Genomic DNA, 72,089 nt, shown 5'->3' on the forward strand with positions numbered 1-72,089 from the left:
CACAACAACAACAACAACGTGGTGATGTTCCCGGTGCTGAGCTGCAGCCGCGGCATATGGTCCGGCAAACTAGTATTCAGTCAATAGCGCACGAGGTGTACACTGTGCTGCAGTTTAAAATCTGTCTGTCGCCTCATGACGATAAAAGGGTCATCTGTGATGACGGCATTGAAACTCACCCGTACTCACACCACTCAGTTGTAGCGAGAGAAGGGGTGGGGGACTCTGATTGAAAAGGAGAGACAGTTAGTGTGTGAGAGAGAGAGGGAGAGAGAGAGAGACGGCGAGAGTGTCTGCATAGTAGTAGTATGACACTTTTATCATAGTGTAAATACTGGATGAGAGTGTTTTGTAGTGTGTATCAGCTTGCGTACTTCCATGTATGTCTGAGTGTGTGTGAATGTGTGCGAGCCTGTGTTAAGTGTGCATGTGTGTAAATATTATTTATTCTATCAAAGAAAAAAAAAAGAAAAAACAGAAAAAACTAAAATAAACCCATTTATAAAAAAAGTCTTTATACATATTTGTATATTTTTTCGCTACTATTACTAGTCAATGGCTATATGACTGAAAACAGATAAAAATTTTACACCTCTTATAATCAAATAGAAGAAGACGAAAATACAATTTTTGCACTTTGTATCTGCTTTGATCTTAGTAGTTGTAAGTTTCACCTGCTGCTAGCCATCCAGTCAGAACTAGGTTTTTAAGAATGTGAGTTCCACTAATTAAATTCTTTATATATATATATATATATATATATATATATATATATATATATATATATATATAGAGAGAGAGAGAGAGAGAGCGAGAGAGAGAGAGAGAGAGAGAGAGAGAGAGAGAGAGCGGGTTCCCGGGTTCGATTCCCGGCGGGGTCAGGGATTTTCTCTACCTCGTGATGGCTGGGTGTTGTGTGCTGTCCTTAGGTTAGTTAGGTTTAAGTAGTTCTAAGTTCTAGGGGACTTATGACCACAGCAGTTGAGTCCCATAGTGCTCAGAGCCATTTGAAGCATTTGAGAGAGAGAGAGAGAGAGAGAGAGTTATCTCTGCACAATGCTTATATATTTATGAACGATGTAAAAACACGTGTCTGCAAAGATAAGAACTTTCATATTTTTACTTGAAGACAAATAATGTATCTGTAAACTCATATAATGTGAAAAAAAGAGTGAATCATTTTACTGTAAACTGATGTGTCGCAAACAAAGTTTAAAAAAATCTGAATTGAACAATAAATTCAATTATTTTATTGTAAAAAAAATTGCCCGAGTTTGTTATTATTTCACCTTCAATCATGATCCATATACATTGCTCTGGCACAGAGAGAGACCTATAAGGTTTTTACTGATTTAAAGACAGAGATGAAATCTGAATGACGCGTGCTGGACTTCGTCCGCCGGTCACAAACAGACCCCGCCACTCTCTTTGTGGTCCTGTCACTTTAAACGGCGGGCATCTGGCGAAGCTTTCAGGTCCTGTCACTTTCAACGGTTGGCTCATCGCCGCCCCGGCGAGGTGGAAGCAGGTAAACTGGCTCAGACAGCTCCAGTGGAATGTGTTTCACGCACAGTATCACCAATAAACTTACTTCTATGAAAGTAGGTGTCACAGAAATAAAACAACAAGAATTCGTATGGAGAAAAAAAATTATTTATTTATTTGTGAGCCATTTTAAAAGTAATTCTACATTTTCAGATGCAGACACAAAACTATGTTTTTCTTCTTCACACGTTCACTGTCTAAGTTGATGGATAGGTGGACAATCGTAGTATTCCAGGTTCTGGATAGCCGCATATTTGAAGATTCGATGCAGCCAGCTACTCTTCTCATCGCCTTTAACGTAGATTATTGTCTCCTTGTGATAAAATACTCTCAGAAATTGCAGCAGATGTTTATAAGAGATGCCAGGGTCATCCCACATAGTCCCATGATAGAATTTTGTTAGCCACATCGCGCTTCTGACTGTCTTATTGCACTTGACGTCTTTAAATGGTTTCGGTGATTCAACTCTTGATACAAATGTTCCTATTACTCCATCACTTTGCGTGAATGCTATTAATGCACAGTCTTTAATTATGAAACGCCTGCACTCATCATAGTAAAATCCTTGAATGTCAGCTACGATCCTCACGCCTTCAGGTAACATCATGATCTAAGATAGAGCTAGCAGAGTGCGTATTAATTTATACAACTCGTTACACTACACCAGTGAGTGGACAGTAGTTAACGAGACGATCATGCAGAACGAGAGCATATGCCGAAGTCTGATCAGCGAAGTTTGCTGAAGATTCAAATTCAATCCGTACATCTATAGGTCCTGATTTAATTATCTCATTCTGTTTTGAACAGTCAATCACGATTATTGGCGCTAGCTTCTTAAAACTCTGTGGGCTGAGTAGCGATCCTTCATTTTCAACACCTTCGAAGTAAGATGCTCGGGATCTCGCAAACATGTCAAAGCCAGACTGTATACATTACTGTCCCACTGTAGATGTAGATTCTCATATGGGTAGTATTCTATATACAAGTAGACTCTGGCGTTAGTTAACTTGCAGTGGTCAAATTCAGTTGAGTCCTTTGATACATTAGCACGCCTTTGAGTTTGAAATGCGAGTATGATGAATCGAGGTGCTTCCAACTGCACTGATGTTTTAATAGCCCAAGTATGTGTGGACGCTGTAGGTAGGTAGGACTGAGTATTCAAAAAGCTCCCATGATCGGAAAGTTAGTGGTAGGTAGGTGCCAGCATTCAGAACTTTTAAGAACTTCAAGCGCTCCTCGTCGGCAACGGTGATGTGAGGCATTTTCCATGATATGCTATTAATCTTGATTTGAACATTCTCTGCAGCTGTTTGAGAGAATGAATTCGCGTCACTTGCACTTCTCACCAAAATAAGTTCCTGTTTAGCGTTGATAATTATTCGCTGCATATCCTCAAAATAACCCATAAGCATTTTTAGTGGCACGCACGCGGTAAATCGGCTTTGTCCACCCTCCCCATCCGCTGCGTCTATGAACCACCCAGCATTTTCCAAACTGTTTGGATCAGAGGGTGAGGCTGAAACGTACGTCTTAAGGGCTGATGTAATACCAACATTTCGTGTTCGGTCTATTTCAATTCCGTTGAGTTCATAGCGTATCTCTCGAAACAGGAATGCTACGGCATTTCGAGTGAGCTTCGAGAGCGCTACGGCAGCTTTCTTAAATGTGTAGTACAGATAGAGGAAGCTCTTGCTAGGCAGTGTTACCGCGTCCTGATGCTGGATAACAATCCTAATTTCATCATTTTTGTTAAATGTGCTTGAAGCGTAGGGTTTGTGTGAGTGGTATTCGTGACGAATAATTCGGTCATCATAGTCTACTGACTGAGTTACGTTGAGCGACGTCATTCAGCGGTTTTAAACCTGCTGAAATGAGGAATTCGTAATTAAGGCGTGTTATCACCTTGCCCTTCCGTGTTGCACTGACGGGTTGTGAGCCTGGTGTGCTAATTTTATACCTTATTCCCATCTCGCCTTAGATGCAGGCGTACAGTGATCTCTTCTTCTCTAAAGTTAACAAGCTGATTATTCTGGTCCACAATACGCAGTTCAAGGTAGTTCAGTGTCTGAACAGTCACCGGGAGATATATAGCATTTGTGTGGGTTTGAACTACTTTATACCCTGTGCCGACTATAGGAAAGAATCCGTAAATTGAGTGAATCAATGTATCGTTCAGGTATGAGTTTGTGGGAATATTACACTCAACGTGGATTGTACTCCCTGGGAGTATCTCTACAGCCTGATCTGATGCGTAAAATTTACGTCCGTCCTTCACCAAAACACGATCCTTTGCAAAACCTAGCAGTGGACCAATTGAATGTCTCTGTGTATAGTCGATCATAGCGCTCTCTGTCCGTATTTCAGATTTAAGGGTATTAATGTTTGCCCGTAGTTCAATACCTTTTCCGGACTGTTTTAAGAGCTCGTTTAAATCATCAATATCATAGTCATCAGGTTGTATTTGTAGAATCTCCTTCCGGCCATCAATTTCAAGATGTAGTTTATTGTTGCTCTGTGTGATACGTCTCTAGACCAATCAGTGCAATACTCCAGTCCCCTGCACTTAAATCAATCGGCGGAAAGTAATTTGCACGTAATACTGATCCTCGCTCTTTTAAAGTCAGAGTGTACGACATTGCATCTAAACATCAAATGATGGTCATGTGTTCAATGACAGCTCTTTTATATATCGCGCACATGATCTGACGATGACGCATTCTAGAGGGGGTTCGCCGTCGCTGTGATGAGGAACACAGCGCAGAGATGACCACAGAGATATGTGTTAAAGTCCTGATATCGCCGGACGTTGTAGAAGACGCGTCTTTTGCTGGTGAAGTAGGGTTGTAATTCTTCAGGCGGCTGTAAATCGCCGAATGAATCGAAATACTGAACTGTATTTGGACTTTTCTTAACATACACAACCCAATAAGTCCCTGGACCGCCAGCAACATCTAAATTTACAATTCCGCACACGTTAGTCCGCCACATGGTCTTCGGTAATGTATTCCGCATAAAGACGCCGCGGAATCCACGAATGTGAAGTTTTTGTTTAAGAATTTTAACTAGATCTTTATTCGTGAGCGCTCGATTGGGTAGGATAACTAACGGACTTTTTTTTTATTTATGAAGAGACCTAGTCCTTTCCTGTATGGTTTCAAGTAGAGACCTTTTCCGATAGCTGCTGCCTCCATAGCGCGATTATGTCTTCTGGCTTCCTCTAGTTGGGCTTATGCATTCTGTGCGTTTTTGACAGTTTTGGCGACAGCTGCGGCCCCACCTGTGAGTGAACCTACAGCGGACAGGGCTGCAAGGGCTGGAACGAGGAACAGGATAATTCCGTCCGAAGTCTTTGGTAGTGGTAGGAGCCTAGGCGGTTTAATTGAAGTCGTGTTTTTCTTCTTGTTCCCACCATTCAACACACGTTTAGCTGCAGACATCGAAGTGAGAATACAGTTTTTCAAACAATCGGGTTTGTTGTTCTTCTTCGATCGCAAAGCTGTTCGCGCTGCTTTCATAATTCGTTTGAAATTCATCACACCCAAGCCCAACTTAATTTTTCCACGCATGGTTTTATCAACCACGAATGCAGCAACGCATTGGCCTATTCCGAGACGTGGTGTGTTGGGAGATCCTCATTTGCTGCGTATGCGAAGTCGTGCTCAAGGCAGGCTTCGTCTAGTAGGTTAATACCTTTATCACCTCGTGCCAGGCGCTTCTGAAGCTTTGTTCCAGGCCCACAGAAGTTGTATCAGGGAATGAGCAATTCAACAGGCAACTTGTTGAGAACACCACCTCCACCTCTTATTATGATGTGCCTCCTATCGTACATGGTACGCTACTGAGGAGATTGAGGTCTACTCTCCCTGTTATAATATACTAACTTGTCAGCTTCGATCCAACTGTTTTCAGATGATGGAAATCCTAGCCATTTAACCAGTGCTCTATTCCCACGACATCTTATCACGCGCTCGATGAGAAATACATCTGGTTCAGAACTCTTCTGCAATTCCTCCGTGTAAAAGCATCTTGCAATTTCCAGAATGAGATTTTCACTCTGCAGCGGAGTGTGCGCTGATATGAAACTTCCTGGCAGATTAAAACTGTGTGCCCGACCGAGACTCGAACTCATCCTGCAATTTCTTCGCCCTTCCCGTCCTTTAAGATATATGTCCTAGGGTTGGTTCGCTGCACTTTGGATACTGTGAATATCTCAGCCGACCAATTTGGTAAGTACGATTTCTCGAACGCTGTCTTGTGTTTTGAGATATGTACTGAGTCCCTTATATTGAACCTCTGTTTGCGAGGCTCGAGCATTTTAATACGGAAATATACTGTGTCCATGAGTGAATTATCGCGAACATCGATCGGTCTCATTTTTATTGTAGTATGTTTGGTTCGATTATACTTCCCAATTATCTGTGGGAGGATATCTACCCACTTGTATGAACTGCGAAGATTAAACTGCATCCACATTTGAGCTTTGACTGTTCTGTTCAACCGCTCGACGATACTAGCTTTAAGGTGGGTAAACGTGGAGTAGTGGTGTATGCCATACCGCTCCATCACAGTCTTGAAATGTTCATTGTAAAACTCCCCACCGTGATCGGTTTGAAGATTGGCCGGGCATCGATTAGTTCCTGTCTGCAGCAGACGCTCAAACACCACAGCAATATCTCTACCGGTTTTCGTTTTCACAGGTAATGCCCGAGCGAATTTAGAGTATGTATCAATAACCATTAAAATGTATTTGAATCCATTATTATGGGGTGAATATCGATTCATATCTACAAGATCAGCTTGCCAGAGGTCATCCAGCCCTTTGTGTCCGCCCCCGGTAGCTGAGTTGTCAGCGTGACAGACTGTCAATCCTAAGAGCCCGGGTTCGATTCCCGACTGGGTCGGAGATTTTCTCCGCTCAGGGGCTGGGTGTTGTGTTGTCCTACTCATCATCATTTCATCCCCATCGACGCACAGGTCGCCGAAGTGGCGTCAACTCAAAAGACCTGCACCAGGCGAACGGTCTACCCGACGGGAGGCCCTAGCCACACGACATTTCATTTCATCCAGCCCTTTAATCATGACATGCCTACGAGGGTATGTTTTGCATGCTGGCTTGTGCAGTTCTCGAAGCACGGTCTCCATACTTATTCGATGATACCTCTCTCTTGAAGCTCGGAGATTATGGATACAGCCTCATTCGGATGAGCTGTATTGCCCACAGCAGCCGAAGCCATCAACAGTCGAAGTCTGTCTACTAGTTCATCTGGGTCATCGTAATATATATACTGCAGTACTTGACTGCTCACTCCTTTATGCTGAAAGTCTACACCCTCACCGACACTTTTAGCTTGCTCATTGAGTAAAGGTTGTATAATGGTAGTGTATATAGAGTTTTCAGGCTTTTTCAGTGTTCCGTCGGGATTTTTATACAGATCAGTCAAGTTAAGTATTTCCCGATAGACTTTGCAATCATCCGCAGAGTATTTTAAGTTTTTTGATGGCCTTAGAAAGATTAGCTTCATTAAGCCAGATGTTCTTTTAAACTCTGTAACCCTGATGCGTATTGTGCTATCGGATAAAGTTATAGTTTGAGAGCCTAGCATGTACGGTCTCGCCCTGCTGGCACCAAATGTTCTATCTATCTTAACGGTTGGATACTGATGGTGAATTCTGCGATTGGGTCATTATTATGCAAAGCTATCTTGGAGAAGATTCGGTAACAGGCTTAAAAGTTTCATTTAGTGTTTGCTCGCGATCTATATGTCCCAACTTCAGCAAACGTAATTTCTCTCGAATTGCTTTGAGCGCCTGAATAACTTAATGCTTTGCCGACATCTCGAAGTATACTAATCAGAGCTCTGAATATCACGTGGTTTTATATATGCTTTGTTGTACTTCTTCTTCTCCTTTTCTTTCCTACACCACCTTCTTCAATAACAACGGTCTCAGCTTCTATCATGCCCTCAATTGCGCTAATTCTGTTCTGTATCCGGTTTTGGTTAATGGCAAGAAGTTTCTGGATGTCCTTTAATTCCCTTGCAACTTTAACTAGTCTGGACTCAAGATTTTTAAATTTGATATCGGTGTACATTCGGGCATTCTGTCTTTGCACACCTAATCTCTCAGACTGAGCGTCCGCCATGCGTGCGAATTTGTCCATGGTGAAGTGTTAACTGATGGGATAACGTATTTTCGTACATTTATACATGGTGAAAGTCTTGGAAGCTCTGGCTATACCTACCATCATTCAGTTTACAGGTTTTATCAACAACGAGAAAGCCGTATTGTGAGTGGTTCCAGCAATCAGCACATATCTTTACAAATTCATTGTATGACATGTTGGTACCTACATGAGCATGGTAAATGTGCTTTAAATAGAGGTTGTCTTGTTTGAATGCTATAATGAGATTTGCGTTGTCCCTCACCAGCTGTTTTGGGATCCTGGAATACGTCTGACTCAGATAAAATACATCAACACCCATATGATGGCCAAAGCAGAAATATTTACGGATTTCATCTTGCTTTTCAACAGCGACATCATCAAATATGAAGGCGGTGTTAGGCTTTACCTCTTCAGGTGGGGGGACGTCGTCGCTTTCACTGAAGGCTCTGTACGTTACACCGTCTACTCCATCTAATATTTTCTTCAGTAACTGGTACTTGGGCTGAAAGAGTGTCTTGGAGAAGACGAAAAGGTGCTCAAAGCACTCTCTGTCTATGTGCGTTAAGAGAGCCGTGAGGACATTTGTCTTACCACAGCTGGATGGACCTACAATTATAGCTCGTATGCTGTCAGGAAGGAGTGGTCCATTCTTGTTGGTCTTCTGGACTTGGTCATCATCACAGGACCAGTCACCTACAACAAAGCCCTCGAGGCGAGGGTGTTTCACCCAGCCCGCCATGATACCTACTGTGGTAGGTCAAGGTGTAGAATATGCTTTTATATGATTAAAAATATGTGTTTGTGTGTAGTCACTATAGTGCAATCGCCTTACCAACTGAGCTACAACGGCTACACAATAGAATGAACCCCAGGTGGTATATTTAAAGGGAAGGCTGTCATATAGATTAACGTAGGTGACATTTTGTCTTGACAAATAAAAAACACGCAATGACAAATTTAATATTATAAAATAATATTTTTATTTATTAAAATATTTACAAATATGTCCAGCATGAGAAAAAATCAGTACATTCTTTTTTAAGCGATGCAGCAGAAGTACAGTATTTGGAAAATAGCTGCTGCTTGCATGTTTGAAATTCAGCACATATATCTCGTAATGCTATGGGTGAATTACAATAGTCCGGTATTCCATCAGTAAATTTGAGATCGACATTTTCAACACTTATTCGAGGAATAGCACAATACTTGGGCACTGGTGTTATACACATACTAAAACAATGTTCTATATCAGCTATGTGGATGCTACATGTGTGAAGCCAGTTAATGATGTTGGTGTATACTGCCTGAACATATGGGCACCATCTATTTAGTCTCTCTATCATACTAGTTAGAGCCATGTCTAAATTAAACAAGTTATCAACAGTGGGGTGATGCATGAAAATACTATAACCATCAGCTCTTTTAATTTTTAGTGTAGCATCATCATACATTGATAGAATACTCACAGGTAGACTGCCACAGTACATGTCCTGGTAGGAGTGGGATGGATAATATTCAGTAGTCATATGATTCTTGATGTGTATTGTTAAACGACACAGTTCATCCCACTCGTAGTCAGAAAATTTCACTTTAATATATTTGAGTACATTTTCGAGCACTAACACAGTTAAGAGGCTACCGTATTGTGAAACTTCAAGTCCTACATGGATACCTTTTGAACCACTAACTGTTAACACACAGCTTGAGATGAACAGTAAAGGTTGAGGTGAAGCGGCGGTCGTAATCTTCTCATCCACAACATCCAAACCAGTGCGGTTAGCCTGCTGTTCTTGCACTGATGGTGGGATGTCCCTTGTGAGATTATGATCAGTGGACGGTGCATATGAAGGAGCCCAGTACTGTGAAGCCCCATCAAGCGTAGCCTCTGGCACCGACATAAACACCTGGCTATCCTGCTCCAGCATGCTGTGAAGCTGAGCTACAGGATCCCACGTGGACGAGTCCGAGGCCTTCACGTGCGTGGACCGGGACATGCTGGGACCTGCTGATGCAGGCGTCACGGGCGGAGCTGCTGGAGGACCAAGACGAATATTCATAAAAAATTACATGATGTTGGCCGAGAAACAATAATAATAGCTATAATAATAATAATTATTATTATTATTATTCCTCCGGTATGTTCTGCCAGTCGTAAAAGGCGATGAAAAGAACAAACCACTAATAGGGCTAACCCCCCTTTTAGTGTGATTAGTTGGTTCAGGACAGAACTAATGAAGCCTCGGACAAGCGCTGTCAAGGTCGGGGACGATGCTTGAACCCTATGCCCGCCCACAATGGTAACGACACTGTTAGCCACATGGAAAATGATTTAAATCCAAATAGAGGTGTTTTGCAGGATATGCTTCCTGCAACCACTCTAGAAGGAAAACAAAGACAGAGGATGAGACGGTCAGATGAAGTTAACCGACACCTCATGTTCTGTTATTACCAAGAAACAAACTTAGGAACAAACACAACTTGATACAGATCACAAGTATACACGACATTTATTACCAGATACCCAGAATTAAAATTTTTAACAGAACGACGACTAGCTGATCTGATCCGTGTAATAATAAAAAATAACAGGATACCCCAGTCAGAATTAGAAAACATCAAACAACAAGTACAACAAATACTAGAACAAAATAATGTGCAATCAGAAGAAGAAGAAAATACAGTAATGGACTCAAACATCCCAGAGCAAACAACAAAGAACAACACGCATCAATTAAACAATCAGAGGAAAACGAAATCTTAAGACAGCCACCAGAACAAGCACAAATAGAAGATGAAGTTACACACGTTAGATATAGAAGAAAAATTTCAGCTGACATATATAGAATACAAAGACACAAATACAGACATTAGACCATTCTTGCATAAACCACCAAATAACCCACAAGTCGAAACAACAATAACAACTATCAACACAATCATACACAACAAAATAAATGAAAATACAACTATGGAAGAGTTACAACTACTGATTTATACAGGAGCACTCACTACACTAAATATACACACTAGGCAGAGATCAGAACCAACCAAGACACAGAAGAAACCCAAAAAACCAGCATGGCAACACAGGCTACAGATCAGAATAGAAAAACTGAGAAAAGACATCGGACAGCTAACACAATTTATAAGAAATGAAATATCTGACAAAAAACGAAAAAGGTTAGGTAAAATCTCACAACAAGAAGCGATAGAGCAGTTAGATGAAAAGAAGCAGAAATTACAAGCATTGGCCAAACGACTTAGAAGATACAAAAAAAGTGAAAACAGAAGGAAACAAAACCAAACATTCAACACAAACCAAAAGAAATTTTACCAGACAATAGATAACACACACATTAAAATAGACAATCCACCAAACATAACAGACATGGGACACTTCTGGAGCAACATATGGTCAAACCTGGTACAACATAACAGGCATGCACGGTGGATACAAGCAGAAACGGACACATACAAGATGGTACCACAAATGCCTGAAATGATAATTTTGCAACATGAAGTCACCCAAGCAATTAATTCTACTCACAATTGGAAAGCACCTGGAAAAGATAAAACAGCAAATTTCTGGCTAAAGAAGTTCACCTCAACACATTCACATCTAACTACATTATTTAACAGTTACATTGCAGACCCATAAACATTCCCTGATACACTTGCACATGGAATAACTTATCTGAAACCTAAAGATGAAGCAGACACAGCAAACGCAGCTAAATAACGCCCCATAACATGCCTACCAACAATATACAAAATATTAACTTCAGTCATTACACAGAAATTAATGACACATACAACACAGAACAAAATTATAAACGAAGAACAAAAATGCTGTTGCAAAGGAGCATGAGGATGTAAAGAGCAACTGGTAATAGATGCAGAAGTGACATATCAAGCTAAAACCAAACAAAGGTCGCTACACTACGCATACATTGATTACCAAAAAGCTTTTGATAGTGTACCCCACTCATGGTTACTACAGATATTGGAAATATACAAAGTAGATCCTAAATTGATACAGTTTCTAAACATAGTAATGAAAAATTGGAAAACCACACTTAATATCCAAACAAATTCAAATACTATCACATCACAGTCAATACAGATTAAGCGTGGAATATACCAAGGAGACTCATTAAGTCCTTTCTGGTTCTGTCTTGCTCTGAACCCACTATCCAACATGCTAAATAATACAAATTATGGATACAATATAATAGAAGGAAACATTCCACGTGGGAAAAATTATATATAAAAACAAAGATGAGGTGACTTACCGAACGAAAGCGCTGGCAGGTCGATAGACACACAAACAAACACAAACATACACACAAAATTCAAGCTTTCGCAACAAACTGTTGCCTCATCAGGAAAGAGGGTAGGAGAGGGGAAGACGAAAGGAAGTGGGTTTTAAGGGAGAGGGTAAGGAGTCATTCCAATCCCGGGAGCGGAAAGACTTACCTTTGGGGGAAAAAAGGACAGGTATACACTCGCACACAGGCAATATCCATCCACACATACAGACACAAGCAGACAAATTTCCGCTCCCGGGATTGGAATGACTCCTTACCCTCTCCCTTAAAACCCACTTCCTTTCTTCTTCCCCTCTCCTTCCCTCTTTCCTGATGAGGCAACAGTTTGTTGCGAAAGCTTGAATTTTGTGTGTATGTTTGTGTTTGTTTGTGTGTCTATCGACCTGCCAGCGCTTTCATTCGGTAAGTCACCTCATCTTTGTTTTTATATAAAATTATGGATACAATATTACTGGAAGATACCCACACAAAATCACACATTTGCTATATATGGATGATCTAAAACTACTGGCAGCAACAAATCAACAACTCAACCAATTACTAAAGATAACAGAAGTATTCAGCAATGATATAAATATGGCTTTTGGAACAGACAAATGTAAGAAAAATAGCATAGTCAAGGGAAAACACACTAAACAAGAAGATTACATATTGGATAACCACAGTGACTGCATAGAAGCGATGGAAAAAACAGATGCCTATAACTATTTAGGATACAGACAAAAAATAGGAACAGATAATACAAATATTAAAGAAGAACTAAAAGAAAAATATAGACAAAGACTAACAAAAATGCTGAAAACAGAACTGACAGCAAGAAACAAGACAAAAGTTGTAAATACTTATGCTATACCAATATTGACCTACTCATTTGGAGTAGTGAAATGGAGTAACACAGACCTAGAAGCACTCAATACACTTACACGATCACTATGCCACAAATATAGAATACATTACATACATTCAGCAACAGAAAGATTCTCATTAAGCAAAAAGGAAGGAGGAAGGGGATTTATCGACATAAAAAACCTACATTATGGACAGGTAGACAATTTAAGAAAATTCTTTCTAGAACGAGCAGAAACTAGCAAAATACACAAAGCAATCAATCATATAAATACATCGGCTACACCACTGCAATTTCATAACCACTTCTACAACCCTCTAGACCACATAACATCAACAGATACGAAGAAAGTAAATTAGAAAAAGAAAACACTACATGGCAAGCACCCGTATCATCTAACACAGCCACACATCGATCAAGATGCATCCAACACATGGCTAAGAAAAGGCAATATATACAGTGAGACGGAAGGATTCATGATTGCAATACAGGATCAAACAATAAACACCAGATATTACAGCAAGCATATTATTAAAGATCCCAATACCACAACAGATAAATGCACACTTTGCAAACAACAAATAGAAACAGTAGATCACATCACAAGCGGATGTACAATACTAGCAAATACAGAATACCCCAGAAGACATGACAATGCAGCGAAAATAATACATCAACAGCTTGCCTTACAACATAAACTTATAAAAGAACACGTTCCCACATACAAGTATGCGCCACAAAATGTACTGGAGAATGATGAATACAAAATATACTGGAACAGAACCATTATAACAGATAAAACAACACCACATAACAAACCTGACATCATACTCACCAATAAAAAGAAGAAATTAACACAACTAATCGAAATATCCATACCCAATACAACAAATATACAAAAGAAAACAGGAGAAAAAATTGAAAAATACATCCAGCTGGCTGAGGAAGTCAAGGACATATGGCATCAGGATAAAGTTGACATTATACCAATTATACTATCAACTACAGGAGTCATACCACACAATATCCACCAGTACATCAATGCAATACAGCTACACCCAAACTTATATATACAACTACAGAAATCCGTAATTATTGATACATGTTCAATCACCTGAAAGTTCCTAAATGCAATATAACGTACACCGTACAGTTAAAAGGAAGTCACGGTTGATCTAGGCCCACGTCACTTTTCATTTTTGACCAGACATAACGTCTGAGAAAAGAAAGAAATAATAATAATTTGTGGACTTACTTTTCTGGTGCTGCTTGCTCCTCCTCCTATTCTGCTGTGGTGGTGACTGACGCTTCATCTTGACCGACTGGAACAGAGATGGAGGAGCTGCTGAGTGCTCCTTATATAGAAGCCAACTATGTCATCATGATGCTGTGCTGCTATTGGTTGAATGAGGTGAACACGTGACCTATCGAAGTGCCGTCTAGCAGAGAACTCGTCAACTACATCAGTTCGTCGCTCTGCTGGATCAGAGCCAGTCATCTCTTGTGGGCTGGGAGCTTATATGTGGGCTTTAGAAAAGGCAGACAGTTCCAACAGTAGCAGATGTCTCCATGAGATGGGTAATGCATTTTTAAAGCATTTCATTGGAGGGAATTTATTTGGAGGACTGTGTTCTTGTTCTTATTCATATGGTCCAGGATTAATGCACGTTTCCATTCAGCATGTAGGAGGCTATGGGGGCAGTCCTCGGCTGTATGCTTGCAAACTACACTGCTGTTAAATTCATCGCGGTCAAACACCAATAACTCATCAATTGAACACATTCTGCAGGATGGTCTTCAATGGTATATACGCTGTATACGAATATGCTTACGCCGAAGCAAATTGGTGTCAACTGAACGTCTCTTGCGTTTTGGGAGAGTGAATGTTTGATGGTAAATAAGCCTGCAGTTTGCGCATGCGCATGAGCATATGCTGGTTACGGGATGCATCCTGGCTCCATCCTTCTGCATTGCCGAAATCAGCTGAACAGAATTCTTGTAGTTATTGCTCCAACACTCCTCCATTATCATACGCTTCCACACCTCAAGCAGTGAACTGTGGCTACAGTCCTCCCTCGAATGTCTACATGAAATACAGTTATTGAAGGCTGCTCTATCACCCACATCCATCTCTATGGCCGAACACATGGTGATGGTTTGACAACGACAGCTCAGCAAAGACTGAATGTGCAGGAGAACGGTAACGGTAGTTCAGTGGAGGTAGCACAATTGGCTTTCTTCCCACCAAAATCAATCATCTTTAATGACGTCACGGTGGCGCTCTCTGGTGGCAGGGCTATGAACTAACACAGTTGGACTGCATACACAGGTGCACGATATAAATAATAATAAATGATAATGAATGTTCACAAATGATAATGAATAAGACAAGTATGGTTTTGCATGCATTATGCTGTTGGAATTCAAACTTCCCGCCATTTTTTTCTTCTGGAGGCTTAGGTTAGTGGACATAGCACAAATGGTCTATTTTCCCGCCAAAATTCAAACTTCCCGCCATTTTTTCCTGAGGTTAGGTTAGTGGACATAGCACAATTGACCTATTTTCCCGCCAAAAGCCATCATCTTCGATGACGTCATCGCCGCCATCTTGAATAAATTTGGCAACAATGCAGCGTGCCCTCGTACATAGGTTGTCTCTCTACTGGCAATGCCTTCTGGGGGTGGCTAGCACCATAACCCTGATCACAAACATAACTGCAATATGAGGAATCAATCGTCTGCCCCCGATAGCTGAATGGTCAGCACGACAGAATGTCGATCCTAAGGGCCCGGGCTCGATTCCCGGCTGGGTCGGAGATTTTCTCCACTCAGGGACTGGGTGTTGTGTTGTCCTAACAATCATCATTTCATCCCCCCCGACGCACAAGTTGCCGAAGTGGCATCAAATTGAAAGACTTGCACCCGGCGAACGGTCTACCCGACGGGAGGCCCTAGTGACACGACTATTTTTTTAGGAATCAATCGAAATGGAAGTCAGAGTCACCACCTGTCCGACCACCAGTTTGGAACGCTCTACACCACCGCAAAAAATGATTTACACCTTGCGATGTCTAGTTTTCTGTGAGAGGTGGTGGATCAGAACACATTAATGTCAGTTTAGAACCTGGTCAGAACTTGAAGTCGTGGCGGTAAAAACAAAACATACGGTACTGTACAAAGCAAAAAATAAACAATGTTTCAAACGATGACACAGGCATCTTCTCTTGCAACTGACAGTATAGTCTGTGGGATAGGTCATCCTCCTACAGCACGAGCATTGACACTTTGGACCAGTCTGTGCAAGAGACTTAGATCACTGTCCACCTGTTTATTTAATAGGATTACCTCATGCGCTCGATGCCAGCACACAGACGATGTTTGTTTTTCTTATATTGGAAGAGAGAGATGTGGTAAAAATCTTATCGAGTTCTCTATCGGATGAAGTTAGCAGAGCTTTTATAGTTCGTAATTTTTCTCTGTTGGATGATACAGAATAACGATGATAAAATGTTGGGGTGATAGACATGAATGAACACTGAGGGATGCGGATCAAATTTGGACTGCAGTACGTGTATGATATTGAGTCTTCCTAATTTTCCCGATAATAAACACCACCGTAACTGTTCATATGGTCTTTTTACGATCTGATGTTTCAGGAGTGAGTTGCCTTTGGCGGTGACCTTGCACATCATACACTGTTGGTAGAGCTATGACAACATGTTCCCATTTCCATCAAATGGTCAACACATGGTCCTGCCGCACTAAATCAGCTTAGTCTGTTTCTACACAGGTTGTAGAATGTGATAGGTATAGACCTCTCTTACTTTTGCTCATTTCCGACTTAAATTGGAATGATCACATGCACGAAGCTGCAGAGTGGAAGCGCAGAGTATGAGGGGCACTTCCAAGATGCATAATGACTATCTAATATTTCGCTGTAGCTAATAAGTTCGAGAAAGGTGATTCGTTTCGGGATATGAGAGTGCCAGCAATATGATTCCCTAGTTGCTGTAATCATTAGAAGACTTCTCCATAGGATCCAACGGAGGTATGTGGTTCAATGGAAATACTTGATTCCAAATCACAGACATTATTTCCACTGGAAAGCGTAGCACTAGAGACCAGAAAAGCTAGTGTACACTTCTTATGACATCGATCTGCATACTATCTACTGTTTGTGATTCTTCTCAATCAACCATCATCTATAACCCAGTGGATATATCACAGAACCTCTGACACGGCATCGAGAAAGAATGAAATACAAATACTGGAGAAATAGCTAGCGGCAGCATAAGGGAGTTGAAAATACTGGCTTCATACTGTATTCCGTAGCCGAATAACTTTCTAAATTGAGTGATTTTATTATAAGCTTAAAGCCATCAGCAACATGTACCCTCACTGTTAGTCTGATTATATACACTTTGGCAATCACTGTCTATATCCAGTGTCGTGGTATTTGTCTGGAAAAACTACTACTCTCTGAGATAATGCCATACCTCTATTTATAAGGCTTGTATAATTTGCAACATGGATATCGTTAGCGATACTTGTGGGCACCTGTAGAACCAAGACCGCTTGTGACAGTGTGCGAACACGTTTTCGACATCTGGTGGCTTGTAAGACGGTTACGCTTCTCTTTCTAAGACACTGTGGTATCACATGCAAGGAAAACTTATGAGACATGTCCACCCATGGCTGATTTTCGGTCAGTATTGTTTCGTATTGCCGGCAATCAGTTATTGGCAAAGTACTGTACTTAGTAGTATGAGATATGTGATAGGTTCACCTTCAGCATCAGGTTTATATATATATATATATATATATATATATATATATATATATATATATATATATATATATATATATATATATATATATATATAGAGAGAGAGAGAGAGAGAGAGAGAGAGAGTGTGTGTGTGTGTTCCGACATGTGCAAAGAAAATGAGTATGCCCAGTCATAAGGAAAGGTATGAATTTGACGTGGAATACTGCAATAGCCACAAAGGGAATGAAAAATTTTTTTTTACTTGGAAAAGTATGTCAGATCATAAGAATGGTACAGATATCTCTGTTTTCAGAGCCACAGCTGTCAGCAGGGTGTATTAACGATACTTCGCTCATTGTCGAATGTTGTCCAATTGAGACCGCGATTGCAATATTTAATTGTAAGTATAGCAATCAAATAAGTATGTAGCCAGTTTCCTGGGATGATTCTGTCTGGGAGTGCATGGCGCATGGGGGCAGTGGCTTGTGGCGGGAATGATTCACATTTCCAGCTAACGGTAGGAGCTGTCCGAATGGAGAGGTCTGTTGTGGTTCAGGAATGTACTTGAACTAACTGTGTCATCATCTGGACGGCTGACCAGCGAACTAATACCACAGTCTCAGTATGTTGGACTGTCTTCATGATCGCTTGGAAATTTGAGAAGAATCGGTATGGACAAGTGTTCGTGCTGCAGCATTATTTCCTTCCTTGTAATTTGTCTGGGGACTGTTTCTGCATATTTCCTGTCTTTATTTGGTTGAGAGAGCATCGGTTGTGTTGTGTGCATGTAGCAGGTGGGAGAGGGGTGGAAGCACGTTAGCTGGTTCTCTAGACATGAGAAACACCTTAGTTGACTTTGTAAATTATAAGGGTGATTTGGAATCTGTTATATCACCGACATAGGTATTCACGAGTGGAAATATCAGTTACTTCTATTTTTTTCGAGTATTCATGGAAAGGTCCTCACAGACCTAAGTTTGTCGTTCCTCATTAGCCTACAGCAAGCTCCACCTCACTAAAGTTTCGGGTTTCTAGAGAAATAATTTCCAGAGTATATCTTCGGAATTATACTGCGTAAGCAATACTGCTATGCAAGAGATATGACTATGTGCTTGATATCGAGAAGTATCGCGTAAATGATACAATATTCTGGCAAACTATCTGAAAATACAGGTGTTCTCATAATGCCAGAGTCTGGAGATTGGAGTAGAAAGCAAGCATTCAGGTCGGGGCCAGAAACAGTGACGCCTTTATGCCGCAGGGAACCGACCCAACATTTGTAGAACAGACTTCACGGTATATGTACGAGTGTCAAGAAATTTTCTTCATGCATAGATAAATAAAAAGCATTATATGGATATTGCTCTGGAAATATTTTATGTAGATGCTATAACTCATTTTCTACTTCTCTTCCTAATTTCATTAGTCATGGGAAACACACCTGGTTTGAATCAAACTTAAAAAGAATACAAAAAGTTGTGCTGAATAATCTAAACAATGCCAGAAGGAGAGAAAGGTTTAGCGAAAAGGGAGATATTATGAAGGGAGTCCCACAATTTCAGTTTTGGGTACATCCTTATTCTTTATTCTGAACTGTCAAAAATCCTCATGTAATTGTGCAGGCACATTAAAAACAAAAATTTTCTGTCAATGTTTGGGCCAATATTGTTGGCGACTGCTTGTTAGACTCTCATGTTCTTCCACTCTGGCTCAATGGAAAAACTTATCTTTTCTTAGTGTACTCCACCTGTTCTGTTAGAACATATGCTTTTTACAAGTGTGTCAAAACATGTACTTCACACACGATTGTGTTCATCTTGATTTCAATGTTAATATTTATACAATTCTAAATAACAGATTCCGTGATGGGTGACTCGGTAGAAGTGGGTCAATTTCTCTACACCTAAACCCACCAGACTTTTATTTGTGGGAGCATTTGAAATCTCTTGTGTATGTTACTCCATTACCTGATGTACAGATATTTTAATAGTATGAAAGGCTGCAAAACAATACACAATTCTCCAAGGGTACATCAGCAATCAGGTACTTAATTCGACAGGGTGTTGATGCATGTGTCCTTGCTAACGGAGAGAATTTTTGAACTTTTTATTTAGGAAGTGTTTCATACTGTGCTGATGTATTCGCACCGAGAGGTTTATAATGTCGACACAGTGGTGTGTAGAGACCTCAAGTAATAGCTGCTAGCTCAGCATAGCAAGCAGCAGAGTGCTTGGCCAGGGCATCGTAGGTACGCCAGACAGGACTGCTGCCACACTGAAGTACCAGCCGTTAGTGTGGCCTTACAGGTGTGGGGCAGAAGTCAGGCGTTTAGCAGGCCCCAGGTGTGCATGTTGGATAGCCACTCACCTCTGCTGTCAATCAAGTCTGCAAGGATATTGTATGCAAGACCCAAAATCAGGACTCCTTAGAGATGGTTTTGGTTAATTGGCTCTGTCGTCATAATCATCATAAGGGGTGCTGAAACCATACCTAACACGTTATTAAATAAAAATATTTACTTGTCCCCGATGCATAACCACAATAAATAAATATTAGGTTAAAGATAGGCGCAACATATAAAATCATCTTTGCTAACTACAGTTGTGAAAGCTAACTGTTTATTCAGCTTTATGACAAAGCTAAGATGAAGACTTGTGAGTAATCTCATCTTTGTTGCTAAAGGAATTTAACATAGCTCAATCTAGCAATACATATGCCTTATGTCTGGGATTAGCCTGGAGAGTCCTGATATTTTAGTGCTGTCCAAGGTAATGTCTGAAGTTGGAAAATTGTCCTGCATTTGAGAATTCTATGAATGGCTAGGTGTTTTTTAAAATTTTAGAGATATATTTTCGACATCTCGGTTTTAAACTTTTTCTGTCTGTATGAACTGATGATGACCTCAGAACCCGTGTGACATATGTCACTGATGCCAACGTGAGCCACAAATTTCAGATGACTGCACCCTACTGGCTTGACAGCCACAGGCAAATCTGCCTCCAGATCCTGGATGAGGCCGCCCTGCCAGACATCCCCCAAGTGTACATTGATTGGCTTTCTTTCCAGCCATGAAATCTATCTTCATAAGGGACTCCATAATGTGCCTAATATTGGAGCTCCAAATAACTAGTAAACCCCGCTCCCCACCATGTGCTGCTCAGTCCCTACTGAAGGAGAGGCCACCTGTCCACTCACAGGGTGAAGGGGTGAGGCAAGAAGACTAGTCTCCCCATTGGCCCTCTGCCTCGAGCGATGCAAATGGGTTCCCATCTGCCCCTCACTCTGCTATGGTTACACAAGGAGGTGCCTCAGTAGCAGAGCCTGAGGGCAAAACAAGTGACATCTATGTGTCCCATGTGATACATCAGATTCTCTGCCACTGATACATGCTGAGGCAGCCGTCTGATGGTGACCAACAGTAGCCAAAAGCACATTCAGCTTTGGCCAGCTCCTCCTGTGTCTGCACACAGTGTGCACACATCCTATCCATCTTAGCAAGTCTAAGTGAAGAAGTAAACTATAAAGGTAGACATAATCCTAGATATACAACTTGCTACTCTCCTGATGTGTTACCAATGGATGCTGATGCCCCATTGAGCTATGTAGCTGGCTGTTCAAAATAAATAAAAACTGCTCTGCAGAGTTGTACAAACCAACACAATAGCGAGTGCCTATAAAATGTTGTTTGTACTATATCCATTATTGTAGGCTATTACATGTCCATTACTTCACAGGTACTGCGCAAGTCGTCTTTCGAGAAACGTATGCGTACATAGTGTAAAAACCTCCAGCAACTGTCACAATGTTCTTTCTAACAAGGTCCATACTTTTTCTTGAGTATATAAACTACAGTACTTTCAGAATGTGAAAATGTACTACAATAAATAAAAAGCCACACACAAATGGACATGGCCTGTGGGCAGATCAGAGATGCTTGATCTGACATGTGGGGATTGCACGTTAGTGGGAAATGACGAGCCTCAGATCGGTAAGCCTGATCTGTCATAGATACCCACAGAACTGTCCCACTGTGGAAACTCACTTGTGTGTGACTAGTTATTCAAACCCATAGTTGTGAGCTACTGGCAACACGCTGCTGAATTGAGACTGTGGTGATCAGTTTGCTAAAAGGTAACTTGTGCAAATACCATTCCTCACATCTATCTGCCACTCTTGTCGGCAGCGGTTGGCTTGTGGCAAGCGGTGGTGGCAACACTGATTGCAAGCACATGGGAGAGGAGGGGAGGTAGGGAGGATGGAGAAGGGGAGGGGCACATGAGACACAACAGCTACTCAGCTGCACTCAGCAAGCGACAATGCGTGATGTGCCTGCAAAATGCTGAAAACAAGACTTCCCTCCCCTATCTCTTTCCCAAATTTCCCTTACATTTCCCCCGATTCCCAGAACTTGGGGCAACCCTGGCACGTGTGAGGCACATAAGAAGATGCAAGTGGATTAAACAAAGCTTCGTTGGAGGGGAGAATAAATAGATGTGACACCCTTTGGCTTAAAGGCAAGAGTGCAAGGCAGGCAATTCAGCCTCCCCAAACTCTATTAGGGAACTGCATGATACACACTTAATTACAATAATGCTTTCTCCATTATTTCATGTGTCAATGAGCTTGTATCACAGTATAGAGAAAACACTACCTTAAATGTAATACAAAAAAAACATTAAAAAAATGTACGAATCTTTTATATCTACACGAAGTAAAATATGAACAATGATGTGAAACAAAAGATGCAAAAGGCAAGTCACTAGTGCAGATGTGTTTTTATTAGACATATTTTGATTTATTATTTTTATGATTAGATTAGCATTTTGACACCGTCTCTCATTTTCACAACACAAGTTAACTAACTGGTCAAATTTTAATACTGCACAATTTATGAAGGCGGTTAAAGACAAGTATAATAAACAAAAAATATTCTCATTTGTAGAAGCTCTTAAGTCTTATCACAAAGAGTTAACCATGATTTAACTATAACAGATACTTATTTCCACAGGCATATATAATATATTTTCCTCCTTTGACATGTAGCACTTCTATGGAAAATGACTCGGCCTATCACCAATAAAAACATTACACTGCAAAAATGTTTTGATCAATTATAGATATGACAGAAATGTTAACAGAAGAGAGCCAAAGAACAATAGACAGATATTTATTCTTGTTTCAAGCATTAATAAACTTATAACAATGAATCTGAGGTACAGTGCTTTTCAGATAAGGGAAAAAAAATAATAATTTACATGCCACAAAGTACATAATACACACAAAAAATATCCATTTTAACTACAAAACCTTTAACAAGAAATGTAACCAATTAAAGAAATTAATGATTATCAAGTGCAAGTGTGGAAAAGGCAAGACAAGTTTAAAATCCACAGAGGAATAGTTAAAAGGAAAGGGTCACATTATTAACAATAAGAGGTCAAAATTGTCAAAACAATAGAACAAATCTTCAGTCCTGACCTAATGGTCAAAAAGTTTAAAAAAAATGAAGACAAACCACATGAATTTTCTTTCACGCACAAGTAATGAAGTTTTATTTCTTCATATTTCAAGCCTGCTTGTTTTAACAAGCAATTTTCCTCATTTCCTCAACACTTGTACCAAAATATCACTCCAGCAAAAGTGACACACACTTCACTGTCTGGAATGTTTCACCACTCATTCACACTAATTACATAAAAAATTTCTGACTTTGCTAATCCCTCCATATGTAACAACTGATCTATACTTACCTCACCATCATCTTAATACAATCAATGTTACCATGAACATCTCAACCTGATTAATGCCAAGTCCTTTAAAAGTAACAGAATGAATTTCTTCATTATCTAGTCACAGCTTATCACTATATTCTACCCCAAATACAGAAGACTGATTTAAATTGTCCATTGCTGCATCTCTTATCTTACAAGCAATGACACATAGGCTTGCTATCTATTGGGTCATTGCTTATTCTGTGTTGTAGCATTTATTGCCTTGCTAAGATGCACAGTTATTAAGAATTTACAGTTAATATGAGATTTCATGTAAGTCATATCAGCCTTTTTTTCACACTGAGAAGATGGTATATCACCAATGTCCTTACTGAAAATAAAAATATATTAATACAGCTCTGTGTCACACATTTTTAAATTACATTACTGTCGCTGGAAGTTGCTGCAAGAAAAATTATATTGCCTGCACTGTACTACAATGCTTATCACTACTGTAATAATCTCTCTCGATTTTTTCAGAACTTTTGTCCTACTGTTTATATATTTATTTTTCTTTCTAGTCTACACATCCTTCCAACTACAAGCATTCTCTTCCAAGCACCTGAAAATGTAGGTATATGAATGTTTCACACCACTAAAACAAAAAAAAAAAAAAAATTTCTTCTTTCAGTCCACAAGTAAACAAGTTAAGTCTCTTGCTTAACAAATTGCTTCTCTTACTGACACTTCCTTCCTTGTACTGCACTGTATTTATCACACACTTTTTAGATGCATAATATACAATGTCTTTTTTTCATAATGATCACAGTTTTCACTCATCCAAATGCATACTTAAGTATTCAATTCAACTAAAAACTGCTGTTCTGTTTTGCGAGCTCTCACTTTCTTCCACATTCTCAAATTCATCATCAGAGTTGAAGTTCTGTTTCTTTTTCTTGAGTAGTTCCTTGTATTCCCTGTATGTTATTTTCTTTGGTACAATTTCTGGAAAAGGAGAAAATAATATATTACAAATTACCAGTTTATCAATGATATGCTTTGCCCTTACCAGAACAATATTTACCTTTCAGGAAAAGCAAATTATCATTCTTTTCCACAATTTCCGCTATGTGACTGTATTGCAAATCTTTTGTACAGCCACCTTCCTCAAATGCTTTTTGTGTGACATACTGAATAAACAATTCCTGGAAATGGAGGAGTAATATGCAAGAATTATCACAGTGACATTTCAAAACTGAACATAGCAACTGACTAACACAGTTTAATACATACTCCTTAATATCATTAACACCAACTCATCAGTAACAAAAGCCTACAATAATCTATTTTTAATTACTTTTTAATCCAAAATATGGTAACTGATGTATTCCACTGACAAATAGATAATTTCCTTCCGAGCTCATAAAATTATAACTAATTAATTACTAAATGCAGAGAATTAATTATGTTTACTCGTGGACCATAATATGACAGTTTTCCTTCCACTGAATAGCAATAAAGCTCAAAAAGAAAATATTCAAGCGACATGAAGTGATCAAATTGGCTTTTGCATGAATACCATTCTCTCATATCTACGCAAATTAACTGCAAAAGAAACTGGAAGATTTAAACAAAGTGGTAGCTTTATCTTGAATAAAAATAAATGGTCACCTGACAAAAGTCTTGCCAAGAGCCTGTAAAAATGTTAAAAAGAAATATTATATAACCATTTCCTGAACCAGCTTATGAACTAGTCATTAACAGTTCCAGAATACCTCTAAGACCATGATTATTTCAAATTATCAACATAAATGTACAACCGTCAGGACAATCAATATAAGAAATAGAGCACTTGCCCGCGAAAGGCAAAGGTTCCGAGTTCGAGTCTCGGTCCGGCACACAGTTTTAATCTGCCAGGAAGTTTAATATAAGAAATACTTTATATCTAAAAACAAAGATGATGTAACTTACCAAACGAAAGCGTTGGTATGTTGACAGACACACAAACAAAAACAAACACAAAATTCAAGCTTTCGCAACCCACGGTTGCTTCATCAGGATAGAGGGAAGGAGAGGGAAAGACGAAAGGATGTGGATTTTAAGGGAGAGGGTAAGGAGTCATTCCAACACCGGGAGCGGAAGGACTTACCTTTGCCTCTGTACTTCCGCCTCGGGACTGACATCTCTGCCCAAACACTTTGCCTTTACAAATATCTGCTTATATCTGTATGTATGTAGGTATATGTGTGTGTGTGTGTGTGTGTGTGTGTGTGCGCACACACACACACACACACACACACACACACACACACACACACACACACAAGTGTATACCTGTCCTTTTTTCCAACCTAAGGTAAGTCTTTCCGCTCCCAGGATTGGAATGACTCCTTATCCTCTCCCTTAAAACCCACATCCTTTCGTCTTTCCCTCTCCTTCCCTCTTTCCTGATGAAGCAACCCACGGATGTGTGTGTGTGTGTGTGTGTGTGTGTGTGTGTGTGTGTGTGTGTGTGTGTGTGTGTGTGTGTGTATATATATATATATATATATATACACACCAACACTTTTGTTTGATAAGTTACATAATTTTTGTTTTTAGATACACTTTTCCCACATGGAATGTTTCCCTCTATTATATTCATAAGAAATACTTTATTTTCAGAAGAGGTTAATTATCTCAATCACAACTTCAGATATTGTAAATCAGCACACTACAAGATGTATTTTCATTTACATTGTATTCCAATGGATTTACAAGAAGTCACTGTCACGTGGTCATGGGTCAGACCATTGCACTGTATAAACTTTTTGGCAGATATGGAAAGACAACAAGGTATAATGAGCAGAAAAGGAAATGATGATGACAAAGGCAATGCAAATAATAAGAATTTGTCAACAAAAAATATTAATTATGTATTATTCACGTATATCAGATTAAGAAAGTTAAAGTCCATGTCAGATAACAAGTCTGAAGCCTCTTTGCCAAAGAAAAAAAAAAAAAGGATTGGCCTAATATGTAATGCATGTAAATTAACTGCAGAGATGGTAAGTGTAAGTAAATGGCTCTGAATTATGAGTCTACCAAGTCTATCTTAAACTGCTGTTTAAGGCATTGTCATTAACAACCATAAACTTTGAATACAATAAAGTATGTCACCTCACCACAGATTTTGGAAGCTTACGAAATGCAAAGTATGAATAGCTACTGGGATTTGGTAGTGTGATGTGGACTGGTATGTACATCCAAAGTGACAGAAGTCAGCTGCATTAGTGTAGAACCATTAGCACAAGGCTTCACACACATATCACCCAACAAGATATAGGAAAGTCAGTGGAAGAATATCCCTCGACAGTTGCAGTGGACTTAGCACAGCTGCTTCATGCGTCTATCTCAGCCAATCATGAAATGAGATTTTGTATGTGTCTCAATGGCAACACCTCAATGTTGCCACAACTCTATAGACAACTACTATATTTGCCTGCAGCAATTTGCGCGTTGCAATTGAAAGCTGGCTACAGTGGTACTGAGTCCACTATATTCTTTCCATAGTGAGAGTCTCGATCAAGGTAGAGAATCCACGTTAGTATGCTTTTTTTTTTGTGGTTTTAGGGCGCACAACTTCAACGGTCATTAGCGCCCAGACTACATTAGGAATGCACTGCGAGGCACAAGTTTAAAACAGCAACTAAAAGGGAAAACACGATAAAAGATCGACAGGCATAGGATTAAAAAAAAAAAAAAAAAAACAGCATAATTAAATGTCCTTAGACAGGTTGGTCAATTTGATAAAATGAAGAGCGCGAGCAGCTGCTCCTGGGTCATCCGCTAAAATGGCATCGAGAGTACATGGCAGGCCAAGATCAAGACGCAATGGAGTAAAATCCGGACAGGACGTTAAAATGTGGCGGACCGTCAGCAAGTGCCCACATGGGCAGAACGGCGCCGGCGGAGCCGTCAGCAGATGGCGATGGCTGAACCGGCAGTGTCCAATTCATAACCGGGCCAAAACTACCTCCTCCCGCCGAGAAGGGCGTGAGGAGGACATCCAAGCCGCGGGACGAGGTTTCAAGTCCCGAAGCTTGTTGTCCGTAAGTGCAGTCCAATCGGCATGCCACAGCGATAAAATGCGCCGACAAATGACCCTGCTACAATCTGATGAAGGGACACAACAAGAAGCTGTCCGAGGCTGGAGGACCGCAGCCTTGGCCGCGGCATCTGCAGCTTCGTTCCCAGGGATACAGACATGGCCAGGAACCCACATAAAGCTAACTGGAGAACCGTCGTCCACCAACTGCTGAAGAGAGCGTTGGATCCGGCGCACGAAAGGGTGAACCGGATACGGATCGCTGAGGCTCTGGATGGCGCTCAGGGAATCAGAGCAGATGACATAAGCAGAATGTCGGTGGCGGCAGATGTAAAGAACAGCCTGGTAGAGGGCAAAGAGCTCAGCTGTGAAGACCGAACAATGGCCCTGGAGCCAGTATTTGAAACTTTGTGCCCCGACAATAAAAGAACAACCGACTCCGTCATTGGTCTTAGAGCCATCTGTATAAATGAAGGTCATATTAATGAACTTCGAACGAAGTTCGACAAAACGGGAGCGGTATACCGAACCGGGGGTAACCTCCTTTGGGAGCGAGCTGAGGTCAAGGTGAACGCGAACCTGAGCCTGGAGCCAAGGTGGCGTGTGGCTCTCGCCAACTCTAAAGGTTGCATGGAGTGAAAAATCAAGGTGTTGAAGGAGGCGACGAAAGCGAACTCCAGGGGGTAGCAGGGCAGAGACATACAACCCGTATTGACGATCGAGGGAGTCGTCAAAAAAGTAACGATAAGACGGGTGGTCGGGCATTGACAGTAGCCGACAGGCATACCGACAAAGCAGTATATCGCGCCGGTAGGGCAGTGGCAATTCACCGGCTTCAGCATGAAGACTCTCGACGGGACTAGTATAAAATGCTCCGATCGCAAGACGTAAACCCCAATGTTGTATGGAGTTGAGGCGGCGTAAGATGGACGGCCGTGCAGAAGAGTATACGAAGCTCCCATAATCCAGCTTGGAGCGAACGATCGACCGATATAGGCGAAGTAGGACGGTTCGATCCGCTCCCCACGATATACCACTGAGAACACGGAGGACATTTAGAGAACGGGTACAACGGGCAGCCAAATAAGACACATGTGGAGACCAGCTAAGTTTCCTGTCAAATGTAAGACCTAAAAATTTTGTTGTCTCCACGAATGGGAGAGCAACGGGACCGAGTCTTAAGGACGGTGGGAGAAACTCTTTATAGCGCCAGAAGTTAATACAGACCGTCTTCTCGGCAGAAAAACGGAAGCCATTGGCGACACTCCAGGAGTAAAGATGGTCAAGAGAACGCTGAAGACAGCGCTCCAGGAAACATGTACGCTGCGCGCTGCAATAGATGGTAAAATCGTCCACGAAAAGGGAGCCTGATACATCAGCTGGGAGGCAATCCATTATTGGATTGATCGCTATGGCGAAGAGAGCGACGCTCAAAACTGAGCCCTGTGGCACCCCATTCTCCTGGCGAAAGGTGTCCGACAGGACAGAACCCACACGTACCCTGAACTGTCGATCCATTAAAAAGGAACGAATAAAAAGAGGGAGGCGACCGCGAAGGCCCCATGTATGCATGGTGCGGAGAATGCCCACCCTCCAACAGGTGTCGTAAGCCTTCTCCAAATCAAAGAACACAGCCGCGGTTGGGCGCTTCCGCAAGAAGTTATTCATAATGAAGGTTGACAAGGTAACCAGATGGTCAACAGCAGAGCGGCGCCTACGAAATCCACATTGTACATTGGTAAGTAGGCGCCGAGATTCGAGCAGCCAAACCAAACGAGAGTGAACCATGCGCTCCATCACCTTACAGACACAGCTGGTAAGCGAGATGGGTCGATAACTGGAAGGCAAGTGCTTGTCCTTCCCCGGCTTAGGAATCGGTACAACAATAGACTCGCGCCAGCATGCGGGAACATGTCCCTCAATCCAGATGCGATTATAAGTACGAAGAAGGAAACCTTTACCCGCAGGAGAAAGGTTCTTCAGCATCTGAATATGAATGGAATCAGGCCCTGGAGCGGAGGACCGTGACTGGGCAAGTGCATTTTCGAGTTCCCGCATGGTGAAAGGGGCATTATAACTTTCACGATTCGAGGAGCGGAAGTTAGGTGGCCTAGCCTCCTCTGCCTGTTTCCGGGGGAGGAAGGCAGGGTGGTAATGAGCGGAGCTCGAAACCTCTGCGAAAAAGCGGCCGAAGGCATTGGAGATATCCTCAGGGGCCACAAGGACGTCATTCGCGACCGTCAAGCCAGAAACTGGTGAGTGGACCTTAGTGCCAGATAGACGGCGCAGGCTACCCCAGATAACAGAAGAAGGAGTAAAACTGTTGAAGGTGCTTGTGAAAGCAGCCCAGCTGGCTTTCTTACTTTCTTTAATAATACGACGGCACTGCGCACGTAATCGTTTATAATTGATACAATTCGCCACTGTAGGGTGGCATTTAAAGGTGCGTAAAGCACGTCGACGAGCATGTAAAGCGTCTCTACATGCTGCGGTCCACCAGGGGACCGGTATGCGACGTGGAGAAGAAGTGGTGTGAGGGATGGAATATTCAGCAGCAGTGAAAATGACTTCCGTGAGGTGTGCGACCTGACTATCGCAGCTTGTGAAGGTTTGATCCTGAAAGGTCACCCTGGAAGAGAAGAGCCCCCATTCGGCTTTGGAGATGTTCCAACTAGCTGAGCACAGAGAGGGGGTATGATGCAGGAGATGGATGACACACAGGAAGTGGTCGCTCGAATATGTATCAGAAAGGGCATACCACTCAAACCGGCGTGCAAGTTGGGTAGTACATATAGAGAGGTCTAAATGGGAATAGGTGTGAGACGTGTCCGAAAGAAAAGTAGGGGCGCCAGTATTGAGGCAGACAAGATTGAGCTGGTTGAAAAGGTCTGCTAACAGGGAGCCCCTCGGGCAGGATGCTGGAGAGCCCCAAAGGGGATGGTGGGGATTGAAGTCTCCAGTTAACAAAAATGGTGCAGGTAGCTGAGCAATAAGTTGAATCATGTCTGCCCTGGTAACGGCAGATGACGATGGAGTGTAAACGGTACGAATAGAAAATGTAAAAGCGGGGAGAGTAATTCTGACGGCAACTGCCTGCAGGCCAGTGTGCAATGTGATGGGATCGTAGTAAATATCATCCCGGACCAGCAACATAACCCCTCCATGAGCCAGAATACCTACCACAGAGGTGTAGTGTGCCAAGGCAATGTGATCGCATGGGCGGAGCTTCGTTTCCTGGAGGGCTACGACGAGCGGACGGTGCAAGCGGAGCAGCAACTTCAAGTCCTCTCGGTTGGAGTGAATGCTGCGAATATTCCAGTGAATAAGTGCCATCGTGAGAAGAAAAGGAAGATGAAAGAAGGGGTCACCTCGAAGGCCGCTGAGGGCCTGGCTTCGAGCGAGTACTGCCGCCGCTATCAGTAGGCGGACAGTCATCGTCCATCGGTTCTATAGGTTCATCGGCCATCTCGTTAAGATGGTAGGGAGGAGGAGCTTCCTCCGCCGGTGAACGGCCAGATGTTCGGCTACCAGCGGTGCGGCCAGGCGAAACAGATGACGGCCTGGGGCGGCAACCGCTGGGTGGCACAGGAGAAGAAATGCGCCGTGGAGGAGAAGGAGAACTGTGCTTCCTATGAGCCTTCTTGGAAGGTCTTTTAGTGGAAGTACTGGTTGACGGCTGGGAGTGCGAGGTACATACGAAGTCTGCACGGGACGGTTCCTTCTTGAAGGCCCGTGCATCTGATTTCTGGGTCTTCGTCTTGGCAGAAGCTGATGAAGGTACTTGTGTTGGAGGGGTAACGGGAGGAAGAGGAGATGTCGACCGCGTGATCTTAGCACTGGCCGAACGGACGACCGTGGTGCCGAAGGTCAGATCGCATATCTGCGTCGCCACCTCCCTGGTAGTCCGAGTAGAGGCGAGGACAGTACTGTACTTTCCCGCTGGGAGCAGCGTGGGCTTCCTAATAGCAAATAGCTTGCGAGCAGCCGAGGTGGACACTTTCTCTTTCACCCGAATTTCTTGGATACAGCGTTCTTCCTTGTAGATGGGACAGTCGCGGGAGGACGCTGCATGGTCACCCCGACAGTTCACACAACGAGGAGACGGAGGCGGACAGTCACCCTCATGGGCATCCCTGCCACAAGTGACACATTTAGCTGCATTGGAACAAGACTGGCGAGTGTGATTAAAACGCTGACACTGGTAGCAGCGCGTAGGTGTCGGGACATAGGGGCGAACAGAAATAACCTCGTAGCCCACTTTGGTACGCGACGGCAGCTGAACACTGTCAAAGGTCAAGAAAAGTGTCCGGGTCGGTAAAAGGTCATTGTTGACCTTTTTCATGACCCTATGGACAGCCGTCACGCCCTGCTCAGCGAGGAAAGACTGAATCTCCTCGTCAGTCAATCCGTCAAGTGATCGAGTATAGACCACACCACGAGACGAATTCAAAGTGCGATGAGCCTCCACCCGGACAGGGAACGTGTACAGGAGTGTGGCCCGAAGCAGTTTTTGTGCCTGAAAGGCGCTCTCAGTTTCTAGTAATAAGGTACCGTTACGCAACCTGGTACAAGATTTGACAGATCCGGCTATGGCATCTACGCCCTTCTGGATAACGAAAGGGTTGGCAGAGGAAAAATCCTTTCCGTCCTCAGATCGAGAAACGACGAGGAACTGTGGGGCAGGCGGTAGTACTTTTGTCACTGGTGGCTGGTCAAGTTTCCGTTTTTGGGCAGAAGTCGAGAGAGATGGAGTGAAATCCATTGCGGAGGAATCCCCCATGATTGCCAGCGTCTCCGATGGCGCGCTCCTTCCTTGTGGGGACCCTCTCAGAGGGCACTCCCACCTTAGGTGAATGTTTACACCTCAGGTCACACCTCCCAAGAAACAGACGGAGGGACCAATCGGCATGGTCAGAAGGTATCAGCTCAGGCAATCACCCCTCCCTGGGCCTGGCCTTTACCAGGGGGTACGTGCGTGCCTTACATGTCTACCCAGGGCGGGGAATTACGCGTTACCCCGTCACCGGCTACACGTGCGAACGCGTGGGTCGGCCTTCAGGCGCGCACAGGGAGGAAGGAAGAAGAGGAAAAAGAAGAGAGAGTGGGAGAGAGAGGACAATGTCTCAAACGCAGAGGCAGAGACCAGAGAAGGCAAGGAGAAGAAGGCAATGAGAAGGCAAGGAGAAGAAGACAAGGGAAAGAGTAAGGAAGACAGTGAGATGGAGAAGAGCAAAGAAAGGAACCAACCAAAGGAAGGAAGAAACGAGAAGTGAAAAAGCAAAATGACCGCAAATAGTGGTCGTGGAACCGTCCATCTCCGGACGCAGGCGCTAACTACCCCCTTGGGGGGGGGGGGGGGGGGGAGGGACTCCTTTTAGTCGCCTCTTACGACAGGCAGGAATACCTCGGGCCTATTCTAATCCCCGGACCCGCAGGGGGGATGTTAGTATGCTTGAGATCAGTTCTTTGGCCACTGTCAGTAATCAGTAATATTGTCCGTGCCAAGATGGTAGCTGTTACTGACAGTAACATGATGCAATACCTGATCAGCTCCAATTTTCGTGCAGTAGAAGCGAATATTTGCAGTTTCGTATGGGCATTAACAGGTGTCAAAAATGTTAATAATTTACTGCATTCTTATTAAATCAGAACATAATTATGTTATGCAGTGTGAATAGTTAAATTTTTGAAGTTAATTTGTACATTATGTGCATGGAGAGGCTACACTCTCCTCCATCAATCCCATTCAAGTTCCTGTACATTAGCTCTTCAACATGAAGTCCCAAGTTCTCATTTTTATTATTTTGATTGAAACTTAAAAACCTCAAGTAGTGCACAACTGAAGAACAGACCTTTGAAAGCAATGCTGACAGGTGTGTGTTCCGTCACTGGAGGTCACTCTGTCCTGCATTTGTAGCCTGGCTCTCGTATTTTGGTTGCAGTAGTTGCCACTATATATCATCTTCACTGTACACAACTTTGTTAACTTGACAACAAAGTGTGTGCTTTCAGCCTCTGTCCTATTTTTTTTTTTTTTCACACAGTGCTTCCAAAGATGGTTGGCTGTAATGATCCTGAGTTTGACACTCAATGTAATGATTCAGAAAGTGAAGAATACAATGCTCCTAAATAAATAAAAATAATAATAATTAAAAAAAAAAATGGAAGTGATGACAGTTCATCAGGTAACTTACATGTGCTCGCCAGTGGTACGAGATGAATGCATTTACTGTGTTCCACCCACCTTCTCCAAGATACCCACTCATAGGAAACAATTGCACAATGCATAGTTCGACCCCATATATAGACAAACGAAAATATGATTAACTTTAAGGATATTTTAGTCCAAGTCCATTGCACAAGTATACTTGAGATTTTACTAAAAATTATCCTTAATAATTTTTAACTTATATTTTGAGCTGTAAAATCTGTATTGATATCCCTGTATGCAATGTCCTTCATCAGAGGACTGTTTCATTAACAAAAAATACAACTTTTATGAAAATAATTTGTAAAAACTCAATATGTTGAGATGTTAACCATGTAAAACCGCTTGTCATCAGTTACACCAGCAGCAGGAAACATGCAGACTTCTGCAGTGCATCAGGAGCTCCCAGCTGTCATTTCTGCCAGCCTAGGCAAATCATAGTGTTGTCAGCTAATAGCATTTTGCCATCAGTTTTAGCCAATTATTATGGCACAAGGCAATACTATGTAAGCAAGTGGATTACAGCAACAGTACTGTGACAATCAATGAAGACACTGGATGTGGCCATCAAATATAATTGTTGCAGTTCAGTGGGTAAGCGAAAACGCAGGTGGATGACTACGGCTGACCTCACAGGAGGAACCATTGAGAAACAAATAAATGTGTACCATGCGGTGTGAAGCAGTAGTTGCAAGTAAGTGGAGAAACCACCTCAATATGCACAGCTGAACTGAAGTGAACCCAAAATCTAAATGAAAAAAATGGAGAATAAAGTGATTTTTTTACATACATATTGCAAACTTTGTGCAAGATGAAATCACTGAACATAGAAGGCTGCATATATACACCCCCCCCCCCCCCCCCCACACACACACACACACACACACACACACACACACACACACACACACTCTGGCTTCCAGGCACCAACACAATCATCAGTTGAGCATTTTTACATCCCATTCATTAGAGAGACTGCCTGACAACTAGTCAAAAGAGTGGCTTTTCTCAGTTTCAGGATAGGAATAATTCTCTCCCATCATTGGGAGGGAAACTCCCCTTCCAGCCAAATACAACAAAGAAACTCGAAGTGTGTTTTATGCAGTCATTGCTAAGATGTTTAAGTATTTGATTATCGATTTTATCAGGTCCAAAGGTGTGTGTTGACACATTGCTAAAGCACTGCAGAAATCCTGTTCACTACATGGAATAGCGTACGATTTGAAGCCTTGTGTATGTATGGATGGATAGTGAGGTTTGCTCCAACAGGCATTTCCAGGTCAGGATATTAGGATGGTAGTTACCACATGTGGACACTTGGCCAAAGTCTGCTGTGAAACATTCAGCAATAACTGTGGGATCAAGGTGATGTAATACTGTACTTTCCAGTAGTGCCTACAGAGATCCAGGGGCAGGATGATAACAGCACAGTGATCACAACACTCAACAGATAATCGGTTATTATGAAGCTGACACATTTATGTGACAAACATATGATTATGATGGAGTTGCTGGTGGCAATTAGAGATCAGAAATGAGGTCCCTATATGGGATGTCCAAAATTAAAGTTCCAGTTTTAGAAGGCTGCAAAAAGAGAACCCTTGCTCAGAATCACAGCAAATTTGAACAGCATACTATTGCACCTGTGGTGTAGGGGTAGTGTCTTTGATTAGTGATCAAAACATTCTTGGTCCCAGGTTTGAGCCCCACCAGTGCTTAAATTTTGAATAAAAATCATCAGCAATGATGGCTGAAGGCTTCGGGCGGTCATTCTTGTTCTGCCAACAACTTGTCACAGAAGGCAGAGGAGAGGACAGAGGATTAGGGCACACTCTAGCCCTTGGGGTGGGACACTACCCCTAGAAGGCAGACGAATCAGCACAGGATATGTGGCCTGTAACTGAAAAAGTGTCATGATAATCTCTCAATTGGCAAAAGACTCCAGGCTAGTCCCCAATTCGGATCTCCAAGACGGGAGTGCCAAGGGGAATGTGACCATGAGAAAAAGATTTAATAACCAACAAAATGATAATGTTGTATGAGTCGAGGCATGGAATGTCAGAAGTTTGAATATGGTAGGAAAGCTAGAAAATCTGGGAAGGAAAATGCTAATGCTCAATCTAGGTATAGTGGGAGTCAGTGAAGTGAAATGAAAGGAAAAAAACGATTTCTGATCAGATGAGTATAGCGTAACAACAACAGCAGCAAAAATATCATATAATGGAAGTAAGATTCATTATCAATAGGAAGGTAGGACAGAGAGTGAGTTTATGTAAACAGTTTAGTGATAGGTTTCTTCTCATCAGAATCGACAGCAAGCCAACATCGACAATGATGGTTCAGGTATACATGCCCGATGTCGCACACAGACAATGGAGAGAGAGAGAGAGAGAGAGAGTATATGAGGATATTGAGAGGGTAATGCAGTACATAAAGGGAGATGAAAATCTAATAGTCATGGGGGACTGGAATGCAGACGTAGGAGGAGTAGTAGAAGAAAGGTTATGGGAGAATATAGGGAAAGACAGGTAGTATACAATATGTACATGCACCAAGAGGGACCAATAAGACTTTAAGACCAAGAACAAAATGCGTGGTTCAAAAAGGGTGCAAGACAGTGTTGCAGGCTTCCATTCCTGCTGTTCAATCTATACATCAAAGACATGATGGTGGAAATAAAAGAAAGGTTCAAATTCAAGGTGAAAGTTTATCAATGGCCTGATTCGCTGATGACATTGCTGTCCTCGGTGAAAGTGGAGAAAAATTACATCACCTCTTGAATGAAATGAACAGTATAATGAGTACAGAATATGGACTGTGAATAAACCAAAGAAAGACAAAAGTAATGAGAAGTAGCAGAAATGATAACAGTGACAAACTTAACATCAGGATTGACGATTGTGAAGTAGACAAAGTTAAGGATTTCTGCAAACTAGAAAGAAAAATAACCTACAACAGACAGAGCAAGGAGGACATAAAAAGCAGACAAGCACTGGCAAAAATGCAATCCTCGTCAAGAGAAGTCTACCAGTATCAAATGCAGATCTTAATGTGAGGAAGAAATTTTTGAGAATGTATGTTTGGAGCACTGTATTGTGTGGCAATCAGACATGGACTGTGGGTAAAACGGAACAGAAATGAATAGCACTTGACATATGGTGCCACAGGAGAATGTTGAAAATTAGGTGGGCTGACAAGGTAAATAATGAGGAAATCCTCCATAGAATCAGTAAGGAAAGGAATATATGGAAAGCATTGACAAGAAGAAGGGACATTTGACAGATCGTGTGTTAAGACATCAGGGAATAACTTCTGTGGTACTAAAGGGAGTAGTTGTAGGGGGTAAAAACTGTACAGGAAGACAGAGATTGGGATACAACCAGCCAACAATTGAGGACGTAGGTTGAAAGTGCTGCTCTGAGATGAAAATATTGGCACAGGAGAGGAATTTGCGGAGGGCCGCATCAAACCAGTCAGAAGACTGATGACACAAAAAATATTTATGCAGAGGGAAACAACATGGAACAGAGGAAAAAAATTAATGAAAAATTTAGCAACACATGGTGTTATACGCATCTTAATGTAAATGGCGTTGGCTCCAAATGACAAGTGAATTGCAATACTGCATTTTGAGTCGTACATTACACCATCTGTACTGTTCAATGGCGCATGACAGCACCTGTTTGGCAGTTAACAGTTGTGATGGCAAGGTCGTACAACATAAAATGGGAAAAACCACATAAAACAGTTTCTAATTGCCGTGAGACTGGTGGTAGGCATCTTCAATATGCTGTTCACCAATTACTACAAGTTGAAATCAAGAAACAGCTGTCCCACAACAGATAAGTGTCTCTGGGGTCACGTTCACTGGCAGCTTTGGCGCGCCAGAAAAAATTTTCTTGATAGCATTACTACTTCTTGCTACTGCTGCAGCCTCACTTGAAGTAGCCAGAAGTGGAAGGTACTGCTCATACGCAACTCAACTGTGCATGCGCAGGACCCCACTGGCAACTGCTCAAAACAAACTTAATTAAACAGTTATGATGTCATGCTCATTGGAAGTAGTTTGCTATTCTGAAGTATTTTACAGTCTTCAACCTAAAGTCTTTGACACATTTTGCTTTAGGCAAGCACTTGTGGTTACACTGTGTTTTATTACTGTAAATGGTGCATTTCCTTTGCAATGTAACTTTTACTTTGGTTTTATTCTGTCTTTTACATTTTATTGCTACAGTATTATTCTGTAGTAATGTGATACAGTAAAATTTTTTGCTAGACTATCAGTTCTTACCAGTCAAAACTACAAAAATTTAACTCAAGTCTGAAACAATGAAAAATTTCCAGTTCTTTCCCGGTTTTCTCCTGGATAAAAAATATCCCCGGTTTTTCTTGGATTTCCTGGTTGACCCAGAGCGTACACATCCTGGCATTAATGTCAGCGATCAGCAGAGAGGCAAAAAGGAATACAAACGTCTCAGAAATGAGATAGACAGGAAGTGCAAAATGGCTAAGCAGGGATGGCTAGAGGACAAACTTAAGGATGTTGACTGGAATACTCTCTTTCAAATTCTGAAGGTGGCAGGGGTAAAATATAGGGAGTGAAAGGCTATTTACAATTTGTACAGAAACCAGAAGGCAGTTATAAGAGTCAACAGGCATGAAAGGGAAGCAGTGGTTGGGAAGGGAGTGAGACAGGGTTGTTATTCAATCTGTATATTGAGCAAGCAGTAAAGGAAACAAAAGAAAAATTCGGAGTAGGTATTAAAATCCGTGGAGAAGAAATAAAAACTTTAAGGTTCGCCGATGACATTGTAATTCTGTCAGAGACAGCAAAGGACTTGGAAGAGCAGTTGAACGGGATGGACAGTGTCTTGAAGGGAGGATATAAGATGAACATCAACAAAAGCAAAACAAGGATAATGGAATGTAGTCGAATTAAGTCGGGTGATGCTGAGGGAACTAGACTAGGAAATGAGACACTTAAAGTAGTAAAGGAGTTTTGCTATTTGGGGAGCAAAATAACTGATGATGGTCGAAGTAGAGAGGATATAAAATGTAGACTGGCAATGGCAAGGAAAGCGTTTATGAAGAAGAGAAATTTGTTAACATCGGGTATAAATTTAAGTGTCAGGAAGTCGTTTCTGAAAGTATTTGTATGGAGTGTAGCCATGTATGGAAGTGAAACATGGACGATAAATAGTTTGGACAAGAAGGTTTCGAAATGTGGTGCTACAGATGAATGCTGAAGATTAGATGGGTAGATCACACAACTAATGAGGAGGTATTGAATAGGACTGGGGAGAAGAGGAGTTTATGGCACAACTTGACTAGAAGAAGGGGTCGGTTGGTAGGACGTTCTGAGGCATCAAGAGATCACCAATTTAGTACAGGAGGGCAGCGTGGAGGATAAAAATCGTAGAGGGAGACCAAGAGATGAATACACTAACCAAATTCAGAAGGATGTAGGCTGCAGTAGGTACTGGGAGATGAAGCTTGCACAGGACAGAGTAGCACGGAGAGCTGCATGAAACCAGTCTTGGGATTGAAGACCACAACAACAACAACAACAACAACAACAATACAAAATATGATGGATATAGAAATGAAAAGGAGACACTCAGGGGAGAAACAGGTAGACGACAGCATCAAACCAGCCTACAACAAAATTTTTTCAAATACACTGGGGAAAACCAAACTTTTTAAACGGTGTGCAGCACATTGATTTAGCATAGCTAAAATTCAAAATGACAGCAGATATAGACAAAGTACGAATGACAAATATATTGCAAAGCCACTGGCATACACTGCCTATTTATGCTTAGTGAAGAAATGTTTCTTCAAAGACTGAAATCTATTGCCCTATATTACTCCTGCCTGCAGTCTCCTAAGCATTTGAAAGATTAATAAAGCAGCAAGCCACAAATGACAACAAACTTCATTTAACAAAGTCCAAGCATTTGGAATAGGTTCCAAGATATGCAAGTGACTCAAAGATGCCAAAAGTTACAGAATCCAGTACAATGATCTGGTTGGCGAGTGTTCACCAGCGACAAGGATCCGTCAGGGTTGCCCCATGCAAGAAATGTTCGAATAAATTAGTGGGGCACTACTTGATACAATCACAACAATTAAATACCCAAGCATACCTTTGCAAAGAGAGATGAAAGAACGAGCATGTAAGTAATAGGGAAAGGCAAATGGTTTATTTCAGTTGATCAAGAGAATTTTAGGAAAGTGTAACATATGTTCACAGGAAACCACAAACAGAACACTAGTGTGACCCATTCTTGAGAACTGCTCAAGTGTTTGGGATCCCCGCGAATTTGGATTAAAGGAAGACGCTGAAGCAATTCAGAGGCATGTTGCTAGATTTGTTACTGTTAAGTTCAATGAATACCCAAGTATAACAGGCAAACTCAAATTGTAATTCCTGGAAAGAAGACTACATTCCTTTTGTGAAACAAATGTGACAGTATAGAGAACCAGAATTTGCAGCCGAATGCGGAATGATTCTACTGTCACCAACACACATTACATGTAAGGACCACGAGGGCTCTTATAGAGGCATATACACAGTTGTTTTTCCCTCGTTCTATTTGCAAGAGGAACAGGGAAGGGAATAATTAGTCCAAGGTGCCCTCTGCCATGCATCATCTGGTGACTTGTGGAGTATGTATGGAGATGGTACTGCACATTAACTGGTATGGCCTTGGAACAAGCAGAAGTGCAGCAACAATGACATACTCTGATACCAACCTGAAACCTGGAGAAAATCGCAAAAGTGTGACAGAAGCCAATTTAAATGTTTCTAAAACTGTAGCCACGAATTTCTTTTAGACAAACTGGAAGCACAAGGAATAGGGGGAGGGGGGGGGGGGAAATTTGGTTCAAATCATATGGAGAGATTGAACACATGTTTGGAACTAAGATCAACACATTCTGATCATAAAGTTGAATGGGTATCTAATACACGTGTTAGACATCAAAACAGTATTACTAGGCAATACACCAGGTCATCTATTAACCCCATGTACATAATTGGCATACAAATCTCAGACTTTGCAACCAATAACAAGATATTTGCAAGCAATACTACTGTAACACTGTGTGACAAAGAACATGTTAAATTCTCCAGTCCACATTTTCATTTTTCAGTGACATTGGGAAGATAATGTAATTAGAACAAACTACATTCTGTTTGTAAAAATGAATCCAAACCCAAGCTGTATCTCAGGTTGAGTGGTAATCAGTTCGAAAAACTAACAGGAATGCACATTATTCAAGACTAATTAGGAAGGTCCACAACGGAACTACGTCACAGACTTAATAAAACCTGTTTTGCGTGGAGAGCTTTCAATGCCTTACAAATTATGAAATAAAATAGTTGTTTAAAAAGGTGTTTGCATGAGGGACATTCAGAACTTCACACAAAGCTGCTTACACTTGACAGTTGCTTACATATACGTAGACAAGTATGCCTCAGTGATACTCGTAAACCTAAGGAATCTGTATACTCACGACGACTACCACCATTACAAAACAACTGTGGGGCCTCCATGTAACATGACTACAAACAAAACACTTATTAAACACATGCGAGTCACATGGAATCCTACTTAATGCACTAGGCCTATCAGCTAACATAATTTTGGATACGTCTATTTCTTTCAAGTTTTCTATCCATTTTCCTACAAGTTACATCACATAAAATTTCTGTCAAGTTTACTAAACACATTCATTTTTATTTTTAGTTCCATATGGTCCTTACATCACTTTTCTATTTGATTTCTTTTAAAATAAATTTGTAATTTCTCTTAGCAAATTTTACTTGTGTAGCTACTATTTTAATATCATACCCAAACTCCTCCATACAACAAACTTTCTGATTTTGATCTAGCCTGCTTTGCGCAAACATCCCCCATCATTGTCTTGTCAGTGCATTGGTTGACATTTAATAGCTTCTTTAACTCTGTACATGTCTTCTACCGCCTTGACAAACTGTGGGCACAGTACAGTGGAGGACACACTTCAGTGATTTCTATGTTGCTACTTTGTGTAATATTCCATCTACATCTCTATTACTGATAATTGTCCTGCAACCATGTAGTTTAGTTAATACACACCTTTACCCCAAATAAACATTGTCCACATAACTGATGCAAATTAAAAAAAAACAACAATGGCCTAGGGAACCACTCCCCTCACCTTCAGCTATGGTAACGCCTGATCTGTAATGTATCCCAATATTAGGACACTGGGCACAATTTGTATAACAAGAGAAGCTGTAATTTGAGAACTATAGAACTTGTAGTGACAATGGATGTTCAAAAGATCTGTACTACAAAAACTTTATTCCCTAAATTGGTAAAATCATTCACACAAAACATTACGTCATATTCTGAATGTTACATTCCACTGGACACCCTCCTAAAGTGCTCACTACCATGATTTCATTTAATTTAAAAGTGGCAAAGGCTAGTTTAGCAGTAACTTAAAACGTTTGGTGTGGATTCAAGTCAAATGTTCATTCATTCAATAGAATTTTGTTAGTTCTGATGTTAAATGACAGGATAGAATCGATTTACTGTAAACCTGTGCAAACATAATGATGTAAACTTTTGTGAACTCATCGCCTTCTCTCCTAAACCGCATTCAGTGATATTCAAAGCTGATTAAGGAATTACTATGTATGATTTTACACGCCATATACAGATCACATGCATCTCACGAAACGACCAGTAACTTCACCACGAATGTAAATATATATACTGTGGGCCTAATGCACTAACCTAAACGTACTCGGATAAATTAGTAATTCATCCTTTGTACATTATCAAAAAATTCACCGCCCCTAACCTATTTACACAGCTATATGTGTCAAACATAATTGCCGAATTACAAACCGTTGCTTTCGCCACTAGATGCAGAGAATCCTGGCTAATATTTTCGACATCTGGAGAACTTTTCATAATAGTTTTGATACGTGAAATAGGTAAACTCAATTCCTTCTGTTTTTGAACAGGAGATTTATTTGCCGCCATCTTCAAACTCATTAACTCACAAAGACTTTACATTATTAAGCAAAGATTGTATTGATGTAACATCTCAAACATCTTCCATTTCAAGCACGTAGCTACGCGTTTTCACAGACATTGAAAACTTGTACCTGTATCTGCCCACCATCACAATCGGAAGCCGGTTAACGTCCATTTCACACGAGCGGCGTTCTGACCAAAATCGACTATTCTTTGTGGGTGTGTGTCACGTGCTTGCATGTAAAGCCAATTAACACTGGCTGTCACGTCACGTCGCATTTCGTCACGTTAAATCAAAACATTCTGCAATGCGTTTCAAATGGGGGCTTTTACAGTGGCTGTCCCGTCCCGCCAGGTCACCGTCCAGGTTTCTTTGAAGTAGTGGTGAGCAAGAAATCGTGTATCTGTTATAAATCACAGTGATTGAGATTTCACAGATATCGCAATAACAACTTTACAGAATCTAGCTGCGATTTCAGTCACAACTAGGAGTCGCAAGTAGCCTTTAACTTTTAAATCCGTTTGTCATCTGTTGGCCGAATTTCGTACTTCTTCCTATGAACCTCTTGTCTAGCTGAGATTTAAGTGACAAGTGGCAAGTAGAAGTCGGAAGTAGCAACTAAAAAGCGCAGTTAACATTCAACGCCGTGTACCATCTGAGAATTGGTGCACGCGAGGAATGTGAAGGCCTGATATAGGTTACGCTAATAGACAGACCTATAGCGTAGCCTGGAATTTTCGTGGCGTATTTAGCTAAAACTTTAGGAAAATTTCAAAAACAGGTAATGGATAAGACTCCGATGAGTATTTTGACGTATATTACACACATATATCGTACATAACCTACTAAAAATGCAATCTGGTGTATACTATGTAATTTTTACCAAATGTTTAACAACTGTATTCAAAAGACTGATATTTTTTCCAGCAGTATGATACGCAGTTATACTTTTGTCTGTATTTTAAAATTACTGCGTTAGTACTATTCCCAATGTCAACTTGTAACTGTAATATCACTGCTTTCCATTGTTTTCACCTGCACATCATCAATCTTAAAGCATGTAACCTTCCAACCTAACCTAGACCTTGGGCTACACTACAGGTTAGTCTGTCATCACAACCAACATTCAAGGTGAGAAGTGTGGACGGATCAGTATCACACTCTAACGAGTCTTTATCACTAAATATATGCCAAAAATTTTGGGGTATGGGATGAAAGATTAAAACAGAATTTTCATAATTGACTCACAGTGTAGTTAACATTAATTTTCATCCCTTTCAAATCACATAATGACTTCAATGACACACAGTACCAATACTCAGTTTGCACACTTGTGCTATCAATTATGGCTCTTTTGCACTGCGAATTCTTCAAGGGTCGATATGAATCTTCAGTCTTATCTCTTCTAGATGTGTATGAGTACATAGAACAGTCAATAATCCAAATGAAAACTGCATCTGGAAAGATTAGATTAGATTAGTACTTGTTCCATAGATCACGAATACGACACTTCGTAATGATGTGAAACATGTCAGGTTATTAAACTTTTATATTCCTAATAATTATTAGTAATATAATTCACATTATACAACTGCTAGTACTTCTGGTAATAAAAGCAGTGGAGTGGGGAGGGGGGGAGGTTTCACACTTTGCATAAATGATGCTCCTATATTCAGTCACAAACTTAGAAACTAATCTTACTTCTCACAAAGACAGTGTAAAGACGGTGTGACAACTTCTGCAGTTCTGCTGTCACTTATATTTTGAATTATTGCTATGTCGAGTGACTGGCAATGCGGTTCAAATACTTGTGAACGTAACAACGCGGTTAGAATCTGTATTCTAAACGTGAACTCCTAAGCTACTGTGTGGTATTTGTGTTATGATTCTCAACATTACACTATCAATATTTTCACGCTTATTCCATTAATATAAAACTAAAGCCAGAGGAGAACATAAGTAAAGCCTACTTAATACTGACTGTTTTGTTGGAACGGAATTTTGTCTATGGGTAAGCATATCTTTCGTATATCATGTAACAACTGAGGAAGAATCGTTGGAAATATTAATAATACCATTTCAGGTTACTGAGACGTTACATTAGGCCCTCACAAATAATCGCCTATACAGGGAGAACATATGTCTCGGTTGCATTGACACAGTTCATTTCTTACTTGCGCCTAAGGACAGTGTACCATCTACGGTTATAAATCGCAGAAATCGCGATAAGTGCAGAAATCGCAGAAGTCACAGAAATCGCATAAGTCGCAGAAATTGCCTAAATCGCAGGAGTAGCAAAATCGCAGAAGTCGCTGAAATATCGGAGGGATAAAAGTTGAAAAATCCCAGTTAAGAACCGCAGTTATCAAAAAGTAGCATTCACACAAATCACTGATATCGGAAAATCGCAGTTTACCGCATCCCTACTCTGGAGGAAAGTTTTGACAGCTGACATTCGTTGCTGATCACACGACCCACAAGCCCCTTACCTTCTAATACATGATCATGTGTATTCCTCCATATTTCGTTCCATCGTTGTTTTCTTGGTTGATATCAGTTCCTTACTGTTTGTTATTTGCTACAAATTGTTTCGTTTGCTATTTCTTTTGTTAAAATTTATAATAAATGACGACAGATTAATTGAAGCAGTGAGACAGCAGTCTGAACTGTACGACATGAACGTGCTAAATAACTTGCCCTATACTACAATTATAAAGTGGATTTTTATAGATACTACTATCATATTCAATATTTTATTATGAAATGGATTACAACATGGCTGCCACTTGAACTAAAAAAAGTACTGTGGGTAGAATCAGATTGATTTAGTAGGTGGAATTTATTTGTGTGTTGTGCGGCATTTTTAGTGTCATGTACAGAAATGCGCTGAAACTTTCGGACACTGCAAGTTGTTTGTTTAAAAATGTATTTGTGCAAGGTCTATTTATTGTTAAGCAAGTATCAGTAGTCAATATTTATGTGGATTCACTATCTAACACAAGGACAGATATGGCACTTGAACTACTACAAGCCAAACACAACATCTAAAGAAAACCTATGCATCTTGAAGGGAAAGATTTTGAGGGAGAAACGACAAATTGACAAAAAATTTGTATTTAACTAGCAAGTGAAGTTAACCTTAAACCAAATTTTCGCGAGATGCGATGGTATCTCGCAACATTGTGTTCCTTCAAGTAATTCTGGATATAGCTTGATGCAACAAATGAAGAAAATAATGCTTCCACTTTCCAAAATATAAAATACGGATTCCTGTTCCTCAAGTGTTTTGTATAATGTGTGAAATTCCCCTTGTGTACCACGTGAGGACAGTTTTTCGCACCCATGCGCTCTCTTTGTGTTGTTTTGCACTTATATCTCTCTTCTCTAATATACAAACCGTCCCTGCAGGCTGCAGATCATTTCAGTACAATAAATGTCAATTTCATACAAATATGGACTCAAGCACCCTACACACCCTACATATAAGGTAACACATTGTGCGTGTGAAAATCGTCTTGCAGACATCGCAATTCCCACAAAAAGAAAAAATGAGGACAGCAATGTGAGTAGACATCACGTGATTTTAATTGGCTTGATGTGCCATAACATGATGGATGATGTGAATACACCTTGACATGATGGTGCTGTGACGTGACAGTGCTACTACAGACAGTGTGAACTGGCCTTAAATCAACTAACAACCTAGTCATGGATGGGTCAATGGCAACAATAGCACTGAACAACAAGTTTGAAGTGAAAGTATGTAAACTGCATTATTCTGAGTTAGCTATCTTTATTCAGTATAAAATGATACAAAATCGCCATCTTCATCAATATTTAGCTCTAGTTTTTTTTTAAAAAAGCAATCTACATTTGTGTATAAATAACCCACGAACTAAATAATTATGCATGTTTTAAGATTCAGTATAACAAATTTTAAATGAATAATTACTTGAATTATGTTATATGTCATGCATTGATAAATTTCAGTGCCATTCTGGAAGTACAAAAGAAAAATATCAAGAAAAAATGAAGATAATATTACATGAATGAAGATACTTCGTAAGTCTACTTTGTACCAGAACAATGTAAAGCACAAAAGAAAATATATAAATTTACTGGTCACAAATGTATATAAAGGATTACAAATGCTAAATGTCCATATATGTACTGTATACAATTACATATTTTGTTCAGAGATAAATTATAAATTCAGAAGATGACCATTTTCGCTTGGCTTGACATTTATACACATACTCGGGAACGTCCCTTATGACAGTCCAACAATAATCTGCTAAAATAGTAGGGCTCCACTTTCTAGCATACCTCTTCTCAAATGTGGCAATATCTTGATGAAATCGCTCCCCATGTTCATCACTTACTACATCACAATCCTTGGGGAAGAAGTCAAGATGATTATGTAAGAAATGCATTTTCAATGACATATTGCAATCAAGTTTTTCATAAGATGACAACATGTTAGCTACAATCTCCTTGTAGTTTATTGCTAGTTTGTTCCCTAAAAACTGTAAACAGACTGTCTTAAAACATTCCCATGCATGCTTCTCATCACCTTGTACGATTCCATCAAAAGTATGGACTCCAAAAAGCTCTCAAATCTATGGGCCTAAAAAGATGCCCTCCTTTACTTTGGCATCACTTATGTAAGGGAAGTTTTGCCCTAAGTACTTAAATGCGTCACCATCTTTATTCATTACCTTAACAAAGTTTTTCATGAGACTTAACTTGATGAGCAAGGGCGAGAGGAGAATCTTTTTAAGGTCTCCTAGAGGTTCACTCCTAATGCTCTTTATACCTGGCTGAAGAGATTTTCTGGTGAATCATTCATGTTAACTGTAATGAAATCCATGAACTCAGCTATCCTATTCACAGAGAAAGCAGCAATATTTAGTATACCCTAACTGCATACCTAATAGCAGTGCAACCACTTTCAAGTCTACCATTGAGAGTCATTATACTTGATGGCTTCTAGTAAAATTTTCATGTTTTGGTATGCCTCTTTCATATGCACACTATGCCCAACTGGAATAGAAGGAAACTCATTACCAATATGTAAAAGGACTGCTTTTAAGCTCAACTTTGACGACTCAATAAAGAGTCTCCAGTCATCAGGGTTGTAATTAATTATGAGAGCCTTCATTAGACCATTTATGTCTACACATGCCACAAGACTATCTTGCATGTTAAAAAAAGGAGTGAATTGTTGCTCTCACCTACGGTAGAATGAAACATTTACATTGCTTTCTAGAAAATTGCACTGCTGCAACCTTGATGCTAAAATCCCACCCTAAGCTTTAGAGAGCTCAAACTCTCTAATGAGATCACTTAACTCATTTTAGACAATTTTTATCGATCATCAGTACATTAGGAAGAAACTCTGAATCTTGTAACGTACATGGTTCAGGACATTCAGAATCCCCATCAGAAGTAATCTCATACTCTGTCGGTGGTTCAGGTAGTGGCAGTCCTTTACCAAGTAGAACTTGTGAGGTAATGGGCGAGATGTGGCGCCCTGAAAATATTCAAAGTTCGGAGTTGGTGTGGCCGCATGGGCCACTTGGCAAGCCAGGGCTCATCAGCAACCATGTGGTGCCAAACATTAGCTGGAGCTAGAGGGGTAGCCTAAGTGCATGGTCCAGGCCGACCGCGTGGCTGGGAATTCCATGTTGACACTGTGTCAAGGACTGTGCTTTGTGTCGATGAAGGAGTTTTGTATTCTGGGAGTGCCAAAAATGGCGGACTTTGTGAAACCATAATGGTAGACATTTCACAGTTCATGTAGAAATTAATAATAGCCAGAGGAATCATGATACGTTAAAAAGAAACATGTACATTATCATAATTTGCACGACAATTCTGATGGTGTAATCAGATTTTCAGTATCTTCATTAGTTTAAAGTTTAGTATCTGACTGTAAATTATACAAGTAACACCCAGCAACGAGTTTCCAAAATGTAAACGGCTCGTCCGATTTTGTCGATCGACATATCTTTAAAAAGCTATTAGTGTAAACCTACATTTGTATGAATTACAGGCATGTAACTTGAATAGTACATGAGTTATTGGAGGGCAAAGTGGCCGATTACTATTGATCACGTCAGGTCATAAGTACTCCACAGTTACAAGAAACAACGGTAGCAGCATGCTTATAAACATATTTATTCATCTATGTCTTTGTTTATATCCGATATATACTATTCATGAAGAAATAGGTCAAATATTTACTGTGTTTCAGACAGGACCAAGACATTAGCCTACTGGCCTACTTTTGTTTCTATTCCTTTGATATATGATTATTTGATTTGTTTATGTATTTAATAATGTGTGCTAGAGTGTGTTTATGGTGCAGCTGTAGGAATATTTATTTAATTTCAAGTAAAATGTAAATCGAGTATTTCGTATATGTTTCAATATGTTTGTGAGTGTGCGTTGGCTTGGAGACATGGCGGGAGCGCTCTAGCCAATCACAGCACTCGTTACTACGGTAGACAACCACTGAAGTCAATGGAGAAATGGTAAGGAAGTGGGGGAGGAGCATCGGGTCGCACAGGAGGATGAGTGCTGGACGGGAAAATAGTAACTGGAATGAGCAGAATGGTTGGAGAATGAACAGGAGTGATATCTTCCGCGAACAGGGTCCAAATAAAGAACATAGATTTGATGGGGGAAATTCGTGCTAAGTGCAGTCATGTAACAACCAGTCGGGAAACTGATATTTGCCACATCTCAGATCCAGGGATGGTGATCTGAACAGGCGATGAAAAGGACTGGAGATAATGGTAATGATAGAAATGTTGATAGGTTTGGAGAAAGGAAACAAATATGTAATATGGAGTATGTTAAAGAGGAAGGCTATATAGGGGCTCTTTCAATAAAAGCAGACACGAACGGCGGAAGCATAGATTTGTGAGACATTTAAGTAAAAGTAATCGGAATAAATTTGCAGGGGATGATGTAAGTTATGAATGTGTGATGAATGAGTGTGTGAATGGTGATGAATGGGAAGATTCAGTGGTTCAAAAACAAGTTAAAGAGGAGATGAATTTTGCGAAAGCAAATTGTTTGGAGAGCTCTGAAGAGGTATTAGGAAGTTGTAGCAATTGCAGTAAGGAAGGTGTTGTAGTATTTGGTATCGCCAGCTGAAAGCAAGGATGATTGTGTTTTGGCGGAAAGTGTCAATGTTACTAAGGGTGGCTTAGCATTGATCTCACCAGCAGTTGAAGTTAAAAATGTATCAGCAGAGATAGATGATTTCTGTTTAAATTAACAGAGTAATGGGAATTTATGTAATGATGTAAAAGCTACTGGTATTGATGCTTCGGAGGAAGGAATTTGTGCGTTTCTAGTGACGAATGAACGCGAAATGAAACTTATTGATGAATGTGTGGATCTAAAACTTTTGTCTGAGTATGAATGTGAGAATGTATGTAAAGTAGGATCGGGGACTAATTTGGATGAAAAGTGTGTAGAAATGGCACTGTGTGTTGATTTTTGTCCTATCACAGCGGAATGTAGCAAGTCTGGAAGTCCCAAAATTGTACGACAAGATAGCAGCAATTTGTGTAATGTAGTGGCAGAGGATAAAGTTGTGTGCGATTCACATAAAGTTAATTTGTTGATGGAGGAAAGTAAGGTTCCTGATGTGAATTTATGTAGTGATTTAAATGCCGGCCGGTGTGGCCGAGCGGTTCTGGGCGCTACAGTCTGGAACCGCGCGACAGCTACAGTCGCAGGTTCGAATCCTGCCTCGGGCATGGTTGTGTGTGATATCCTTAGGTTAGGTAGGTTTAAGTAGTTCTAAGTTCTAGGGGACTGATGACCTCAGAAGTTGAGTCCCATAGTGCTCAGAGCCATTTGAACCATTTTTTTATTTAAATGGTGTATCAGCAGATAAGGTTGCTGAGATGAATATTTATGGTGATGATGGCTTTGGCATCAATGTATTATGTCAGGAAGATAAAGTGTTTAACAGTGAATTGATGTGTAATTTTGTTGAAGCTGCAAGTGTCGATATTTTGGAGGGGAAGAACAGTAAAGTTGTGCATGCTGTGGGTAGTGAATTGGCGAAAGATGTGGAAGAACTAACAGAAAATTTAGTGGTCTAGTAAAGGAGGTAATTTTAGGAACTGACTTCCTGTGCGGATATAATACTTCGCTTAATTGTGTAGGGAAATGTCTAGAATGTGAATTTCAGAACGAAAAAAGTAAAATTTAAAAGAGTTTTAACAGGTGAAAATCAGATTGCTCATGCCATAGTTACTGAGGCTTAGAGTGAGGAAGTCGATATGCATAACAGAATTAAGGAAGTTATTGATGCAGTCAAGGGTATATCAGAAGGGGAAAAGAAAGAGTTGTGTGGGTTGTTGTACGGCTACGAGGATGTATTCTCGGATCGACCTGGTAAAGTTACCGATTTTGAGTACTCTATAAAAGTGAACCTCACGAACCAATAAAGTGCAAACCGTATGTAATACCCATAGCTGATTGGGATGCCGTCAGAGTTCGATTAAAACAAATGTTGGATTGGGGTACAGTCGAATAATGCAGGAGCGATTACTGCAGTCCTAACGTTATTGCTAAAAAACTTGATAACTTGGTCAGAATTGTATTAGATGCGAGAAAAATAAATAAAGTAATGTAAGGGAATTAGACCAAAGGAGGAACTGCTGCAGGATTTTAATAATATTAACTTAATGTCCAGTGTTGATATGACCTTGGGGTTTTGGCAGATCCCATTGGCAGAGGAAAGCAGATGGTACACTTCTTTCCTTTTCGAAGTGCGAAGCTACCGGTTTAGGGTAGTGACATTGGGACTTAACAATATCTGTGACAGTTTTTGTAAGATCGTTGTGTCATGTCCTGGGGAGCGTCTAATGAGCAAACTCGTGATATACGTAGATGATATATTGATCACTACAGAAACGTGGAATGAGCATTGTCGAGTTTTGGAGGAGGTACTCATGGCCCTGAGACGAGGTGGAATGACTTTAAAGCTCGCAAAATGTGAGTTTGTTTGAGCACAAATTCAATTCCTGGGGCATATCAATACTTCTGAAGGAATTTTACCTAGTTCCGAAAAATTAAAGTCCATTGCCGTATGTAATAGACCCAAAAGTAGGAAACAACTGAAGTCATGCTTGGGATTGTGCGGTTTCTATAGAAAATTCTTGGGGGAGGAAGGAATGAATATTCCGAATTCAGGGAAATTGTTGAAGAAAAATTCAGCTTGGAGATGGACCGAGGAATGTGAAGTGGAATTCCAGGGTACAAAAGATAAATTGTGCAATAGTAAGATGTTGTACTACCCAGATATGAATCTCCCTTTCTATTTAGCGTCGGACAGTTTGGACTATGGAATAGGTTCTGCGCTATTTCAGGAAAAGCTAGTCGATGGAAAAATTGAACACCATAGTGTGGCATTCTCCAGCTGCATGCTAAATAAGCACGAACAGGGATACAGCAATTCGGAGAAGGAGATGCTCGCGATCGTGCACCGATTTAAGAAATTCCGCATGTATTTAGAGCGCAGAGAAGTGACAGCGTTGTCGGACCACAAGGCGCTGAGTTATCTGCAGGACTGCAGGATACTGAACGACTGCTTAATACGTTGGGCAATATTCACGCAGCAATTCGAATACCAAATCCGCTACATCGAGGGTACAGAAAATTGTGTTGCCGATGCTCTGTCCAGATTACCAGTGCGGGGGGGGGGGCGGCGGGAGGGGGGGGGAAGACGTTGGAAGGGATGAGCTGAACGAATTTAAGCTGCTGTATATGAAGGGGGTAGCGAGAGAGAAAGAAATTCGTGCGGTGTGCAAAGGTATGTGGCGAGCACAAAACGACGATCCTGAACTGAAACACATTAAGGTGAATTTCGACAGCAAGGGATACTAGAAAATACTCAAATAATTTAAGATACACAAGGGAGCGTTATTCCGGCGGAAAGATGAAGAGACGGACAAACTGAGACTGTGTTTTCCCAATAGTTATGTGGAACAGTTAATAGACTACGTCCATTTAAATCACGGACATTACGGGGCCGAAAAGTGCACTGAAATCATCGAGGAATACGCCCACGTAAACAACCTGGCCAGGTGGGTCTGTGTGCAGCTGGCGGGGTGCGACCGTTGCCAACGGGTCAAATATTGTACTACCGTGCAACAGGGGGAAATGCAAAGCATTATACCTACTACAGTGGGCGAGTTATTGGCTGTGGACGATTATGGCCCACTACCCACACGACGCGGTGGCATGAAGTACATCTTTGTTGTGGTGGATTTGTTCTCTAAGTTCATTAACCTGTATCTGATACGGAAAGCGAATAATGAAACTCTGATCGCCAAACCGAAGAAGGATTTCTTCAAGAATATTGTAAAACCAGTAAGGCTGTCTGACAACGGATCACAGTTTACTTCGAACGATCGAAACACGTTCATGAACGACCAGGGTGTGCAACATATCCGTATATCCATCTACCACCCAGCGAACAACCCAGGTGAAAGGTATAGGTGGGAAGTAGGACATTTATGTAGGACGTATCGCAGCAATCGTCATTCCAAGTGGGTGGAGTACATGAGCTTGTTTGAGGACATACTCAAGAGCATAAAAAGTAAGGTTACGGGGTACTCACCTTTGGAAGTCATGACCAGGGTGAAACCAATGTTCCTACTCACAGAAACGGTAGAATTCCCGCCGCGGAAAGCTGAATCGGCTGCTGAAAGAGAGCAGGCAGTGACGGCCCGCATGAAAATTTAGCCTCTGAAAAGAATGGGCGACACGATGGGCGATACAAACAGATGAAGTACAAAGTGGGGGACAAAGTGTTTGTACGCACCAAAGAGCGTTCCAGCGAAGTGGACGGGGAGATAACGAAATTATTCGAGTTATACTATGGACTATTTGTTGTGGCAGAGTGCCCTCACCCAAATGCATACCGTTTAAAATATCCTGTCTCAGGAAAACCTTTTGGTATAATAAAGATGACGGAGTTGAGGCTGTTTATAGAGAAAGGGGAGAAATGAAGAGCTGTTCTAATTTGTAATTAGTGGTAGTAATTTTCGAAGGATAATTTTATATGTTTTACTCGGGGATTCATTAGTAATTTGTTAGTTTATTGTGGCACTGTACGTGTGCAAGAGGGAGAAGTTTAGGCACTGAGGGTGTGTGGAGGTCAGTGACCTCGTGGATTTAAGTACAATATGTATTGGTTTATGCTTTTTATAAGAGTGTGGCGAAGAATTTGGTGGTCAATTTGAAGGGTATTAAAATTGTAATTGTATGTGCATGCATTTTTTGGTCCATGGAGGTGGGAAGGATTTATTAAAGTCAATTAAATAGAACTTGTGAGAATTTGAGCTTACTGTGATTCAGTCGTTTGCCTTGTGACTTTGTTCCTAAAGTTTTCCACTGGAGGGAATCTTTAGCGAGGATCCTGGTTGGGTTTGGGAAATGGTTTGTTGATGGGTTTCTACTTTTGGCTTTCATTGTAGACAGATTTGTCACTATAAACGGTGGAGCTCGGAATTCAGAGGTGGACACGATTTCTGCCAGGCACTTGGTCAAAAGAGTGATGAGTGTTGATCAATACTTCGTGCTAAAATCCTTGTGAGGGTGTGTAGTGCACAGGAGGAGGAGTGCTGGACGGGAAGGCGCGACGGACGGCCGCAGGAAATACTAGAGGAGCGTGCAGCAGTTTGCGTGTGGTCGTGGGAGATAGAAATATTTCGTAGTGCTGACTTATGCACTTGTGAGATTTCCATAGCTGCTGCAGTGAAGACGTAGTATGTGTTTAGAAGTGAATATTTTGTGAGCTATGTTGTTGTTCATAACTAATTACGTGAAGTAGGAATCTATTGTTTCCCTGTTGTTCAACTTATATTTCATTTAGATGAAGGACATTCGACTCCAATAAGTGTTTTGCAGTAATAAATGGCATTCTTAAAGGTACTTCTGCTATCGTACTCATCATTTAAAGCCGTTAGAATAGTACCTGCCGATTTTATTTAATTGCAATCTTTCATTTATAAATTTCTATGTTACATTCAAAAGTCGCAATTGCCGAGTGATAGTAACCTTCCACCATTTGATTCATGTGTGTATTCATTTGTGTACTGTAGACTCAGCAGTATTTGGCATATAGTGCGGCAACTACGTATCCCAGCCCATAGACAACGAAACCAGCCAAAACTTTTAATGTTTCAACTCTGAGTCTGAGGGTACATAGTTGAGGGCCACCATTAATTTTTTTTTGAAATCCGGCAAACTGGACGTATGGCAGATGGAATGCTAGGATAGATCAGTGCCCGCTTCTTCTTCTTAGACATTCCCTTCTTGATAGGAGGAACCATACAAAAGTAGCAGTCACTGACATGGTTAACTGGCTCACTCCAGATCATGGGCACTGCAAAGGGCACTGAACGTCCTTTCCCATGCATCTAATTACTGAGGTTGCTGGCACAAGTGTTGCAGATCACATGTGAAGCCCAGGGTTTATCCTGATCACCTATTTTGCACCCAATATAACAACTGTAAGCTTTTTTAATCAATAGAGTTATTTTCTGTTTTGTGAAGCAAGTGTCACTTCTCCACACACATAGCAAAATGTGTCCGCACTGTTAACACAAACCTGTGGCATTTTTGTTCACTTCAGTAGCAGTCAGCTTGAACAAGTGGTGATTAATCTGGAAACAAACGTGCAAAACTTATTACATGCATTAATAAAGTCACTGCAATTGAAGAGGAGGGAGACAAAAAGATCACTAAAATGTTTATATCCAAAATATTGCACACAAATAAGACCAGGGACAAAAATATAATCCATTGTTACTTGTTATTATGACTTTGATAAACCATTATAATACATGATTTTAAACTTAACATAAAAATCCATATATATATATATATATATATATATATATATATATATATCATCATAATAAAACAGTATAAAATGAAAACTAGAGCTAATTTTGAATTGTCTCTGTGATACTCGCGATCAGCACATTAGAGCTGATAGGAATTGGCTATTTCCATTCGATTTACATTTTCATTATTGCACAGTGTAATCAGCTGCCTATACCAAGTGTATAGTTCTACAATATTATGTATACTGCAGTATCCGCATATGCATGCACAAACACTGGAAACTGTGGCTTTGCCTGCTAACATCAGAAGCTAACCTATTCTCACTGAGCTCACTCCTGTTGCAGCAAAGAATTTTATGTTTTCTTAAACTTAGCCAGAAGCAAGATACACTGTTTGATTATTACCTGCAGCCAAAGAGCACTGAGATTATAATGTTTTGCTGGCCACGATTGAGTGTTGTATTTGTTATAAGCACGTCAGTAGCGAGAGGAAATATGCAACTGTTAAGGGAAGATTAGTTCTGTAACATGCCACATCACGAAAAGGTGTGTGTGTCCAAGCAACCAAAAGTTTATGATATATCTCTGCATTTTTTTGTTTGTGCTGTTTACAGGGTATGTGACTGAATCATAGTGTTAAGTGAAGTGTAATGCTACACGTGCAAGTGATTACTCTGTGCGATGATTGTCTCTGAAACAATCTCTCTTTGGTTTATATTTGCTCTCTGTTTTGTAATAAATCTCTTGTTTGATTCTGTCTGAAAAAACGTCACTGAGTTACAGGATAGTTTCAAATGTCAATTTATTAAACCTACAACAATTGGTGACTCCAACATGATATTCGACAGTCACTGATGCGTCAGTAATGCCATGTCACATTAAGTAAGGAACATTTACGCCAACCACGTCATGCATCTTTCGCATCTTTGTCACTGTAATTCCGCAAGTCAGACCGGCTACCAACTGCAGAAGTGCTTACAGGTGCAGTAATCAATCTTGTGATGGTAAAACTGCCATTGTGTTGGCAGAAGAAGCCTTTCCTGTGGTTTGTGCAGTTAAAAAGCTAATTTTTTTAGTGCATGTAATTGCAGACCACACAAAGTATAGCTATGATATTAGAGAGCTCAACAAACATGAGGCCACGAAAGTGCAAGACATTCTGGCGTCACCAGCAAGCGTTGATCGCTACACAACGATCAAGGACACCCTGATTATCCACCTCTTGCAATCTGAGGCGGAGAGACTGGAGAAGCAGAAGCTGCTCCCTGCTGAGGAGCTAGGTGACGACTCTCCATCGCAGCTACTGCCGCGCCTGCGTACGTTAGCGAGCAATGCTGTTAACGAAGACATCCGGAGGAACATTTATTTATCCTGCCTGCCACGTAACACAAAGTTATTAACTGTGTGTGCTAACGAGTTGGTTGGGTTCTCGCAATCTTCAGATCACGTAGCGGAGATGTATCTGTCCATAGGCATCACCACAGTTTACCTACAGTCTCAGGCAGGTAACACCCTCAACACATTACAAACACAGATCACTGAGCTCACTGCATAAGTTTCTGCCCTACGAACTCAGAATACCAGTCGCCAGTCCCATCGCCACCGCCCAGCAGCAAAGCGCAGCCCCTCACTCTCTTCAGCAAGAGACTGATGGTAAAACTGACAGTTCAGCCTCAAAGGTGTGGAAGTGCAATTCACTGTGTGAGAAGGGAAACAACAGGAAGTCAGTGATGATGGCCACTGGTGCTCCACATGTGAGCCATTCACAATTCGCGACAGAGCATAATACAAAGCTACAGTTCCTTGTATACATGGATACTAATGTGTTGGTTTATCCATCTGCCCGTCTGCTTTGCCGAAACTGTGATGAATGCCACCTTTCCACCACCGAGGGTCCACACTGCCGCCATTAAGCAATAGCAGGTCTCTCCAGCACATGTGGATTGAAAGAAGATCCATGTAGAGATTATAGACAGCTGGACGCCAGAACCATCCCTGACCATTATCTGATACCGCATCAGATTTTGAATTCAGTGTCTATGGTAAATGCCTTTTTGCTACATTGGATTTAGTACAGGCATTTTACCAAATTCCTGTGGCACCAGACGACATTACTAAGACCACCATCTGCACACTGTTCAGACTGTTTGAATTCACTAGAATTCCTTTTGGTCTTTGTAATGCTGCCCAAAAGTTTCAATGTTTCATGGATGAAGTTGCACATGCCCTAGATTTTTGTTATGTGTACATGGATGGCGCTTTTTCACTCATCTTTGTGGACACAGTGTGCTTATCAATCTGTCGAAGTACATCTTCAGAGCAGCCTAGCCTCCACTACCAATGCTCATGTTTCAACGCCGCCACAGGAGAAAGTCGAAGCCATAGTAATATTCCCCAGTTAGAAAATGATGCTGATTTCTTGGTGTCACTAATTTCTATCATTGTTTCATTTGCAAACTATGATCTCCTGGCTGGACCACCGAATGAATACTGGCATGCTGCACCAATTCAAAAGGAGAGACTTCCGTGGAATAGTGAGGCCGAGTTGGCATTTAACAATGTGGAGACTGCCATCACAGACGCTAGACTGTTAGCACACCCAGTTCCACAGGCGTCTCTCGCTCTAATGGTCGATGTGTCTGCCACTGGTGCCGCAATGCAACAACTAGTAGGCGAACACTGGCAGTCCTTGGCCGTTTTCAGTTAAAAGTAACCGCCATTACAGCGAAACTGGTCCATGTACAGTTGTGATCTGTGCATTACATACACCTCCATTAAGAAGTTTCGCTACATGTTAGAGGGACAGCAGCTCATATTAGTCACTGATGTACGCTTTCTGCCTGTGTCTAGAGAAAGCATCACTACATCAGACATTTAGACTGTGTCGAGCAGTTCACAGTAGTGCAGTAAAGCTATTCTGGCGCATTTTGTTTGTGTGTGTTGTATATATTCAGGGGCAGGCATACATTCGAGGGCAAATTATGCCCCTCCCCCCCATCCTTAACCTATCAGATTGTTATGCTAATTGGTTTATGATCCCTTGGATGTTGGTTTATGATTTCCTGCAGATAATCCATCCTTCTGAGAAACCCCCACCACTTCCCCTCCTCCTCCTCCGCCCTAACACCTCCGGGAAAGGGGTTGCCGATCCTGGGACACTTTCTTTGACATTCCCTTTCCAGTTCAGTTCTGATCCATTTTTCCCCTTCTGGGAAATACCCCAACCTTCCCACCCGCTCTCCTCCCCTCCCAGAAACATTGCGCCACTTTTAGTATATTTGATGGGAAATATCTCATCAAATTGACTGACTCTTTTTCAGGGAAATAGCTCAATTAAAACACTCACCACCACTAAACAAAAAACACACACATTTGCGTCATCACATGCACCATCAAACGACTGCAGGAGTGCTTGGAACCATGACTGCACCAGGCAGGAGGGGCTGTAGTTATGTGAACATTGCCCCTAGGCTCCATGCACCACCACTGCTGGCCAGGAGAGGTTCGAAACTGATGGGAACGCAGCATTCCTCCCTCAACCACTTGCCTGGAAAAGCTCACAGATCATCAATAAAGAAAATCACACAGCACCTGAAGCTGAACTGACAGTTACCCCAAAGCCCTGGTATTTCAAACACATACAGATCATGATTAAATATATGCTACTACAAGTGACAGAAATGATTCACTGATCTAATTACACATCGAAATTGTCAGGAAAAAACCACCACTCATATACAACTGTCATAATACAACACACACATGAAGATCACATTTTTGCAGATCAAGTAATTAAATTTCGAATAAAAGAAAACATACTCGGTATAGCACTAATATATCTGAGGTCTACTGCTGTTTTTCTGTATGTGTGTGTATCGGTTTCACATGGGGGGCCCCTTCCCAGCACAGGGTAACTTTGGGATAGGACTGGGATATAGTTCATAGGTGGAGCCAGCATGTGTTTCACCTGGGATACGGTTGAAGGTGAATCCACCATGTGTTATGAACAGGATGGGGTTCGGTGGTGGATCTACTATGGATTATGGCTGGGATATGGTTAGAAGGTGGAGTCACCAAGTGCTATTTCTGGGATAGGGTTCAAAGGGAAGCCCACCCACAATATGTCTATATGTTGGGGAAGGTATCATTATGCAGTTCAGTGTGTGGTGTGCGGGGAATTAGGTTAGCTCACCCTACATGTAGGACATTTTATGTAAAGTTGGTATCTTTCAAAGGTTTGTCTTTAGCTATTAAGCAACATCCTGACAAACTAAGTGAGGCTGGATTCTTTTATGCCATTGATGGAGATGAAATCGTGTGTTTCCATTGTGGTGGAGGGTGGAAATATTGGGATGATACAGATAACCCATGGGTTGAATATGTTGTGTGGATTTCCAAGTGCTTGTTTGTGCTTCTTGCAAGGGGTAGGGAATTTGTGGATAATATCTGTCAGAAGAGAGATGCAGAAGTTACTGCAAAGGTTGCAGCTAATGTTAAACCTCCATAAAATCTTCAGAAAGCAGCAACAGAACACCTTGTGACCCTGAGAGCTTCTGATAACACTCACCTGTGTGGAACCTGCTTCCAGAAGGACAAATTACTGCTTGCATTAAATGTGGACCTATCCTTTCGTGGTGTGCTGTGTGTCAGAGACCTGTTTAGATACAGTAAGAGCATTTTGACGAATGCAGCGATGCTGTAAGAGATACTTTTATTTTATGCTGTACTTTTTATATTTTGCTAATACACATTGTGAAGAATAAAGCATTATCATTAAAATGCATTCTTTTTTTGTTTTTTTCCTACATCAGTCACACTTGAGTCTGCTCTTAATGTGACAGCTTTGATTACACGATGATCTAATTACCTCCTGAGCTGTGTTGAAGAATCATGATTCCTTTTAATGTCAAAGTACAGAACTGACACACAGTTTCACCTTTCTGTCAATGTATGCAGTCTTCTATGAGAAAAAGAACGTCATATCGTCCCCCAGCAGAGTACTATTGTTAAGAAGTGTGCTGTAGAGGTCCATGTGATATGATATCACATAAACCCCCACTAAGCTAGTAGCGACTAGATTCTGCATTGAGCTGTACTGCAGGGAGTAAAAAAAAATCCGAGTGCTACCTACGGCCATGCATCATATTACTTTAGTATAAAACATGACACAGCAGACGAAACCGGAATTGGTATTCAAGGCGCTTGGTTTTCTTAATGTATTCAGTGTTTGCTTGATGGAAGGATGATGTCATATATCAATACATTAATAGGGGGAAGTCTATGCATTCTAGAGACGTTACACCATTTACCATAGCATGGATGCCGCAGGAATATAAAAAATCCATCTAAAGCAGCAATCGTTGACGTTGAAATGGACCCTCAGCCTATATTATTGCAATGGCCTTTTATAGATGACTACCAGCTTATGGATTCAGGTAATCAGAATGAATATGTGCAAATACAAAATACTTGGGAGAAACGTTTACATCTTTCTCTGCTAAAAGGAATCTGGCTTTTAAACTCTGATTTATAACCATGCAAATGGAATGTTCAAGTTGGATACTGTCTAAATGCTGGTGATATGGAAGTAAATTTCAAAAATCAGTATCAGATATGTATGGTGTGGAAGACTGAAGTTTTAATGGAACATTTGTTAATGATGGAGAGGGAGGGGTATCACACACAGCGTCACTGTACTTAAATAGCCCTGACAGAGTTTGATAACTATGTTACAGACACCTGATTCCATTGCTTAGCTGGTTGGGCGGTACTTTCGTTGCAAGCAGATTAAATTTCAAAATCAGCATGAAGTCTATAGGTACATTAATGGCTTGGAAGACTCTAGATTTAATGGAACATTGTTAAGGATGGGTGGGTGTACCACACACAGCGTCACCATAATTAAATAGCACTGACTGACATATGGAATCTATGTGTCAATATTTCGCAAATAGTTGTGTTTTGGATGTTTTGAATTCCACGAATTGCGTGCGTTAGTGCATGCAAAACCTGCTGGAGTGGGTATACCATCTCACAACGAACTTTCATTGATCTTAGAATGATTGAGAAACCGAAAGCATGAACAGCCTATCTCAATCTTAATGCTCCCACTATCTTAAGAAAACAGTGCTATGTGTGTTTACAGCACTTTGTTGCTTTAGAAATACGTCCTGCAATGACTCTTGAGCTGTTAATTTTAATCTAGCAACACCACACACAGTAAGTATTGATGTACTAACGGTGCTCCTGCCGAAGATGGGAATCCCGAGACAGAATGTTGCCCCTCAGTATATATGTGAGTTTGCTGTTTTGAGTGAACCTCATCTTTGTAACTCACTACACATTCTCAATTTCCACTATAACTCTGGGGTCATTGTCTGTTGCTATCCAACATTAACACTCATAGATCAATATGTGGTTAAACGATATGTACTGGTGAACATTAACATCGATTTGACAACTTAACACTACATAGTCGCTGTACATCAATACTGTGAGCCCACATCTGTTGATGCTATGTGACTGACCTGTGTAGCAAAGCCAGCATGTGGATGCTGCTAGGATCATATACGTAGGCATACCCCATTTGAATATGTGACAGAAAAAAAATCTATGGGGAAAAACGACTTATTTCTCCCAGAATCATGGGGGTGGATTAGGGTATGTACCGAAGTATACAGGCAATTTTTACTCGATTGGCGTGTGAGATTGGGATAGAACGGTAATCAAAAATACCTGTGTGATGTACACTACTCCATGCTCTGTACAGTCACTAGCAGTGTATTTGGATTTAGATGTGGATTTCGTAGGTGATGGAACTGTCTGCAAGCAAGTGGGAAGACCTGTGGGAGTTGGTGGTTGACAAGAAATTAATTACATCTGTTGCACATTAACAGGACTAGAAATCCCATACAATGTCATTGGACGTATTAACTGCTGTAAAATGCCCAGCAGTAAGCATCTAGGGTGAGCTGAAGTAGAATGCATGTATCTGGTTCAGACTGACTTGCTGGAATCTTAATGGAAGCAATCCAGACATTAATAACTGACAAGTTTCTAACCAAAGCAGGAGAATATGTCAGGCTCAAATTCATTGGCATTAAACTTTAAGGGGTGTGTGATCTGCCCACTGAGAAGTGATAATGTATGAGGCAAGTGACCACAAATCTCGACTGTATGTCATCTACAGTGTTTGGTACTACAATTCAGATCGAGCTGTTAGAGATGACTGCTGTTGCTGGGGCAAATACTGACTGTGATCTGGTCCGGCTTGTACTTATTGGTTGATTGGCTCTTGATGTACGATAAGCGTGTAAGCACTGGGTTTGTTTCTAAATAAATAACTACCACTATGCATATGCATACACTATTCAACCCAGTTAAGATTACAAAACGCATGTACTGACAGAGGTCCTAGAAAGAGCACAGGAATCAGCTATACGACGCGCAAAAACTTTGTGGGGACAGAAATAACCACGGTCGACAGAACTGGCAAGGCTAAGGAAGGATTCACGGGACAAAAGAAAGTACTACCAATAAGCAAAGACAGCTCCTGAAAGACAGATAATACTTGATCTGTATCGTGACGCTAAACAGAAATAAAAAAACAACTAAAGACAACAAGGCAAGACTACTGGACCAATTTTGTGAAAACCCAGCAACAGAACGACATCTGGGGACAACCATTCAAGATAGAAACAGAACGAGTTAAGACACCGACAGTTCTGTCACCACTAAAACAAGCTGACAGCACAATGACCAGAGGCTGGAGAAGCACAGCAGAATATCTTCTGAACAGGCTCCTCCCGGATGACGACCCCACACATGACGAGCGGCACTACGCTGACCTAAGAGAGAGTATGAGGCAACCATACATCAGTGACAGTGTAACTATGCCATTAGCACAAGAAGAAGTAGCGACGGCAATCAGCAGGCTTAAAAACCGAAAAGCACCCGACCCAGACAAAAGACTTACAGAAACAGTAACACAAATCACACCTTTTCTTACTAACATGTTCAGCAAGGCACTACTAATGGGCAGAATTCCAAACCTCTGGAAAATTGCAAATGTAGTAATAATCAGGAAATCACAAGGCAAAGAGCCAACAGACCCCAAAACGTACCGACCGATCTGTATCTTAAACATTCTCAGCAAGGTACAGGAAAGGCTCCTGTGTGACCGTATACAATCGCACAGGCGCCTCCTCGGCTTAACGCCCCATCAGTTCGGCTTCAGGGAAGGTAGATCAACAGAAGACACCGTTAACCAAGCACTGACAGTTACAAATAGCATCAGCGACAATACGCGGCCGCCATTCTAATCGACATAGCTGCGGCTTTTGACAACTTGTGTTGGCCGTCCCTCTTCGCCATGTTAAGGGAAATAAGGCTATCAGCTTCCCTCTACACTAGCCTCCTCGATTACTGCAGAGGCAGAGTGGTGGAATGGAGGGCTGGTACATGCAAGGCTGTCAAGAGAATAACAAAGGGATGTCCACAGGGCTCTATCTGTGGACCAATATTCTGGGATATCACAACCGAGCCCTTGCTGAACACCCTGGACAGTGACAACAGAGTAAGAGGTGTGGTGGCTTACGCAGATGACCTGCTCATAGTGGTGTCAGACAACTCGAGACCAGCACTAGAGACAAAAGGCACGCAACTGCTTCACAAAATTAACAGTTGGTGCAAAGAAAATAAATTAAAAATAGCTTCCAACAAAACTGTATATTTACTGCTCAGAGGGACACTACAGAGGAACCCAATTCTAAAATTAGACAATACAAGCATACAGAGGAAGCAAGCCACACGTTATCTCGGACTGCATCTAGTCGAAAAACAGACTTTCAACCACAATATAAAATTGACAATTGACAAAGCCTCCCAAATTATGCACAAACTAGCAAGGCTAAACACAACTCAGTACAAATTATCTATTAAGACGATAAAGACCTACCACATCGCGATATTTGAATCCATTGCATCCTTTGCTGCAAGTGCTTGGACTCACAGACCGAACATACAGACTAACAAGACAATTGCAAGATGAGGTCAGTGTAGTGTACTCCTGAGAATGAGCGGAGCCTTCAACACCACGTCACTAGAGGCACTTTGTGTTGTGATGGAGACCTGCCCTATAGACATAACTAGATGTTATAGAGCTGCACTTTACTGGCTTAAGAGGGACGGGGTCGATAAAGCCACCGAAATTATGGGAACCAACATTATGAACAAAACACAAGGGTCGCCAAGTACACTCTTTCCTGATGTGCACGGAAGACTACAACTGAAACATGTCGACCCAAGCCGGGGGATGGTCCATTTCCTGACAGGCCATGGGCCGTATCCAGTAGATTTAAACTGTTTGGGACTAAATAACGATGAAGTATGCGTATAGGGAGAAAATGGGACACCAGAAAATGTCACACTGCTGTGCAACACGCCAGCACAATTGAGACCTTTACAGAATGACAATGACATCACCAGGATATTACATAATCCTGATGACTGGAACAAAATAAATAGCATAGCTGATATTGTATCGAACACTCTGCATGAAGAATACAAGCGCCAAATCCATATGGAAGGAGGCATAGACAAGCACAAAAAACACAACAAACCACATGGGAGGACACAAACACGACCACAGATTCCGAAACCGAGGAAGGAAAACAAAGTGAACACATAAGGGACCAACATGTAAGGGACCAAAACCAACAATGTATGACACTGCATGCCACAACACAGTCACAAACTACAAAACAATCATAAAACAAATAAACACCGGCACCACATACTAAGACTGTAGTAATAAGGTAATGTCGCTTTTGGGAGGAGAAGGCTCGAAGAACTTTTATTCCAAGGCTCCTCCTCCCCAATGGCGTCCTGCATAGTGTTTGAAGTATACTGCACACAAGCAGTCATGTATTGCTCGTCTTATTGTGTGCACACAGAAGTATATTATCTTCTCTATTCAAAGCTATAATCAATGAATTTCATATATCAGAAATGTATTAAGTTATTTAAGGAATAATGCAATCTAGAAGCAATGAACTGTATTCTATTTCAACTAACAAGTTACAAACATAAGTGCATTTCTCATGTGAAGCTAAAATTTATGTATTCCATGTATGAAGTGCTCAATCAGCATTTAATCCGTATAATCTGTGTAAACATAGATCAGCACAAACCATTTCAGATGAGAATAGCTCGAGGTTGTACCGAAACATTCTCATCTGAAATAGATAGAAATAGAACATTACTAACCAACATGCTACTGAGACTGTATTACTCATCCATATACAGCATACCACTTCCCTCTATATATTACAAATTATTCTTAACCACGTTCATTGTGTTACCTTTTTTTATTGTTCTTTGACATTTGCATTGTATAAATTATATTCTCATCAAATAGGTAGCAGCAAATTATATGGAACCATTTTATAAATTGTAAAGCAAACAATTTTTTGTAACCTCAGAGAAATATTTATATATTATGTTCTTTATATTATTAAAAAACATTAACAACTGTAAACCAACAAGACTGTAACAGCAAGAAGTCTTTGCTATTATATTCAGAAGCATCTGACCCACCTTACATTTCAAGGGGGTGGCTCACTCTGTACTGCCAATGAAATGAAATAAATATGCATACTACCCATTTAGATATATTCTACTTTAAATGGGAAACAGTATCATAGTCAGCATGTGGGTGTAAAAAATGAGCAATCCTGTAAGTAAGTTCGAAATCTCCCCCCATAATCTCTCAGTAGCTCTGAATTATGAGTGGTAGTGTGAGGGTCTTACATCAAAGTAAATGATTCAATGGACAGTGTCTTGGAACCTCTGTGATACTGTTAGATTCGTATTATGGAAGTATACTCCACTTGAAAAAAGACAACATATTTCTCGCAAAACACTGTACTTTCAATGATGACTCTGGCACCATTCCACTGTCGTATTTATAGCGTAGTAATCAAAGGAATATGATAAAGGAGATTAGGCTCATACAGGGACAATCATAGCGAGGAATTATGGATGTTATGCTTCTGAATTTCTTTGTGCAGTCAGCACGTACTGTGCACTGTTGTGAATTTCCTCCTGTACAATAGTATCCTATTTTTCTCTTTGTGATAGCTCTCTCCTTAATCAGTGATGGTGGAGGACTAGACAGTCTCCTGCTAATGGAACAGTGCTGTTGGAACAAGATGGGATTCCGAGAGAATTACAAGGGGTGTGTGACTTGGTGGAAGAAATCTCTTACTCGTCGAAATCATATGGATTCAAGTGCTATGTGTCGAAGACTAAAGGATTCATAAGAATACAGCAAGTAAGTGATACTCTCACTAAAGTTTGTAACAATATTATCAATGTACCTATAATGGTCGTATCTAATTTCTTTGTCTGTTTTTACTTAATGTAACTTCAGTATAATCAAGCTCTTTGCTGTAACATCCATATAAATATTTTGTTCATTATTTATGGTAATTTATGTAATTGTAATTAATGTACAGATGTAATTTTAAAAATAATGTGATGTAAGAATGTCAAAGTTGAAACTCTAATTGCAATACAGGTTCAAGAATAGGGAAAGTAGGTTTCTAATCGTGTAAGACTTGGGGGGAAGTCCCTCTGTAACAGAGTTGGTTAGGTGGGTATAAAAGGTGGATCTGGTGGTCAAACTACAAAGCTCCTTTGTGGCATGAGTCAATTGTTGGCCAGCAGGAAAAGGGTTCACATCTTGTGAACTGAAACAGAAGAGAAGAGCTGCGAGATTATATAATATAGCGTCGAATGTGGAAGAAATTCGACTTATTATTCATGGTATACTATGGTTAGTTCTGTATTATCGAAGTCCAACGCTAAGAGGAGAATTTTCAGTGCTTGTTACACAGGAAGAGCCATGGATATTTTGGCCATCTTTTTTAAATAGATCAGAAGATGGATGCTGCCACCACCTTCATCTCAAATTATCAGTTAAGTACTGTATAATTGCATGGACTAGCTGTATGGTTTCGTTTTCAATAATAATTTTGTGTTCTGTAAACATGGTGTTGAGCCACCATCTTTTATCGTTAGTCATTTAACTACACAGGGTCCAATCCCAAATACTACAACAAATTCGAGTATCCTGTTTTACTGAACTAAAAAGCAATTATCTTCCTTAACTAAAGTTAATAAACTTTGTGGCGTTGTAAACTACATAATTATTCAGTGAGCATAAGGATTACTCCATGTAGTTTTCATAAATGGGCATTAAAGTTTCATCAAAGTGTAATATTTCTAAGAAAATGTTTGAGGCATTCAGTTCAAAGATTCTTCTTATTGAAATAATGGAGTTTAGAGTTTCAAGTGTTATGTAGTTAACAGTGTTTCCCATATTGTGATGTGACTAAAGTGTTCAGCCTCAAATTGAGTCTACTGATAGATTAGTTTCTTGGTTCCCATGCTAATAATTGATCCAGATTTAAATGTCATATTACAATAACAGCAATCAAGAATAAAAGACTGGCTACTAATATTCAAACTATACTAGATCGATGCACCACATGTTCCACTTGAGCAAATTGGTATCAGGAATGGCATGTTTCTTGAAAATGCAAATAATAAACAGTACAAAAGATGCAATTACTTCATAACTATTTCAATAGTAGCAACTTCCTATAATTAAACTGACAAAAGTATCTCTTAGTACCTCTTGTCCAAGTCATTGGTGCTCCATAATTAGTAATCATTTACCTATAATTATCATTATCATACTACTGTAATGTACAGGTAGCAGCATTATTGAGAGCCGGTGGTTGCCTAAACGTATTAATAGTCCTTCTGGGTAATTGAAGTCAAATCACTGGTACATTACTTGCTAAACTGAGTTGCTGTTCGTATCTTATCAGCAAAACAGAACTTCAGTATCATGTAAAGTCAGTCCCGACAGTTAACTTTCATTGTGAACTATGCTAATACCGGGTACAACTTCGACTAATTAGTCTGGCTAACATTTAATTTTATGTAATTACAGTCTACTTGATTACTTATAGAACCTCGGTTCGAGTCCCGTTTGCCTCACTACTGTTTCCTTTCAACACAAATCTTCAGGGAAACAAAATTAGTCCAATATCTTTTCATTGTGCACAATCATGGTCAAAGAAGTATCCTTTCACAGGAGTAACATTATCAGAATATTACTAAAACAATAGCAGCTAGAATTTTTATAATGGTGCCGCATCACAGGACATTGGTTAGCATCTTTCAAAGCAAAATACAGACCTTAGGGCTTGTACTAAAGGTGAAACAAACGTATTATGGGAACCGAATGTCCTGTGGCACTACCTTACAGTAAATTCAATGAAATAAATATAGCAAATATTATGGGAGTTTAGAAAGTAAACTGTTCAGATTCAGTACTAAATGGATAGAAAAACAGTAGTAGATCAAAGCGAACAGAACGAGACAGTACAGGACACACCGAGAAACATCATGGAGCCCTAGAGCAGTTACCAAAATGAGTATACAGGCAGCGCCACAGAATGGCAATTGGCTTATGTAGTATACCATTTTGTATGTAAATAATCAGATGCACATGATGAGCTCATCACAAAGAAAACAAGAACCTAAAGACAGATCAAATGAGATAGGTCTCATGGAAGATAATGGTTATGCAAATGAATTGGTTGATGTGTTCTATTCAAATGGCTCTGAGCACTATGGGACTTAACATCTGAGGTCATCAGTCCCCTAGAACTTATAACTACTTAAACCTAACTAACTAACGTAAGGACATCACACACATCCACGCCCGAGGCAGGATTATCTTGGGAATTTGTCACCGTATAGAGTAGGGTAAACATAGTCATGTGTAGGGACTGTGGTTGTTGTGAGCGGACGCAAGGAGAATTGGCCACTCTTCGGGGGCAGGTGGAGGCTTTGTCTGTTAGGCTCATCGAGCTCGAGGCGCAGGCGTCGGCTCGTAGTGGCGTTGGGGCAACTGTGGTGAGACCTATGCCTACTTCGGTGGCCTTGGAATCACATGGAACCCCTGATGTCGCTGCGTCTTCCGGCAGTGAGCATCTTACCGGTCAGCCATCACTCCAGGGTGAATGGCGGACAGTGGTGGGCTCGCGCGTGCCTGGCCGAAAGGCGAAGGTGGGATCTGGCCGCGTGGCAGCTGCCTTACCCCTTTCCAACAGGTACGGGGTGCTTCCTAGTGGTGATGACATCGTTTCCGAGCCACCACAGGATGCCTCGCCTGTTGGGCCAGTGGCCGATTCTCCGTCAAGGTCCCGACAGTCACAGAGGGCGGGCCTATTAGTTATAGGGAGCTCCAACGTTAGGCGGGTTATGGAGCCCCTTAGGAAAATAGCGGGTAGGTCGGGGAAGAATGCCAGTGTGCACTCGGTGTGCTTGCCGGGGGGTCTCGTCCGTAATGTGGAGGAGGCCCTTCCGGCAGCTATTGAACGCACTGGGTGTGACCGGCTGCAGATAGTAGCACATGTCGGAACGAATGACGCCTGCCGCTTGGGTTCTGAGGCCATCCTTGGTTCCTTCCGGCGGCTGGCTGATTTGGTGAAGACAACCAGCATCGCACGCAGAGTGCAAGCTGAGCTTAATATCTGCAGCATAGTGCCCAGAGTCGATCGCGGTCCTCTGGTTTGGAGCCGTGTGGAGGGTCTAAGCCAGAGGCTCAGACGACTCTGCGACTATAATGGTTGCAAATTCATCGACCTCCGTTATTGGGTGGAGAACTGTAGGGCCCCCCTAGACAGGTCAGGCGTGCACTACACACCGGAAGCAGCTACTAGGGTAGCAGAGTACGTGTGGCGTGCACACGGGGGTTTTTTAGGTTAGAGGGACCCCCCCTTGGGCGAAACGATAAAATACCTGACGGCTTACCAGAGAGGACATTATCATCGTTGATAAAGAACGTCCGTCCTCAGAGACCAAAAACAGGAAAAGTTAACGTAATATTGGTAAACTGCAGGAGTATCCAGAGCAAGGTTCCTGAATTAGTATCTCTTATTGAAGGAAATAGTGCGCATATAGTATTAGGAACGGAAAGTTGGTTAAAACCGGAAGTGAACAGTAACGAAATCCTAGACACAGAATGGAATATATACCGCAAGGATAGGATAAACGCCAATGGTGGAGGAGTATTTATAGCAGTAAAGAATTCAATAATATCCAGTGAAGTTATTAGCGAATGCGAATGTGAAATAATCTGGGTTAAGTATCAAAGGTGGGTCAGATATGATAGTCGGATGCTTCTATAGACCACCTGCATCAGCAACCGTAGTAGTTGAGCGCCTCAGAGAGAACCTGCAGAACGTCGTGAAGAAGTTTCGTGATCATACTATTGTAATAGGGGGAGACTTCAATCTACCAGGTATAGAATGGGATAGTCACACAATCAGAACTGGAGCCAGGGACAGAGACTCTTGCGACATTATCCTGACTGCCTTGTCCGAGAATTACTTCGAGCAGATAGTTAGAGAACCAACTCGTGAAGCTAACGTTTTAGACCTCATAGCAACAAATAGACCGGAACTTTTCGACTCCGTGAATGTAGAAGAGGGTATCAGTGATCATAAGTCAGTGGTTGCATCAATGACTACAAGTGTAATAAGAAATGCCAAGAAAGGAAGGAAAATATATTTGCTTAACAAGAGAGATAGGGCACAAATCGCAGAATATCTGAGTGACCACCATCAAACATTCATTTCTGAGGAAGAGGATGTGGAACAAAAATGGAAAAAATTCAGGAACATCGTCCAGTACGCCTTAGATAAGTTCGTACCGACTAAGGTCCAAAGCGAGGGGAAAGATCCACCGTGGTATAACAATCATGTACGAAAGGTACTACGGAAACAAAGAAAGCTTCATCATAGGTTTAAGAGTAGTCGAATCATAGCTGACAAGGAAAAGCTGAACGAAGCGAAAAAGAGCGTAAAGAGAGCAATGAGAGAAGCATTCAACGAATTCGAACATAAAACATTGGCAAACAATCTAAACAAGAACCCTAAAAAGTTTTGGTCATATGTAAAATCGGTAAGCGGATCTAAATCCCCTATTCAGTCACTCGTTGACCACGATGGCACCGAAACAGAGGACGACCGAAGAAAGGCAGAAATACTGAATTCAGTGTTCCGAAACTGTTTCACTGCGGAAAATCGTAACACGGTCCCTGACTTCAGCCGTCGCACGGACGCCAAAATGGAAAATATTGAAATAAACGATATCGGAATTGAAAAACAACTGCTATCACTTAGTAGCGGAAAAGCATCCGGACCAGACGAGATACCCTTAAGATTCTACAGTGATTATGCTAAAGAACTTGCCCCCTTTCTATCAGCAATTTATCGTAGATCGCTGGAAGAACGTAAAGTACCTAGCGACTGGAAGAAAGCGCAGGTCGTTCCCATTTTCAAGAAGGGTCATAAATCAGATGCGAATAATTATAGGCCTATTTCGCTTACGTCAATCTGTTGTAGAATAATGGAACATGTTTTGTGTTCT

At 41.1% G+C, this 72,089-nt stretch overlaps 2 protein-coding genes across 2 annotated transcripts; both read right to left on the bottom strand.

Moving 5' to 3' along the window:
* Nucleotides 1-8,703: 8,703 nt before the first annotated feature.
* Nucleotides 8,704-14,249, bottom strand: LOC126426380 (uncharacterized). The gene is made up of 2 exons (XM_050088340.1): nucleotides 14,139-14,249; nucleotides 8,704-9,737 (listed from the first exon to the last, which is right to left on the bottom strand). Exons 1-2 carry the CDS (start codon nucleotides 14,194-14,196, stop codon nucleotides 8,704-8,706), a joined length of 1,092 nt encoding a protein of 363 aa, XP_049944297.1. The 5' UTR covers nucleotides 14,197-14,249.
* A 9,864-nt stretch (nucleotides 14,250-24,113) lies between these two features.
* LOC126458046 (chromatin accessibility complex protein 1) lies at nucleotides 24,114-42,710 on the bottom strand. The gene is made up of 3 exons (XM_050094844.1): nucleotides 42,561-42,710; nucleotides 24,447-24,567; nucleotides 24,114-24,367 (listed from the first exon to the last, which is right to left on the bottom strand). The coding sequence occupies exons 1-3, from the start codon at nucleotides 42,708-42,710 to the stop codon at nucleotides 24,228-24,230; spliced, it is 411 nt and encodes a 136-aa protein (XP_049950801.1). The 3' UTR covers nucleotides 24,114-24,227.
* Nucleotides 42,711-72,089: the final 29,379 nt, after the last annotated feature.

The sequence above is a fragment of the Schistocerca serialis genome, chromosome 1 (assembly GCF_023864345.2).
Source record: "Schistocerca serialis cubense isolate TAMUIC-IGC-003099 chromosome 1, iqSchSeri2.2, whole genome shotgun sequence".
Lineage (NCBI taxonomy): Eukaryota > Metazoa > Arthropoda > Insecta > Orthoptera > Acrididae > Schistocerca > Schistocerca serialis.

What these genes read in the sequence shown, in the direction of transcription:
- LOC126426380 (XM_050088340.1), bottom strand. Translation starts at nt 14,196, where the DNA reads ATGAAGCGTCAGTCACCACCACAGCAGAATAGGAGGAGGAGCAAGCAG. An exon ending in GAGCAAGCAGCACCAGAAAA is followed by an intron (nt 9,738 to 14,138) that starts GTAAGTCCACAA and finishes GTCCTCCAGCAG; the next exon opens with CTCCGCCCGTGACGCCTGCA.
- LOC126458046 (XM_050094844.1), bottom strand. Translation starts at nt 42,710, where the DNA reads ATGAGTTTGAAGATGGCGGCAAATAAATCTCCTGTTCAAAAACAGAAG. An exon ending in ATCTAGTGGCGAAAGCAACG is followed by an intron (nt 24,568 to 42,560) that starts GTTTGTAATTCG and finishes CTCCATTTCCAG; the next exon opens with GAATTGTTTATTCAGTATGT. An exon ending in TAATTTGCTTTTCCTGAAAG is followed by an intron (nt 24,368 to 24,446) that starts GTAAATATTGTT and finishes CTCCTTTTCCAG; the next exon opens with AAATTGTACCAAAGAAAATA.